General features: G+C 33.0%; 2 protein-coding genes across 3 annotated transcripts in view; one reads left to right on the top strand and one right to left on the bottom strand.

Annotated features, from left to right (window-relative positions):
- Window positions 1–557: 557 nt before the first annotated feature.
- Window positions 558–42,512, bottom strand: LOC124365118 (EGF domain-specific O-linked N-acetylglucosamine transferase). Its single transcript, XM_046821063.1, is given in 11 exon segments — window positions 558–4,397; window positions 4,962–4,988; window positions 4,990–5,065; window positions 13,459–13,592; window positions 18,466–18,666; window positions 20,098–20,372; window positions 24,333–24,499; window positions 27,181–27,329; window positions 27,958–28,164; window positions 36,604–36,772; window positions 42,446–42,512. Coding segments are annotated over 11 exon segments (1,584 nt in total). The 5' UTR covers window positions 42,478–42,512; the 3' UTR covers window positions 558–4,250.
- A 5,452-nt stretch (window positions 42,513–47,964) lies between these two features.
- LOC124365117 (kynurenine formamidase-like) overlaps window positions 47,965–56,405 on the top strand; it is a 9,618-nt gene continuing 1,177 nt past the window's right edge. Inside the window, exons 1-3 of one of the 2 annotated variants that reach the window (XM_046821060.1) lie at window positions 47,965–48,107; window positions 50,217–50,502; window positions 54,456–54,674. In XM_046821060.1, coding sequence (XP_046677016.1) covers window positions 50,220–50,502; window positions 54,456–54,674 — 502 coding nt within the window. In that variant the 5' untranslated portion in view covers window positions 47,965–48,107; window positions 50,217–50,219. Of the gene's footprint in view, window positions 48,108–49,505; window positions 49,601–50,216; window positions 50,503–54,455; window positions 54,675–56,405 lie in introns of those variants that run through there. The other variant, XM_046821061.1, reaches the window with a different exon arrangement.

Below are 56,405 nucleotides of genomic sequence, written 5' to 3'. Positions count from 1 at the left end.
CCCAAATTGAACAATAAATGAATTTGTATAGCACACACAATATGGTGAAAATAGCTCAGGACTTCACTTTTTCTAAAGATAGTAAAAGGGACATTGTGAAAGCAATCTTAAAATTAAAGAATATAAGGTAAATAGGTCAAGACGAGATCCCAATGTTTATTATAAAAAGATTAAAACTTCAAATTCCCTATATATTATGCATATTAGTTCATTTTTCTTTAGAAAAAGGACAATTTCCAGACCAACTTAAACTTGCCACAGTAACTACAGTTGTTATGAAGGTAAATAACTAGAAAATTATAGTCCTTATTTCTGTTTAAGCTTTTTCAGTTTTGCATTAGCTTTTTAAATAAGACGTTACAAGGTATAGTTGGCCATAGGTGGGGCCTACCTATTTTAATATTTTCTGCTGAGAAAAAGAATGATACAGTTTGCAAATCTAATCCTGGATAATTTTACAACAAACATAATATACTAATATATGATAATATAATTACTTCTAGAACTCCGCAACTCAAGAGTTGGATAAAAGAAAAGGAACAAGTAAAATTCAAGAATCTATATAAAAATGTATTAATAACCAAAAGGAATGTATACATCGTTTGTACAATGATGAGTTGTTTAGTACATTACTAAATTAATATATTTAAATAAAACCTATAACTTAGATAAGTAGATGTAAAAAAGAAACAAGTTCTTTGGAAATCTTTCCTAACAAATAAAATATAATTTGTTATAATATAACTCCGAAAATGAACACATATTTACTGGTGTTAAAATACACCATTTTAGGTGTACTTTTTAACAGAAAACATCAGAACTTAAAACTACGAGATTGTTGGAGGGAATATTCAATGTTATCACATTATGAGATACAAACAATATAAAAAGAAATTTTTAACAGTTATAACATAACTTAACATAATATAACAATAAAAAAATAACTCTGAAGCAGTTGCATTATAAAATACTAACAGTTACTTATATAAGTACTGTAATATCCCAATCACATGAAATTACATTCAGTAAAAATTCCTTTAAAAATCTTATAACATAAGTACAAATAGCTTTATTAATCCTAAATCTGATATAAGTATATATTTATCCTTATTCTCCCAGAATCCAGTTACTGCTTGCTGTTTACTATGTATCAACTACTTGACTTGGGAGTTTTTTTTAATTAACAGCTTTTAATCCAATTTCTGATAAGAACATTTTATAATTTTTCGAGAGATTGAGATGTCAAGCCTTGGCACTTTTATTTAATTCTGATAACACTGCAAAGCAGCTTTATAAAACAAATTTATAAGGATGAATGCGTTCTGTTGGTATTGAATGGTATATACTGAAAATCATCTTATTCATGCACAGCAAAAATCAGTTTCTAAAACAAGCCTTACAAAATTGAAAAAAAAAAACAGCATCAGTTGAACTGTGTCAGGGTTCAGGACCACTCGGTGCTACTGTAGTGAACTTAGATACAGATCGTTCGCTATATTATTAGTATAGTCTTATGACTACAGTAATAATATAGCCATAAGACTATATGGCTTTCATGTGGTTATAATATTAAGCACATTGAATTTTATAAATTCTGGATGCCAATGATATGAAACGAAACAATAATAACAATTAATTGAAAAGTAAAAGAGGCTTCAATTAGGTACCGATCAGTCAATAATTTGTCAATTCTGTTAAATAAATTAATTTAAAGCTGGTCTAGAGTCACAATTAGCTCAATAACAATAATTGAAACAGTCACTAAGTGGTAACTCTGAAATATAACAATACATACATAATTTAAATATAAATGAATTTATAATGCTAAACTGTCATAGAATTACTGTCATTCCTCAATTCACCCAATCGAATGAAGATTGTAAGTGTTCAAATTATTATATGAGTACTAAGATTGCAAATACTTAAAATTGTAATAAATTGGGATTATGTGTACATTTTAAATGGAAAATAACCAGATTTACATCCATAATCTTAATCTAGAGTTTAAAATTAAGATAGAAAATGTATAAGTTTGGGGGATTAAGTACATCTCTAATAGTACAAAATTTGAACGAAATTCAAAATTATGACAAAATGTGTTAGTCTTCTTAGAGTATTGAAACAACACCATTAAACATTAAAGACAAACACAAGAAAATTTCATTTATCATAAAAACACAATTTATCCTGATGTGACTCATATAAAATAGTTCACTAAATAATTTGTCTGAGTTACACTTCAAAATGTTAATAAAAATCAAAATAAAATTTATAAACTGAAATTATGCACGAAACGTGCATGATCTAATACAATGCATTGATTAAAAAACTATAAAAACCAAAAACAGTATACTTGACTAAATCAATAACAATAATGGTAATAACACAATGCATATTTACTAATCTGATATTAACGGACCGCCACATTACGTAGTAAGTAAGAATATTAATAAAATATATAATTAAAGTTAATTATACATATACAACAAAAACCCACAGAAAAACCAGCTTTTACACCGGTTTGATGAACTTAAGGATCAAATTAAAGCTTCCCATTTTAATACGTTCCACCTTTAAAAACAGTAAAAAATGTATCTATATAGTTTTATTTTACAGTGAAGTTATTTAAATATTCATTTTTTTAAATTAATCATATAATACACAATAAAAACACCATATGAATAAAACATTATTATTACTTATTAATAGTTATTGAGTATAAAATATATCTATGTTTTAGATGCTGCTACATTGAAAACATACATTTTTAACTATCCATGTGCGTAGTATTAAAATTTTAGCAATATTTTATTCAATGTTCTTGAGGTATTCAATTCACCCTTTATGGTCGTAATAAAAATGAACATAGTTCTAAAATTATTTCTCAATAGTTATAATAATACAGCTCTTATTATTTATAATGCAAAATAAATACTGTACACACTATAGTGAGGTAATACAATACAATACAAAATAATACATTTCCTTACAATAATTTTGGCATGATTCATTTGGTAAAATGTAAAATCATTAATTACTTGAAAATACTTACGAAATGTACACTTTGCAGTAGTCTTTTCAATTCAAAGTAAAATTTATCAACTAATAAAAACAAGAAGAAACCATAAAATTTTACACTTGAAGTAGTTTCTGATCAGATCTCATTCCTATGATGATTAAATTTCATAGGTCACTAATAATACTAATACCAAAGTAATACTACTGGTACAAAACCATAAATGTATCAGGCAAATAAAACTTGCCTGCTGACATAAATACAATAAAACAATATCATCTTCCCACACAATATATCCTCAACTATTCTTTTCACTCTCTTATTCCTTTGACACTATAATATAATGTTTGGAAAATTAAAATTGGTTGGAGTGGTATCTGTTGGTTATGTTGATGGTTAGTGGTGTGTTTTGGTTACTCATTATAAAGCTGAAAGTAATATTACTAAGCTGACTACATAATTATACATAATACATTCATACATATTTGAGCAAATTGTCTATGAGTCTACTTGGTGACATTGAATTGCATCATCTACTATAACCATAGACTTTTGTCAAATTGCTTTTGCCAATGAACACATACATGTTCACTAGCTTTACATCACCATTAATAACATTAAAAGTAAGTATTTTAATGTTGTATACACCAAGCTGAGATATAAACAAAAGATAATTTTTGAGGACTTTGAATAATGTATAAATGTCATACATTTTTAATTCTAAAAATATTTGTCTTACCAGCATTTATAAAGCAAAGTAGTAAATATGTTAATTATTGTAAAATTAATTGGCATATTAATGTTTCAGATTGTTCTACTAAATTAATAATGCTAATATTATTAGTAGTTTACGGAAATTGCAATAAATATTATTTTTTACACAAAGCTATGTTTTTGGATGATATTGTACTGCAGTTTCATAATATACAATTGTCTTGTACAGAATAAGAGCTTTAAAATAATAATCATTGATGTTCCATCATGGCCCTTTCCTTGGATACCTGGGAAGCATTCATGCCACAAACATGAAACCGGTTGAAGAAAACCACAGCATTGCAGAATTACAGTGTGCATTGCATCGCATTACACCGATCCTAGACAATCAACACTGCCCCATGACTCGAGACAAACATTTGCCCAAAGAGGACTGAGGAACAATATTCCTCCTCCTGGTCTGTCGACTGAACTTGACAGAACACAGGTACGACTAGATCGACGGTGCACTACAATACAACTACAGCTCATCGTGAGATATCCTCACAGGGAAGTCCGTATGGTTACGCACGTGTTCCACTCCGACTTTCACCAACCTCAGAAATTCGTCTACGTCAAACTTGTAGTTGGTAAATTTGGCATGTGCTCCACCGTCGGGGTGGTGACCCTGTGAATAATTTATGTATATAAGTTGTACAATTTAATACTGAATCTTCCATTTATTAAATAAGTGAGTTGATTAATCTCAATTTATTTTCTAGGAATGTTATGAAGTTTGTTTCTTTTTCTATCACACATGTAATACTATATCAAACCAATTCTAGTTCCTTTAAATATACTTTTAATACTTTTTTCTGAAATCTTTCAATATTTTTGCTTAATTTTGTTAAAAGAAACTGTTTATTAATTTGGTAAAACAATACTAATGATTAAAGTTTGAAAATATGAATTCGTAATTCTTTTTAATACAAACTATAACATATTATGTGGAATATTTTGTCATTTAGAATTGACTAAATGGTGTATTTTTCATACACCCATGTCTAAATAAAATAAAAAATTACTCAAGTGTTATCTTCCTTGTTTCATGTGATTAAAATTTCAAATGTTGCTAAGTTCAATATGCATATTTTTGGCATTGACACAATTTAAATAGTAAACCACCAACCATCGTTAGTTATTACAGTAAAATAACTTTTTTTCTACTGAAAGTATTGTAACAAAATATTACCTCGTCCTCTTGCCACAGTTTTTTCCTTATTCTCCCACGTGAGATACCTGACACCTCGCAACCTTGCAAGATCCTGGTAGCAGCTTTCGTCTTCACAGTTGTACCTGAAAATGTTAACATTCCAGAGACAACCTCATTATAACTTACAAATTCAACTATACTAAACTAAAGTGTTAGTTATATACACTCTTTGAATGTTCACAAGTGAATTACACTAACACAAACATCACATGCATTGTCTAACATTTAAATTCTCCAGGTGACTGATGATGTAGCAGATAACCAATTTGTTTTGAAGAGGAGCAATAAATGTTATTGATAAGGCATTGAATACATTGGCTTAAACTAAAAATTTATTAGTTGGCCAATAACACCAATAATTAAGACGTGGTTTTGCTATTAAAGTCTCTTTTGCTTAAGGGGCACTATTTAATATTAGGTAATCCTAATCTTAAATGTTGCTTCTTATTGTTTTTTTAAGGTTACTGATTTAAGTTTTATTATAGTTTTCACATTCTGTTATAAATACAAATTTTCATTTCTTGTTTTAATTTATTTCTGGCAAAATTAAACTCAGAAAATAACTTAGATCTTGAACTGAAATTAATAGGCCTATAATATTTAATTACAAAATAATATAATATAAAACCAGAGTTTGTCATTGCATATTTTTATTTCGTATTTATTTATTATTAACTACATTGTGTACATAGACTTGACCGCACCAACTTTTCACAAAGATATGCAGAAACTGTGGGAGCTCATTCTACAGGTAAAAATATTGATACAACTTTATGTAACCATGGGTTTGGAAATGTTTTTGTTAACGAGTTACGATTGGCCAAACATACACGATAATGTGAATCACCCTGTATATAAACTTACATTTTTACAAAATGTTGACTTAGTTACATAAATTGGGGGATTTTAGGGCAGGCATCTACACAGTAACATAAAAAGTAACTGCAGCCATTCGTTTAGAATGAATAAATTGAGTGCAATTTAATTTTTACATAGATTTATGTTAGACATAGACTATACAATTTAGAACCATAATGCTACAAAAATAATAAGGAATAAATAAAAAAAAAACAAAATTTCAACAATAACAACAATAGTGAATTAAGCAAATAAAATAACAAGATATGCAACATGAAAAGGAAAGTTTTATAGACTTGACACTTCCATATGAAGTTTATCCTGCAAACAGTATTAAACCCATCAATCAGGATACTATATGTTTCTCTTTGAAGCTCTCCCTCTCCTCAAAAGACCAACAGGAGTAGTTAGTGTAGTATGCTAACTGGCGTGAGTTTGTGTTGTAAATATAGACTTGACACTTCCATGTGAAGTTTATCCTGCCGTTATCCTGCAAACAGTATTAACCCATCAATCAGGATACTATATGTTTCTCTTTGAAGCTTTCCCTCTCTCCTCAAAGACCAGAGGACAGTTAGTGTAGTATGCTAACTGGCGTGAGTTTGTGTTGTAAATATAGACTTGACACTTCCATGTGAAGTTTATCCTGCCGTTATCCTGCAAACAGTATTAACCCATCAATCAGGATACTATATGTTTCTCTTTGAAGCTTTCCCTCTCCTCAAAGACCAGAGGACAGTTAGTGTAGTATGCTAACTGGCGTGAGTTTGTGTTGTAAATATAGACTTGACACTTCCATGTGAAGTTTATCCTGCCGTTATCCTGCAAACAGTATTAACCCATCAATCAGGATACTATATGTTTCTCTTTGAAGCTTTCCCTCTCCTCAAAGACCAGAGGACAGTTAGTGTAGTATGCTAACTGGCGTGAGTTTGTGTTGTAAATATAGACTTGACACTTCCATGTGAAGTTTATCCTGCCGTTATCCTGCAAACAGTATTAACCCATCAATCAGGATACTATATGTTTCTCTTTGAAGCTTTCCCTCTCCTCAAAGACCAGAGGACAGTTAGTGTAGTATGCTAACTGGCGTGAGTTTGTGTTGTAAATATAGACTTGACACTTCCATGTGAAGTTTATCCTGCCGTTATCCTGCAAACAGTATTAACCCATCAATCAGGATACTATATGTTTCTCTTTGAAGCTTTCCCTCTCCTCAAAGACCAGAGGACAGTTAGTGTAGTATGCTAACTGGCGTGAGTTTGTGTTGTAAATATAGACTTGACACTTCCATGTGAAGTTTATCCTGCCGTTATCCTGCAAACAGTATTAACCCATCAATCAGGATACTATATGTTTCTCTTTGAAGCTTTCCCTCTCCTCAAAGACCAGAGGACAGTTAGTGTAGTATGCTATCTGGCGTGAGTTTGTGTTGTAAATATAGACTTGACACTTCCATGTGAAGTTTATCCTGCCGTTATCCTGCAAACAGTATTAACCCATCAATCAGGATACTATATGTTTCTCTTTGAAGCTTTCCCTCTCCTCAAAGACCAGAGGACAGTTAGTGTAGTATGCTAACTGGCGTGAGTTTGTGTTGTAAATATAGACTTGACACTTCCATGTGAAGTTTATCCTGCCGTTATCCTGCAAACAGTATTAACCCATCAATCAGGATACTATATGTTTCTCTTTGAAGCTTTCCCTCTCCTCAAAGACCAGAGGACAGTTAGTGTAGTATGCTAACTGGCGTGAGTTTGTGTTGTAAATATAGACTTGACACTTCCATGTGAAGTTTATCCTGCCGTTATCCTGCAAACAGTATTAACCCATCAATCAGGATACTATATGTTTCTCTTTGAAGCTTTCCCTCTCCTCAAAGACCAGAGGACAGTTAGTGTAGTATGCTAACTGGCGTGAGTTTGTGTTGTAAATATAGACTTGACACTTCCATGTGAAGTTTATCCTGCCGTTATCCTGCAAACAGTATTAACCCATCAATCAGGATACTATATGTTTCTCTTTGAAGCTTTCCCTCTCCTCAAAGACCAGAGGACAGTTAGTGTAGTATGCTAACTGGCGTGAGTTTGTGTTGTAAATATAGACTTGACACTTCCATGTGAAGTTTATCCTGCCGTTATCCTGCAAACAGTATTAACCCATCAATCAGGATACTATATGTTTCTCTTTGAAGCTTTCCCTCTCCTCAAAGACCAGAGGACAGTTAGTGTAGTATGCTAACTGGCGTGAGTTTGTGTTGTAAATATAGACTTGACACTTCCATGTGAAGTTTATCCTGCCGTTATCCTGCAAACAGTATTAACCCATCAATCAGGATACTATATGTTTCTCTTTGAAGCTTTCCCTCTCCTCAAAGACCAGAGGACAGTTAGTGTAGTATGCTAACTGGCGTGAGTTTGTGTTGTAAATATAGACTTGACACTTCCATGTGAAGTTTATCCTGCCGTTATCCTGCAAACAGTATTAACCCATCAATCAGGATACTATATGTTTCTCTTTGAAGCTTTCCCTCTCCTCAAAGACCAGAGGACAGTTAGTGTAGTATGCTAACTGGCGTGAGTTTGTGTTGTAAATATAGACTTGACACTTCCATGTGAAGTTTATCCTGCCGTTATCCTGCAAACAGTATTAACCCATCAATCAGGATACTATATGTTTCTCTTTGAAGCTTTCCCTCTCCTCAAAGACCAGAGGACAGTTAGTGTAGTATGCTAACTGGCGTGAGTTTGTGTTGTAAATATAGACTTGACACTTCCATGTGAAGTTTATCCTGCCGTTATCCTGCAAACAGTATTAACCCATCAATCAGGATACTATATGTTTCTCTTTGAAGCTTTCCCTCTCCTCAAAGACCAGAGGACAGTTAGTGTAGTATGCTAACTGGCGTGAGTTTGTGTTGTAAATGGGGCAATTTTAGGCCCATTGCTATTTATCTGCTACATAAAATACATGCCTAGGTGTCTTAGTCAAATTAACCAAACAAAAACCAACTCTGCATTTACGCAGATGACTCCAATCTTATTATCTCTACAAAGACAGATACAGAACTAGAAATAAACTCTTTTATTCAACTATCAAAATTACAAGAATTCTTTTTTAATAACAATTTAATCTTAAACACTCAAAAGACTAATTACATGTTGTTTACAACAAAACAAAATAGGAAAGATAGCCAAGTCCAAATTCATATTGATACTGAGGTCATATCCCAAGTTCCTAAAACCAAATTCCTAGGTATTTACATTGATAGCCATCTGAGTTGGGATCAGCATATTGACCATGTCTTAACTAAAATTAATTCTGGAATTTATGCTCTAAAAAGGTTGTCTAACTTATGTAATCTAACTGTATTAAAAAGTGTATTTCGTGCTCACGTTCAATCGCATGTATCTTATGGAATATGTGTGTATGGAGGTACATCCAACCAAAATCTCCATAAAATTTTAATTTGCCAAAAAAGAGCTGTAAGAGCAATGTTAAATTTACATAATGATGACTCGGTACGACAACATTTCATTGATTTAAAAATTTTAACAGTTCATAGCCTGTATATTTTAGAATGTGTTATTTATGTCAAAATTAATTTAGGAAAATTTTTTAACACACAATGATATTCACCATTACGACACACGTAATAAAAATAAAATAGTTTTGGATAATCATAATTTAGAATTGTTTAAGAAGAAAACCACATATAATGGTGTAAAAGTTTTAAATCTTATTCCAAAAGAAATTGGCGAAATAAATGATCAGAAAAAATTCAGGTTATTGCTAAAGAATTTCTTGCTTAAAAATGCTTTTTATACATTTGACCAATTTTATAGCCTAAGAAACAACATGCAACTTAATTGAAATTTTAAAATGTTTTCGACAAGGTTAATACCTAGCATAGATTTAGACATTTAACTATAAGGTTTTAGATAAAAATTATATCTGGAACATACTTAGATATAGTCTGATGAATTGTGACACTATTTATTGTATTTCAATGTACAAATATGAATAAAGATTATTTGAATTGAATTGAACACATTCACTACCAGAGGTTACACTAATAATAAGTGGTATAACTCCCAGTTTATGGCTCTGTGCCACTTGATAGCCAAAGGGTTAACATATCATACTATAGCTAGATAGAGTATTGCACCAGAGGTTACACTAATAATAAGTGGTATAACTCCCAGTTTATGGCTCTGTGCCACTTGATAGCCAAAGGGTTAACATCTCATACTATAGCTAGATAGAGTATTGCACCAGAGGTTACACTAATAATAAGTGGTATAACTCCCAGTTTATGGCTCTGTGCCACTTGATAGCCAAAGGGTTAACATCTCATACTATAGCTAGATAGAGTATTGCACCAGAGGTTACACTAATAATAAGTGGTATAACTCCCAGTTTATGGCTCTGTGCCACTTGATAGCCAAAGGGTTAACATCTCATACTATAGCTAGATAGAGTATTGCACCAGAGGTTACACTAATAATAAGTGGTATAACTCCCAGTTTATGGCTCTGTGCCACTTGATAGCCAAAGGGTTAACATCTCATACTATAGCTAGATAGAGTATTGCACCAGAGGTTACACTAATAATAAGTGGTATAACTCCCAGTTTATGGCTGGAAAAAAAAAATTATATCTGGAACATACTTAGATATAGTCTGATGAATTGTGACACTATTTATTGTATTTCAATGTACAAATATGAATAAAGATTATTTGAATTGAATTGAATTGAAAAAAATATAAACTTGACCCCATTCTAAGTACTTGATTTATTGTGTATCTTCAGTGCGTTTTTATAAAGTGTTGTATTGTGAAGATCTATGTATTAATAATGATTTAATCACTAAAACCATTCTTTTTATTAAAGCTTATTAAAACAGCTAGCACTAATTATTAGTTTGCCTTTCTGTTGTCTTTAATGATCGGCGAAGTCTGTAAATAAAGTATTGAGACTGATTTTATGCCTACCAAACTGGCAACACTGTAACTATGACACGTAGTCATACGCTTAACCAAACATATCAATATTGAGTATTAATTTCATTAGTATATTATTGTCATTTTAGTTGTAAATAAACTTTCAGCAAAATAAGTTTTTTATAAGATTTCCAAAATGAGTCAGAACAATCATAAGCAACATTATATAATTAAATTCTATGTTAAGCTTGGTAAAAATCCTAGTGTACCATCTGAAAAATTGAAGAAAGATTATGGTGACAACATTTTGATACATTTTTAGATGTTATACAGGGTCTGTATAATAAGTAACCGCACTGAGCCTGCCCCGCTCCGTCAAAGCGTCTGCTAACCGGTATCTGGTGCTGTAGTGGTGGTGGGGGGTGTAGTGAAAGGGAACCGGGCTGCAGCAGTTGCCTCCAAGCGCTTGGAGAGTTAGTATCGAGCGAGGGCGGAGTGCATGTTCAGTTACCCCGTCGGAGTGAAAATGGAGAGTACGATCGAGCAACGTTTTAGCATTAAATTTTGTGTCAAACTCAAGAAAACGGCCTCGGAAACGGTCCAGTACTCAGGTGTTTCAGTGGCACAAAAATTTCCGGGAGGGCCGCGATGACGTCCATGACAAACAGCGCGTCGGTCCTCCATCAACGAGTCACACGGACACAAATGTGCAAAAAGTGCGTGATGTGTTGAACAGTGATCGTCGTCTGAGCATTCGGGCTATCGCAGATGAGGTCGGAATTGATAAGATGACCGTTCAAAACATTATTAAGAACGATCTGGGCATGAGGAAGATCTGCGCGAAGCTGGTACCCAAACACCTGACTGATGAGCAAAAGAATCGCTTCGGAAATCCTTGATCGACTGCAAACCGAACCAGAGTTTTTCAACCACGTTAATACAGGAGACGAGACGTGGGTTTTTGAATACGATCCTGAGACGAAGCGGCAGAGTTCGGAGTAGCACACACCGGCATCACCACAACCGAAAAAAGCGCGCATGAGCAAATTGAAGGTGAAGTCGATGCTCATTGCTTTCTTTGACGTGAAAGGCATTGTTCACAAAGAGTTTGTGCCACCCGGACAAACTGTAAATGGCCAGTACTACAGAGAGGTGCTCCGTCGACTAACCGCCCGGGTTCACCGAGTCCGTCCAGAGATTGCCGATTCGTGGATTCTCCATCACGACAATGCACCGTCGCACACCTGCCTGCTTGTCACCGAACAGTTGGCAAAACAGTCGAGGGCAACGTTGCCACAGCCTCCTTACAGCCCGGATATGGCACCACCGGACTTCTTTCTGTTCCCCAAGATCAAGAGACACCTTAAGGGGACGCGGTTCGGGACTCTGGAAAACGTTCAACGTGCTAAGACGAGGGCCCTAGACAACATCGAGGTTGCCGACTTCCAGGGAGCGTTCAGGGATTGGAAAATACGGTATCAGCGTGTTATCGACTCCAATGGGGACTACTTTGAAGATTTCTAAAGAAAAATTGTACATATTTTGCCAATAAAAAATTTCCTGAAGTCAGTCCGGTTACTTATTATACAGACCCTGTATAGCACTTTTAGATGGACAAGAATTGGTTTAGGATCACCCTCACTAAAGAAAAGCGTTATAATTAAAAAGTTATGAAAATGTCAGAGATTTGGTGCAAAATAATTGAATTAAAAGAATTAAAAATGAAGAAGGTTTGTAAAATTAGTTCCAAAAAACCTCATTGTTCAACAAAAAGACAACACAATTGAAGTTTGTCAAGATCTCTTAGAACAAACTGAAAGAGATGCTGATTTTATAAAACACGTTATCACTGGTAACAGATTGTAGATTATTGAGATTCATCTCGTTTGAAAAAGGCAAGAACGAACGAAACCAAAGTTGAAACCATGCTGATATTTTTCTTTGTTTTTAGTGGCATTGTCTATTGAGTTTTTGCCTACAGGACGAACTGTAAATCAATACGGAAAAGAGTCATGCGCGTGAGACCAGTCAATACAAACAACTGGATGCTGCATCATGACAATGCACCTTGTCACACTGCACTCTTACTTACTGAGTTTTCAACCAGAAAAAACATTCCCATTGTTCCTCAATCACCCTATTCTCCCGACTTGTGTCCTTGTGACTTTTTTAAACCGTTCCCTAAGCTAAAAAGCCACTTCAAAGCACATCATTTTGGAATAATAGAAAAAATAAAACAAAATTTGACTGCCCAGCTGGAGGGCATTCTAGTTTGAGACTTCCAGCACTGCTACGAGGATTTGAGAAAACCGAATGAAGTGATGTGTGTGGTTTCCCAAGGGAACTAATTTGAAGGAGATAGAGTTCATACTTAAATGTATTGTAAATAAACATATTATCTAACTAGTCTCATTAATTTTTTTACAGATATCGTATGTGTAGAGAAAATTATTTATGCAAAATCTGTGCTTTTTTGATATTTTGAGAAGATACATTTATGGTATGAAAGATACACATTCTGTATGGGCTGTCAATATCCAGGTTTTAATTATAAGTCCTGCACAGTTTGCACAGTAGATAGTGTGAAATGTGTATACATTGACAGCATCTTTTATATAAAGAATTTGTTATTTTTATAATATTTGCTTCAAATGTTCAATTAATGTACACTTACAACTCGAAGACGACCGCCCAGTCAGGCAGGAAGAGCAAGTGAGTCAGTCCTGCGCCGTGGATACCAATAAATATATCACTGTTGTGAGTGAGCTCAAGTTGTTTCTTGAAGTCCATGTTCCTGTTGTACACTACCTGAAACATGAACATGTGACTAATGTAAACTTACAACTCGAAGACGACCGCCCAGTCAGGCAGGAAGAGCAAGTGAGTCAGTCCTGCGCCGTGGATACCAATAAATATATCACTGTTGTGAGTGAGCTCAAGTTGTTTCTTGAAGTTCATGTTCCTATTGTACACTACCTGAAACCATGAAGTGGTGTACTTCAAAATAGTGTCTGGATTTATTTAAAACACTATGTTCTAAATAAATAATTTAATTCACCAAGCACATAAACACTTCTTCAAATTTCTTAACCTAGATATTTACAAAAATAGTTTTATATATTCATACAGAATAATTACACTTATAAAATAAATAAAAAGAAGTCTCGAGTAAAAGACAAACAAGTAAGAAGTGTAGAAATTTATCTCTAGTATAAAAAACTATAGAATGAAAAATGGCCTAAGGTTAGCACTATTGGGAAGTACAATTTTTCCTTCCTCGATTCGGCTGGTAAATATCTAAGCAAATGAATAACAATATGCAACTTTTAAATGTATTTACATGGGTCAAGGGGGGTGGGGAACTTGGAAGGGGAAGGTTTACAATTAATTGTATGATAACTTTAAATAAAATTTCAGTTTGAGAGCTTCATTCACAAAAACCCACTTAGATTTGATAAATTATATTTTTTTTTCATGTATTAGTAAAATTTTATATTCACTTTTGTTGTTATTTTTCTTACGATAAAGCCACATATCTTAATTTTCATAGAACTTTAAAAAATAAAATTTTATTTTTGAATGTGAATAACATCCGACTAAGAAATAAAGAAATTTATTTCTTAGTTTCCGTCACAAAGATCACTGGCATTGTTAATTCACAGCTAGTCTAACAAATAGATGTCTTGTTACTACATGTAAATGACCCTGATTACTTGTTCAACACTTTACAAAGACAGTCAGTGTTTTCAAACTGAAAAAATTATCAAAAGTTGTGTCACAATTGGAGTTGAACAAAATGACGAATAAAAAAAACTAACCTACTCATCTGTTTAAAAAAATTCCCTGAATGCCTATAGCAGTCAAACTTTCAGGTTATTTATAGGCTAAAATTTAAGCAATTAATTTATTGTTAACAGTTGTGTGCACTGGACTTATTTGGGCTGATAGCTAGATCCAGTAGATGATCTTATTGTTAGATAGAATCTAGTGTGGCCAACCAGAAATGAACTGAAATTGAATTCACATCTCACTTTACCCATCGCTGAAATGTTTCTTCTCTGTACTTTGTGATTTAAAAACCATAAATATATAACCTAATTGACAACTTACAATACTTTTTTATAAATAATATTTTGCTTGCAGTTAGTATTTTGTACTTATGTTCATGCATTGCCATGAGTCTGTTGTGTCTATTGTTGGTATTATGGGATTGCTTTTTATATTATTGGGCAATCCAAAGGTTTTTAAAATAGAGTGGTATTATGGGATTGCTTTTTATATTATTGGGCAATCCAAAGGTTTTTAAAATAGAGTGGTATTGTGGGATTGTTTTTTATATTATCGGACAATCCAAAGGTTCAAGGATAGCAAAAATTGGATTGGTGATGACTTTGTTTCATCAAACATAGGCTAAAAAAGGTATTAGGATTTGAAATTTCAGAATTGGGAATCGATTTTTTAACCCCTTAACCGCCACATACAAATACAGGATTTTGTTGTGTTTTGCAGATTTCTTGTTGTTGCTGGAATTGATCGACATGATCCAGATGCTGAAACACTCTTCCAGCAAGATGGTGCAACAAGCCATACTGCTAATGTCTCAATGGAATTACTCAGACTTGCATTTCCACGACGTCTAATCAGCAGGAATTAATGGCGATTTCCCCTGGCCTGCCCGTTCACCAGATCTGACGGCACCAGACTTTTTTCTTTGGGGCTACCTCAAGTGCAAAGTCTTCCAGGAAAAATCCACCAAGAACAAAAGAAGACCTGAAGGAGCGAATTCGACAGGAAATTAACAACATTCCAGTACAGATGCTACGAAACGTCATGGGACAATTTCATCTCAGGCTTAGACAATGTGTGAAGGACGACACCTCACTGACAACATATTGTAAAAAATGATTGTTTTTAAGTTAAATCTTTAATTTCCACTCTTGTACTTGAGATCCATGTTCAACTATTATGATTTTACTTGTAAATAAATCTTTGGTGGTTTTACAAAATCGTGCCGTTTCACTGCCTCACCCTGTACTTATGTTCATGCATTGCCATGAGTCTGTTGTGTCTATTGTTGGTATTATGGGATTGCTTTTTATATTATTGGGCAATCCAAAGGTTTTTAAAATAGAGTGGTATTATGGGATTGCTTTTTATATTATTGGGCAATCCAAAGGTTTTTAAAATAGAGTGGTATTGTGGGATTGTTTTTTATATTATCGGACAATCCAAAGGTTCAAGGATAGCAAAAATTGGATTGGTGATGACTTTGTTTCATCAAACATAGGCTAAAAAAGGTATTAGGATTTGAAATTTCAGAATTGGGACTCGATTTTTTAACCCCTTAACCGCCACATACAAATACAGGATTTTGTTGTGTTTTGCAGATTTTTTTTTGTTGCTGAAACTTGTTTAGAATTAGTTTTTAAATAGAATTATATTAGTTTATCAAGTGTAACAATTGTAAAAAAAAAACAAAAAAAATTTAACTTAAAAAAAAATTATTATTTTTTTGCAAAGCGTGTTCAATACATTTATTATTTTTATTTTTTTATTTAAAAAACTTTTTAGGTACGAAATCTCTACTATAGTAAAAAAGAAGCACATTTTACTTTAGAATGATTTATTTTTGCTAAAAATGTAGATTACAAGGATTGTAAATATGGACATTTTACAAGTTCCGTTACCCCAAGTTCATGAGTAGTGCTTAGACAAAGGACAGGTCGCTTATTAACCCATTTCATCACCATCATTGTCCCAGTGCTGTCATACATCGCGGTCATTTCCCCTTTTTTGAGAGGTTTTGAAACAAGTTCTTTTGGGACATTTTTACGGTTTTTCCTAACCGTCCCGACAACATCTGTAAATATTTTCTCGCACTCAATAGCGAGTTTTGGGCTGCAATAAAAGTTATCTACATAAATGCAGTAACCTTTGTTCTCAAGGCCATTCAACAGAGTGAGAACTACATTGCTAGCGTGGCCAAGGCTGTTGTTATTTTGAATGTCAGTCCCTGAACCACAGTAAACTTTCAATTTCCAAATATACTCACTGGACGACTCTGACAGCATGTATGATTTGATGCCAAACCTTGCCCGTTTTATGGGGATGTACTGCCGGAAGCCTATGCGACCTTTCCACAACAAAAGGCTTTCATCAATGGCTAGGTTTTTTTCTGGTGGGTAAACTTCTTCAAATCTGGTACACAAATAGTCCAAAACAGGCTTTATTTTTTGCAGCTTTTTGCTACCCGGTCCAACTGGCACCTCATTGTCCGAAAAATGTAGAAAACAAGAAAGGAGTGACAGCCTATTCCGGCTTATCAAACTACCAAAACCTGGAGTTGAGAACAAAGGTTTTTCAGTGAAGTAAAAATCAACTTCTGGTTTCCATATTACTCCATGAAGAATGTAGATAGCCAATAAGATGTGCATCTCGTCAATAGTAGTAGACCTCCAGGCGTGAAATCTCGAAAACTGTAGTAACGGTTTATTGGCCAGAAACTGATTAGCATAATTATTCGTTTCAAGAACAATCAAATCTACCAACTCATCTGTAAAGTAGATTTTGAACAATTCATAAGGATCGTTATTGTCCTGAACATCGACTTTTATCCCTGGAGTACCAGTAAACGTGGTAGGCCTAGGCCTACAATCAGGCGAAGTGTCGGCATGTTCACTCCAAGTAATTGGTAAAGGTCTTACCCTTATTCCAACAGTTTGCACTCCATCTGTAGGTAGTAAAGGCTGGTCTTCTTCATCAGAAGATAGGCCTACCTTGCAGTTCATCGCCGAGAAGGTCATCTTCACTCTCAGAGTCAGAGTCTAAGAACCAATTGTCAATTTGCGCTTGAAAAGCAGCCATATTTCGATCAAGACATCACTGAACAATAATTCGCTGAGTACTATAACCGCTAACAATCACAATATATAAACTAGGCTAATTGAAAACTATAAAAAACTATTGAAAATGAAAAAAAACTATTATAACTAAAACTTATGTAGGCCTGTCCAAACACAGTGAGGCTAGCAAACGTAATGGCAAATACACCATGAAATGGCGGATAGGACAGCCAGACCACACCCACAAAGGTGGTGCCTAAGCGGCAAAAAACATCCTCTTAGTTGGTGCTGCTACCTTGCGGAAGTAACGGAAACTACTTGGAAACTGATCTATGCAGAGAACGATATATACTGACGCATTAATACGTCAAGAAACAAAATAAAACGGGACAAACGCACTAAACGTAATATTACGTCAGCGGCACTTTTTTGCACACAGGCCACTGACGTAATATTACGACGGTGGCGGGCAAGGGGTTAAGATTCAAGATTAAAAAATTCTGGATCTGCTCATTACTACTGTGAATAAAGTTCATGTTGTATGGTTCTCAATTACTACATATCCAAATGCCTGTTATGAAAACATCATACAGGTTTCTGTTCCCAAACAAGACTAGGAAAGGTTATTTGTAGTATCAGACTAAGTGAAAATGAAGAAAAGTACTGGAAAATAACATCTTTTACATATTATCAAACTGTTGCAGCATCTCAAAATTCACTTGCCACAGCATCATAAAATACCAACTGGTGTCTGTCGCAACGAATGTGTTTATGACCTTTAGCTTCAAATTTAAAATCGATTTTTATATGTCTAAAACTCTTCAATATTGTTGCCTTACCCTTTGAACAATATAATCTGGGTTCTGTTGCAGTGCTGATAGTAACTCTGCTTCATTGAGGATATTCCTGTAGGCAGACTCTCTGGACAACAGAGTGATCCGGATGGAAGGGTTGGTCCGGGGCTCCTGGACCACTCCCATGCGGTATAGGACATGTTTGGAGAACGCATGGAACAGTCCACTTTTCTGACATCCCCATATCTGTAATCCATAATTAGTTACCTAATGGTAAAGTCAATTAATAAACTTACTCCACAATAGTGTAAAGTACTTGAAAAAAATCTTAAGTTGTCCACTACTGGAATATCCTAAAGTGTCAAGATTTATTTTCATTACCAATTAATAAGAACAAGAAATATGTTTATTTAAATTTAATTTTAAACTTTTTAATTTTATTTTATTTTAACATTTTATTTTGACATTTTAATTTAACATCTATAGAATAACCTATTTTATTCATCCTGTACAATTACAATATACATAACAACTATTTCCTAAAATAGTCAACTAACCAACTTAATAGTAGCTTATTTTTATGATGGTTTACACTTGTATATTCTTAAAAGATATTCCAGTATCTTTTGCAATACAGTATATATTTTCCTCTCAATACTCAAATGAATAAAATATAAATCACTAATTAAAAAAATTCCATACAGAATGACAACAAAAATTACACTATGTTAATAACAGCTGTACTTAGAAATGAAACTTGGACAATGGTCCTTGTTCAATGAAATATACTTTTAGTTGTATTAAACATTTTGAATTTTAGTTTTCAAAGAAGTGGTTTCCTCAACCCAAAATTTTAAATAGCAAGTCCTTTTTAGTATTTAGTTTGAATTCAATTAAATCTTGCCTATTGTAAGTTTTTGATTACAATAAACTGTCTTCAAGCTATAAATATGTAAATTATTTCGTCTATAATTAGTATTTCGCTGTTTCCAAATTACCACAAAAGCTGCAAAAGTATTCTTATCTAAAGTAGTTATTGTTTGTGTAATTTATAAGTTATCAAGTCAAATGACATGCAATTCATGCAGAAGAGTTGCTCTATTGGCTTGTACAAAGTAGTTGTGTATTTTATTTCTGTTGTTTCTGTAAAACAAAGACATATATACACTTAATTTTTCTTGAACAGTCAGTTCGCATCCACAGTATTGAAGATGTTTTTAAAATGTAGTATTATTTGGATTATTTTTTGGAATATTCAATTTATTGTTGCAGTTATGTTTAGTAAAGAGAAAATATTAATGTAGTGTTATAAATATAGTGAAATCTATTGGGTTTGTGACAGTATATTTATAAACAAAAATAGCTGTAAAATGGCCCAAGAACTGCTGACCACAGTGAGTTCTAAAGTATCCGTATCAAGTGTTAAGCATAAAAATTATTACTTAGAGTATGAAACAAGAACACATGCAAATCTAGTTTGGTTACTACTAACAACATAGGATAAATCATAAACTACAAGAAACATACACATACAGAATTGAAACTTTAAACATATATTGATTTCAACAATTTTCTTTATATGCTAAAAACTTTTCAAATTATCCATGTAGCAGAGGTTAATAAGCAGATTTAAAACTAAGAATGAGTGTTAGTTTTTTATACTAAACTGTTACTCACGAGAGGTGTGTTGTAGTAGAGACCGAATATCATCCTAGGGAGGAGTGGAAAGATGAGGTTACGGAAGCAGACAGTCTTGCCTGCAAATGTTTTGAGATCCCAGATCGGATGCCTGGTGAACACTTTCATGACAGGAGCAAAGTTGGAGATGTACGAGAATGACTCCCAGACGAGAATATGAACATCAGTAGAGAACGTTGTCCAGTCATGAAGTTTGACATGTTGAGACGCGTACAGGTTGAAAAAGTCACAGAAGTGATGGTACATGTTAACTGCTGCAACAAAGTGTCAATTGAGTTCAGCAAACTCTTTTATAAATATATTGATTCAAAAGATCAGCTACTTCCAATTAATCAATTTATTCTTAAATGTTCTCAAACAATACTATATTGTCTATTTTTATTTTCAATTTATTCCCATATCATAAATGGTATAATGAATTCATGTTTTAAAACAACATTTGTAGGACTTGTGTAATTTTTATCAAACTCTTAAATCAATGCAGTAATTAGATTGAAACAATGATCAGATTATTATTGAATATCCAATAAATATTATACAGTCAAAGTACACTTTCAGGCCAGAATTACCATATTAATATGATAGCATCAAACCATCTGATGTGATTACCGTTAGGTAGATTGTAATTTTGTATCATACTAGTGGCTGTATGGCAACTAGCTCAGCATTGGATATTGCAAAGTCACCTTCCTCTTGTCACAGTTGAATTAATTTTTTATGAACTGAACATAATCATAACCTAAAATTCGTAGGCAAGTACAGTCCAACCATGCAATTGAAGTAGTAATTCTCTCCAAGTTCAGTTTTTGAGCTATGGATTGTTCATGTAAATACTCTATACATACCTGAACTTCACACTATGAATGAGGATATTCTGATCCACAGCAATTCACTTTTCTACGTATTCAAAATGTGTCTCTTCTGTAATGACTCGGTAAAGACATAAGTTTTGCAACTACCAAGCATCAGATAAGGGACGGTGAGAAAGCCACATAAGATATATCTAATTCAATTCCAAACATGATAGTTTAGAGAAAGCATGAAGACTTCTACTTTTGGAGTCAAAGCCATCACCAACCCAACCACTTTCAGAGCAGTCAAGCAACCTTACTTAGCAAGAACAATACTATGATAATGATGGGAAATTGTGTCTGCAAAAACCAGGCACCACTAAAGTTTCAAAGGTACCTTCATTATTTAATTAAAATACAAGAAAATGTCTCCACCCCTCTTCTTTGATCCTTCTTCTTTTACGAGGCGACTAATTGCCAGCACTTAAGCCTCAAAGGCTGTTTACGCATCCTGGGAGTATACTATGAGGTCAGCCAATTTCTGCAGTTATACAAACCTCCAAAAACAACTGATCAGGTCTGCTTAGGGAAATTCACCACTTCTGTCTAGACTACCAAGGATTGTGTAGTTCTCCCTTGCTATTGCAGGGTGATCAAAGAGTAGGTGTTCAGCAGTGCCCTCTTACTTGCTACACAGTCTACAGAGCAGATTCTCTCAGAAAGTGCTGGCTTTATGAAGATGCTTCCTTAGACCCACAATTGACACCCATCTACCTAAGGAGAGAAAATCACCTTGGGGAAAGGTGACTGCAGGATCAATCTACTCATTCCAGACCCAAATGTGGTCTCCAGCTTCTCTCATGTTCAGTGTGAACCCACTTCAAGACAGCACTAAAGGATTCACACCTTAGAATACCAGTGAACAGTAGAGACCCTGTCATATTGGATGCTGAGCCTAGGTTGGCTAGATCATCAGCTCTTTCAAACCCATAGCCCCCTAATGACCAGGAAACCAAAAACAGTCACATTATTGATTCTGCTAAGGGAAGAAATTACTTGATAAAAATCCAAAACAAGTTTAGAATTGTACAAAAAAAGTCTAACACCTTCAATGCTGCCTCGTTCTCTGTGAAAATGCTGATGGTCTTGCTCCAGTGGACTACCAACTACCTGCATGGTCTCACTCACACAATCCCAGCACGTTTATTACTTGAGAGCAGAGCATCTCCCTGAATAAGGAAGCCAGCCAGACTGGCTTACTGCCATACTGACCTCTGTTTTTAGCCACTCTAGACAAACAACTCTAAACTTAAGTCTAATCATGGAGACATAAAGCCAATATATGAGGGCTGTTTTTTTTTTCAACTTCCGATGTGGTATAAAAATAAAACTAGGGAGAGTAATTAAATAAATTTATTATCAAAAGTTAGGTACATTATTAGTTACTTTTCAACATAATCACCATTTAAATTGAGGCATTTTTCATACCTGGGTACAAGCTTCTTAATACCTTCTTCATAGAAGTTTGCCGCCAGTGATTTGAGATGGGTTTTCACGGCGTCTCGCAGCGCGTCGTCTGTTCAGAAGCTCTGCCCTCCTAGCATCTTCTTCAGTTCCGGGAAAAGGTGATAGTCACTCGGCGCTAAGTCAGGACTATACACTGGATGGTCAAAAACATCCCATTTAAAACCGTCAAGAAGACGCTTTGTCAAAGCAGCACTGTGAGGACGGGCGTTGTCATGAATGAGCACTACTCCCGATGTGAGCATTCCTCTCCTTTTGTTCTGGATAGCTCTCCACAAACGTTGTAACGTACCGCAGTATCCTTCCACATTGATTGTGATACCTGGCTCTAAAAACTCAACAAGCAATACACCTTTTTGATCCAAAAACACGGTGGCCATAATCTTTTTGTTGTTGAAAGTTTTTTTGAATTTTTTGGGTTTGTTTGGAGAGTTTGAATGCATCCATTGTTGGGACTGCTGTTTCGTTTCTGGGGTGTCGTACAGAACCCATGTCTCATCTCCTGTCACGATTTTGATCAAAAAATCTTCGCCATCAGCTTCATAACGGTTCAGAAAAGACGTTGCTGACGCCATTCGCCGAGCTTTGTGGTCATCAGACAACATCTTCTGCACCCATCGCGCACAAAGTTTTTTGTAGCCTAACTTGTCAGTTACGATAGAGTATAGGGCTGACCTTGAAATCTCAGGAAACTGATTGGATAGCTCCGTAATCGTAAACCTTCGATTGCTTCTTACACTTTGGTCAACTCAATCAACGAGATCTTCGTTTGTGACCGACTTTCGTCCTTGGCCCCCTTCATCATGAATGTCAACTCGTCCATCTTTAAATTTCCTACACCAATCACCCACTGCACTGTCACTCATAAAGCTTTCACCGTATACTCGTTCCATTCTACGGTGAATTTCTGCTGCAGATAACCCTTCAGCTTGCAAGAAATGAATGACACTTCTCAACTCACACTTGGCGGGAGATTATATCATGGTAGCCATGTTTATGTGTCGCTAGATAAATTGGAAATGGCGTCGGCCGTCCGAAAATGAGTGAGGTTGTAGTGGGAGAGGTGCACAGTCGACTGCCGCGCATTGCTGGCCGATGCTGCTCGCCCAGCCATCTAGCGGCACGATCGGAAGTTGAAAAAAAAAAACAGCCCTCGTAGAAGCCTCGGCTTAAACCCCTAAGACCCACCTATCATGCATCTGCATTGTGTCAAAGACCATTTCCCTCTTGAGATAAACCTTGCAAGATGTATTCCCCAGTTCAGATCCCTATCAAGGATGACACCCAGATACTTAACTTCAACTTTAACTTAATGGAGGAGTCTTTCAGTAAGAATGTACCGACAACCTCCAACTGATGCCTTCTTGTAAAAGTGACCACGGCCTTAAAATGACCTTACATTATGTGCTGAGGTAATGCTATTTTGCTGAAAAACAAACACATGTTAAATAAATGCAACCCCCTACGTGTTGCAGGAACTGTAACTATCTTGACCTTCTTAATTTTACTAGCAGGACAAGAGTCGTTGTAATTCACTGGTATAGAGATACACCACTGCATTAATCTACCACTGCATTTGCTTCTTCTGATCCAGAGTTGTCTGAAGCCACTATAAATTAGCAAACATGATTTTTTATGCCTCAGACCACAAGAAAAACCTATGAGCTCTTATCTGCATCATCAAACACCAATAAACTCCATTTATAAATGTCTTGTATTTTCGAAACCTATCAAGACAATATCGATGACAACAAGGCTTGCTCTGTCAAAAGTCTTAGTACCATCTAACAAAGCATTATGAAGCTGATGCTATTTCAATCATGCTTCTGACTAGACAACAATTAAAATTGCGATGTATCAACAAAGCTGGCTCAAGATGATAATTAAATAAGAACCCACTGGCATCGATCTTCATGAGGTACGTTGGCTTGTCAATGACCATATCACAGCTGCCCTCAGTGTCCAAGGGCTTGTGTGGCAGCTCGGAGAAAAATCTTAGTTCCGGGCCCCACGACTGCAGTGGACTAATGTGGTCACACTCATCTTCCAGTCTCCTCTTATGGAGTCTACAAAACAGAGTTAACAAAGTAGAAAATCTCTTTTAAATTAATGTAATGAAGCCTTAGAAAAAATATTTGGTAAATGAAATTCAAAATTTTGAAGAAACATTGATTACATAATTATTACAAATAATGCTTTTGTTTAAAAAAATATATCTAAATGATTTATTTAAGATTAAATGACTTTAAACACAGGAAATTTTTCCGGATATGATAATCTTTTAAATAACCTTATATATTACAATATGCGTTTCATTAGCTTCTATACATTTATCAAATTAGCAGTCTATTTTCTACCATACCTGTTCAACTATTTTCATGGTGAATAATCAGTCAAAATTATTTCTGTTAATTGATTAAGTTATGTATTTTAAAATAATTATAGTTTGCTTCACAGGATCAAGTTCAGACTGCTCAGAGGTCATTTGCTTCATTCAACCATTAGAAAACCGTTCATCAAAAACACATCTGATTTGCATTTTAATATAGTTTTTTAGTACACTGTTTTACCACCAAAAATCTACGTCCTTTTTCCTCTGTTGTATAGTCTTTGGACTTGTTGAGTAATGTACAACTCCAAAATACCCATACTGGAGAAAATACATTAAGCATTATTATTGTTTTCTGTAATAACTGGAGTATTAACTTAACAGTGGTATCATTGTTGTCCACTTCAAGTACTACATGATTATTACTAATTAATTATTAACAATCTTATGAGAATCTCAGTTCTGGGGTCAGCTTTTCTTTTTTCCATACTTGATCCAGATATTGTAAGAGTGTACAATAACATCTGTAGTATTATAACTAATAACAATTTTTATAATTGAAAATAAAAATTTATTTTTTGTAATATACAGGCTGTAAAACGTTTTCGTTAAAATACTTCTTTTGAACTATCTTTTTTTTCCCTTGGGGCGGCCTACTGCCATGCACTTAAGCCTCAAGGGCTTTTTGCACACCCCGGAAACACACCCTGAGGCCTACCAGTCTATAATTTCAGCAGTTCCACAAACCGCCGAAAAAAACCTATCAGGTCCTCCTGGGGAAATTCACCGCCCCTGTCCAAACTACCAAAGATGGCATACCGCTCCCTTGCTATTGAAGGGCAGTCAAAGAGCAGGTGCTCAGCAGTTTCATCCTGCTCTTTACACATTCTGCAGAGCGGATCCTCCTGAAGGATGCCGACTCTCTGAAGATGCTTGCTCAGGTGACCATGCCCCGTGAAAAGATCAATAACCTTAGAAGACATTGATCTATTTAATGAGAGAAGGTCTGACGCCACCCTGGAGGAAGGCGTCTGTAATACCATTCTGCTCATTCTCAAGCCCGTATGCAACCTCCACCTTCTATCATGCTCCACGCGAACCCATTTCAAGACAACCCTAGAGGGTTCCTTTGAATACCGCAGAACGGTTGAGGGCCCATCATAATTGTCGCTGAGTCCCGGTTGGCCAGGGCATCAGCTCTTTTTTTCCCAGGGATCCCCTCATGACCAGGAACCCAACAAACGGTCACATTGTTGATTCTGGCAAGGGAGGAAACGGCTTGATAGCAATCCCAAACTAGTTTGGATTTAATCATACAAGACTCCAGCGCCATCAGAACTATCTTACTTTCTGAACTGTATTAACTTTTAGACTGTCAGATGAATTTCAAAAATGTCTGTTGTATATCAACAAGGTATTTTCATGAGTCACTATCAATTGTCAGTGGTTAGTTGTTGCTATCAGTTGCATTGTGACCTTTATTCTTTAAAATGACTTCATTTTAGAAAAATCAATTTCAGTAATTTATGTTGCTATTAAATGCTTGTTTTAAAGGTAATATGTATATAGTTCGCACACAACTCCCTAACATATCACAAACCTATGTTATTTTAATCTAGACTGTATTTACGTGTTAGGTTAGTTATCTACCTGAGGAAGAGATCACACTGCGGATCTCTTAGTCAGTATAACTGGTTTTTTTCATCACTAAACAATGGCCAAAGTCTGAAAAAATCTTGTTAACTTCAAGCTTCAAAAGATACTTAAATACTAATCATATAACCAATACATAAATTGAAATTTACTGTTTGAAGCTTGAACTTTAAAAAAAAAAAAACAAAAGAAAACAGGACTATGAAATTAATAGTTTTGAAGTTTAAGGAACTTAATTTTTACACTCACATATGTTTTACATGAGAAACTTTCTAAGATTGCTGTTTCTATGTTTTTTTTTCATCAAGACTTACAAAATTTCTTGTCTCACCGGTTGATACAGCTACAATATCTATTGCTTAGTATCCGTTCATAGTTCAACAGTTCACAATCTTAACACATAGGCATAATGAACATTAAAAATCAAGATACATGGCACTGAACACATTCTTTTAAAGTGTAACAACAGATTCCCGTCAAACCATTTCCTGGAAATTAAAAACAATAACAAGATTTTAAAATTCAAGCAATACTCCTAAATACATGACAAAAGTCATGATATGTTAGTGAATAAGTGTGACAAGTATCAGGTATTTTAATTTATAGATTTTCTTAATTTATTGACTTACACTAAAGATTTAACACCTGAGTAATAGACCAGACACCCGTTCTTGATACATTGATAATAGGAATGGAAAATTTCCTCAATATGTTATTCATAACTTATTTGATATTAAATTACCAGTTTTTCGATAGTGAACTTACTTGCAATAACCACCTATCTGGCCTTCCTTGAGCACATCCATCTTGTATCTGATTGGTTCTTTTCTGTGGTTAAGATCTCTAAAGTCGATTTTGATGTTCCGCCCTTGACAGTAGCGTAAATGTTTAGAGCATACTAATGAAGAGTCAGCCTAGAATTAAAATGTGTTTGTTAAATATTCACCAGTTAAACAAAATCTATAACTACTACAATAAATCAGTCTTATTTCAGATCATTTAAACTTGCTACTATGCCATATTACTTAATAAAAGAACTAAATGCTATTAAATAAAGATTTGCTTGATTGAATCAAAGTTTTAACCTGGAACATATGTTAAACATACAAGAATGTTAACAAATAAAAAAAAATATGAACGTAAGAAAGTCAAAGTTCATAACAGAAAAGTTGAATGGACAATATTTTTTATTCATAATCTTTGAGATTAAACAGGTGTCATTGAAGTACAAATAAAATCAAAGAAACAAAAACAAAAAAAAAAAAACAGATCAGCGCGGTTGTGTAATTTGTTCTTCAGTTAAAAGTTTCCACTGTGGAGTTGAAAGATTATAGAGAAAAGCACGACAATTGGATTTATTCTGAATTGCTGTTGTCCTGAAGTGCCTGTTATATGCAGTTATAAGGGCTTAACAATGACACATGTTTGTAATCAGTTGTTCTCCTTTCAAACCATCTATTTTCAATCATGAACTTTGAAAAAGTAGTTAAAACATTGAATTATTCAAACAAAAAAATTATAAAAATAGTATTTAGCACTTACAGCAAAATTAGGCTCACACATGACCATTAGCTCTTTCTGCTGCTCAGCAACATAACCGAAGTCACCCTGCGCAAAGAAAGTGTCTATTTGGTCCTTTTTTGAGGGAACCCACCCTCTGTGGTCCCCTGGACATGAAGGGGTTGAGTAGGAGTCATTCTGTGGACAAACATCCTCATAGCCCCAGCAACCTTTTCTGCCAACAAAATCCTGCAACGATGAACAAAAAAATTAAATTTGATACATTGTTTTATATCATATACATATATATATGAGATAAAATAATGAACAATATTAAAGTATGAAGCTAGGTAATTAATATATTTAGGAAGTGAATGGATTAATTTTACTCTTTATTTTATAATTTTTATAATATTTGCATTACTATTTTTTCATGTTGTTGTATAGTAACATTATTTTGTAATCATATTAGTATGTAAGAACATGTAGCCATGATTGTATGTATTATTTAATGTGTATCAATAACTGGAATAGTGTTAGCGTGAGAAGAGTAGACGTTAGATAAGTAATAGATATACAACATTATCATTAACAAATTGTCACTGCTCACACAGCAATCTACAGATCATTAGCACTTTGGACAATGATATGTACAGAGCGATAATCGCCCTTAATGGATTGTGTTATTTAAGCCCTGCGAGGCGCAGCAGTAGTCATCAGTCTCCGCAGACTGCTCAGTGAGGAACGGTCACGGTGTTGGGATCAGTCTCCGCAGACTGCACAGCGAGGAACCGGTTGCGGTAGTAGGCAGAATAGTTAGATGTTGGAATTGTGAAACATAAGTACCACAAAGTATAGTGTTAATAGTTTATTCTCAGTAGTAATTTTATACAGGTGTTTTCATTTTACATGTTGTGAACAGAGTTGTGCCAAGTGACTATTTTCAATAAACTTATTTTTAACCCGATGTACCAAGTCATCTCTTGAGTTCCTACTCTTCAAGGTGAACATTGTTACGGGTTATCTTGCCACTCGGGTATCCCGTTAACCATCCCCGCAACAATGTCACTTGCCATCGTTCAGTGAAACAAGAAATCAGTAACACTACGTTTCGAGATCTGCAATCTGATCTCTTCTTCAGGTAAAGAACTAACCTAATACATAATTACAAACTATGTTAAAATAAACAAATCTTACCAAAGCATTGTGGCACGCCTTAGTCAGGAATCACAACCTACATGTTGTTTGTCATATTCACTAACTCTATAAACATGCACTTAATAAAAAACTATGCAAAACACTAATCATTAAAACTGAACTACGGAATACAGGTCACAATACGTCTTCACTCGTCTACTAACCACCTACGACTGACCAGAGGGTCTAGCCAATGGTGATCGTCACGGCTGGCTAAAACAAGATGGCGGAAATAAAAGGGAAGGTGGACAGGAATGGGCCCTTTCGTTATTATTGGTTCATGCGAGATGAACTTCTTAAAACCATATTGTGACTCCGCATTGGTTTATTGCAAATATCTGATCCGTTTGATACTTTTGGTTTTCTCTTTAGTTCATTTTTTAGAATTGGCAACCAAAGCGGCCTAATCTCGACTGATGGTTGACTGATTGGTTGGTCTGCCAATTTAATGTATGTTGCCTCAATTAATTTCCTTTTGAAGAAATGTGGTTCCCGATGTATTATGTTGGCTTCATCCCAATTCATATGATGGTCTTCGGACCAACAATGGTGTGCAATATTTGACTTTTCTGTGAGACCCTTTCTTGTGTTTTCTTTGTGCTCTTTTATCCTTACGTTTAGTGGTCTTTTTGTCTCGCCTATGTATTCCCTATTGCAACTACATTTTATACTGTAAACACAGTTTTTTTCAAATCAAATCAAATCAATTTTTTTATTGCCAGGACATAATCACATGTATAGCAATAATCAAGATATTCTAAAATTAATATCTAAAATTTAAAACTTTCATTTCGCCTCAAACCACATTCAAACGTACAAATTTTCAGCCAACTCCACATTCATCCAGCCAATATTCCCATTTCCAGCGCCGGTAGTCAGTTTGCTAATTGTGCGGTCACCCAGTCGAATGCCATAAACTCGTCAGCACTATAAAATGCTTGCGACACTAAAAAGCGTCTTAAACGAGTTTTTAACACCTTAGGCGTTGGGGCATTTCTTAACTGATCTGGCAACTTGTTGATGAACCGAATACCTGCCTGGGAGGGCAAGTGTTCGTAAACCCCCGTCCTGTGTCTTCCAGTTCGGTAGGCATCTCTGCCTCTTGTCTCATACTCGTGTATGTCAAGTTTATCCCTTGACACAAGAATGCCTTTTGTGATCCAGGGTTTATTGTCATTTTTCCATATTGTTTTGATTTTTTTCAATGGGCAAAACACATCCAAATGAAAATTTAAACACTTATTGAGTGCCGTGAACATTGCATCTCGATAAGTCTCGATAACATTGCATCTATTAAGTGACGCTTGTATTGTGAATCGATCTTCACCCTGTTGAGCCGAGAGAGGGGTAGATTATTTATGGAGGGTGGGGGACCATGTTACAGACCACAGCTTCATGCTGCCTTTCTCAGTCTGTACAAGGTATATTAGAAGCATGAGAAAGTAAGAATTCATGCCTGACCTACGACTGAGAGACTTTAGAGTATAATCAGGGAAATACTGTCTTTCCTTTCTATCACTATGATCCCGATTCCTTTCCATATCACAGTGAACCAATCACCTCTTAAAAATAGAAACCCCAAGAAGATTTATTTTTTTAAGTTTTGAGCAGCCAATACATAGGTAAAATATACTTTGATAGTTTAATAATAAGAGAGATATGTACATAAGAAATGCTATAGAAATATTAATTAAAAGAGAAACTCTTGAGTAATATTTATGTCAGCCTAGCCGGTGCGAATCTCTTACTCACAGTACCAAAATCCATCGCTTTAAATGAAAATTAATTTTTGCTAACTGGCGACAGGCTATAGTTTGGAGGCCATTTATATAGGCATCTTCTGGAGGTTAAGTTAATACTTTTCTGTTCATTAAAATTTGTCTACAAATACAACAATTCAGAGGTGCAGCTTCTAAATGTCTGGAGAAATGCTTATTTTAATAGCATCTACAATATTCACATCTATACAAAAATAGTAGTTCCTAATTAATATAATAGAACTTTGTGTGAGGATGATATAAGAAAGATTCTACTCAAAAAAACTATATGCTGTTAGTAATAGAAATGTTGTCAAATCTACTATGAACAATTTCTTTTCAATTTTTAACAAACGCTAAACATATCGTTGTTCCCAGAACAATGAATGACGTATCTTCTGCAAACAAAATTTGTTACATTTGTAAAAGATATAGAACATTCTAAGCCCGATATAATAATTGTTACAAGACCTATACATTATTATATGTTATTCTCAAGTCACGCTTGACTGGGTAATTTATGTGAGAATGTAACAGGATACAGTGGTTTCAATGAGGCCAAACCCTGTCAGGTGGGTACATTATGTAACAAAAGAAAGGTACCTGCCTGGCGTTATAATAGTGCAGAGCACATGTTAAACCTCATATGATCAATCAGGTAGTCATTCTTTCAAAATTACTGTAGTAATACTGACCATGTAGATTTTGAATGATAAAATCAAAAATAGAATGATGAAATATTGAAGTGAACATAAACATTTTCAGTACTAGACAATTAACACGACAATCAGGATTGAGAATGACACTGTGACTGTCAATCATACACCACTCCTTGTAATTGATTAATATTTTCATCAGTTTTATTTGATCAACAGTCTTAAACCTTATAGTCACAAAATGTACAAAAAGGAAACATTTTTTTATGTTTGGTTATAATACAACACTTTATTATTTAAACAATATATATTTTCACTTTTTACCTTAAACTAAGTACTCCCACATGTATAGAAGAGTAGTTCCAGGACTCCCCACTACACTACCAGAAAGTGATTATGTCATTTCATATCATCTTAATACTGTTACACTTTTTTTCTGCTTTTATTTCAGTTATTGATCGTTGGTATATTATAAATATATTGTACGATTGTTGAATTTACTTACGGATTTAAAAGTGGATACATATTTAAATTTAATTTATTATGTAAAAGTAAAAAAATATAATTTACTAATTGCAGTTCAGTACAGAAGGCATAGATTCAAACATTTGTGAGGTAAGTGTATTAATCAGGAACAGGAGAGATGCATTATTAAGGAGCATGGTAACAAATTCTTTCAAAATTATAAAATTGTGGAAGTTTTACTACGAAAAACTGGTTCCACAACATAAAAAAACCTTGCTCATGTATGACTATGTTTATATACTACATAAGAAGTATGCATCTAAATTACACTACTGTACACAATACTAAAAGCGTATTATTTCTTTAAGAGTAATCACAAGAAAAATTCTTTAAAATGAGAAAGTTAAAAGCAATCAGGTTTTAAGTGCTGAATATCATGTTTATACTAACAAAAAAATGTACAGAATTTAAAAAGTTAAAAACTAATTTTTCAGATGAGACAAGAAAAAATTATCTTCTTCATTTAGTATCACCCAACCTCCTTTAAGAAAAATGGAATTTATGTGTTTTACACAATTCCGTAAAAAATGTTAAAACTTTCTATATGAATTAAAAAAGGTGACACTTCTAAATAAAAGTGATTAGTTACAAATTCTGACTGAAAACAAATAACGAACTAGTTATATACTGAAGATCAAGGCTTGCATATCAAATGGATTTATTTTTTCTAAGAATAAAAAAAATGTAGAAAGAGTAGTGTTCCACTTTTCTGCATTGCAGCACCAAATAAAGGTCAAAACTATAAAAAAGTCAACCAATTGTTGTACAAATAATTGGCTGGAACTGGAACCAAACTGAGATAAAGAGTGATCAGGAAGTAAACACAAGGAGCAGGAAGACAGCCAGAAGCAGGAGCAGTGGAGTGTGCTACCACTGCCTCTATAATCTGCTCCAGTAGTCTAACTTATAGCACTTTCTCTCAGCTATTACTGACAACCGCAGTTGTTGGTCTCCACTTTCTGCATACTCTCTATTATACAAACTGCTATACAGTTACTATTCTATTATTGGGTACTTGAATAACATTGTAATCCTCAGAACAAACCAATAACTATTGGTAAATGAAATATAGTATGCAAGGAAAGTGGAAAAATCTATTTTGATCCAAAAGTGAGCACAAAATGGTATAAATATACATTAGTTCTATTAAATACATTTTATTATTCCAAAGAAACGTACAATTTACATTCACTTTCAAAAAGCTATAAAATCCTTAAAAGCTTTTTTTATAGTTAATTAAAACTTAAAAGATATTAAAACAATTAAGAACTAGTATTGTTGTACTTCACCTGCAAATTCCAGTACACTTCCATTTTTTCTTATATATCTAAAAACTGAAATTTAACCCTTTGAAGATCAGGCATAAATCCAGTTTACTTGCCAACAAGTCCAGCCTTAAATTGGCACTTTTGACACAATTCTACAAAAAATAATGTAACTCATCTATAAATAGTAGTATTTTAACAAATATTCTTTTACTTAGTATTATATTTAAAAGCATACATTTGTTTATAATTAATCTTATTTTTTTATTTTAATGCATTAGTAAATTATTTAATCTAGGGTAAAACATATATTTCAAGGAAACCATTATTATTATGAGAAAGTACACATATTTTCACACAAATACAGAAAAAAACAATGTGTATACCTTGACGTATTTGTTTGATACAGCAGGGTCTTCCAAACTGTGTCTTCCTACTGAACCAAATATTTTTTTAAGTTGAAAATAATTATAATAATTTGAAAGGATATCTATTTATGTTATGTTATTTATGTTGTTGTGGATATCTATTTATTGTTGTTGATATTATATTACAAACTAAAAATGAAGAAGTAACGTCATAATCTAATCAAATGAAGGGTGCTGATATATTGGCGCAATGCTGTTTTGGAATTGATGTTCTGGAGCTCATGGCCGTTTCAGAAATATAATTCCAGAGCCAGTGTATCGGTCCATAGTCTGCTAAGGATTAATTGTTCTCTTTCCAAACTTTGAACACCAGCAATTTTTAAACTCTGAGATATAAAAAAATGTGTACAGGTGAAAGTGGTTTAAAATTGTTTTATTTTACTAAATATAAAAGATAAATGCACAAACAACCACTATCTTGAAACATTTTATTGGTTGTGACTAGCTAAAATTCGTCCAAACTTTGTAAAATACTACCTCTATACTAAGTTTAGTCTGAATCTTTTAAAAATTAGAGTAGTTATTATGTTAACAAGATCACATTATATTGCATAAAACTATACATACACTTATAAAAATTTCAATTATTCAGGATTTTGAAACAAGGAAATTTGAGTGATAAAAATATTCCTAATATTACTAGGCAGTAGTATGTCACACCATGTGTTGTGAAACAGGCTTTGCTGAGCAAAATTTCAAATCTATAGCTTATTCATTCTCAAGATGTCCTGTTGTCAGGTAGAGAGACAGACAATCATAAAGAAAATTTACATTCTATTATTTATTCCGTTATTATATGAATACAAGTTACAGATAGAAATCTTGTACGGTTGTACTCAGCTCATTTACAAATTGATTTATTCTGCTATTTTCTCATTACATTTATTGTTACTCATGAGACCAATGTAAAAATATTTACTAATGCTCAGCAAAATCTCATGGAGTGACATGCACAATAATCTAACTCAGTGTTGATAATATATAAATGAAGAAACAGACAGAAATTTTAAACCCCATGAGTGAGAGGCTTCACTAAGACTCAGCCAATTATACATGTTATTAATTTTTTGTGCGTGGTAATAGTTTTAAAACATGTACCATATTTTTATATGAACTATGGATATACGCTATATTATAATTACAAATAATCAGGTTCTTTTACGGTTCTTTTACTCAAGTTTTTTTAGGTTTTAAGTTTTCATGAATAATTAATTTCTTGATTTAATAAAATTCACACTGTTTGGTTCTAATTATAATTCCTAAAAAATACATCATAAAATACAAAATAACTAGTCATTTTTAACACATATTTTTTATAAAAAGAAAAACTCCATAGCAAGTGAATCATTTTCAAAAATTACAATTAAAAAAGTAAATTTTGATATGAAAATATTCAACTGATTATATTAATTTTATAATAAATAAATACTAATTTTTAACTTTTACTAAAGTATTTGTTTAGTTTGGAATTCCAGGAAGTATAAAGAGAAACCTAGGTATCACTGCCACAAGGCCTAGGTTGTTTTGAGTCCGACAGATCAACAAGTTCTCACCTGCTTATTGATTTTAAAAGATCTGTAGTAAACTGGTTTATAAGTAATAAATACTATCTCATGAAATAAATATCTTTTGGAACCTAATCTGAAACCTGCTTCAACATGGCTACATGATGACGATCGTTCTGGCAAGTTTATGACGTCACGGTAACATCAATGTTACTAAAACAGCAAAACAAATTTCACCACTGAAATAACAGTTCTTTCTGTTTGCATTGGTGTATAAATAGTGGTTGTAGTGTTGACTTATGTACTTTATGAACTATCAAAAAAGGTTGTGTGTCAGGTAAACATTGTAACATCGATTGCCATGAGAATTGATTCAGATCGACGTTATAATGTTGATTGCCAGTTCCAGGGTTAATCATTGTAATTATTTCTAAAAGAATATGAACTCCCCTCGTCAAATACACACATCTCAATGCTTTGTCGGATAATTCTTTCATTTTTCATATAATTTAGAAAATATACTACTATTTTATCATAAACAATTATTAAGATTTCTCTTCATTCTGTTCTTGAAATCTGAACAAAAAATCTTTTCACTTGTTTTATTTTCTATGCAATATTACTCGCAGACCCTCTTATTTCAATAATTATCAGTAATTTTTTTAAACAATTACTCTTAGATTCCCTTGTGTAAATTCTTGGAACAATTATTTTTATACCAGTAATAGAATACTGAGCAAGCAAAATAAAGAGTCCCAGCCAGCATGGCTGCATTTTGCACATTCCAAAATAAGATAAGAGAGCACATGGCCTCCCTTACTCAACAACATGTGACAAACAAGAAATTCCTGCTTGAACTGATTAAATGTTATTCAATTTCAAAGATAAGAGTAATAGATACTACATTATATCAAGTGGATTTACTTCATTATAACTAGTTTATTATTAATTAAGAAAAATTCAAAAGCAATGTTTTGAATGGAAAAAGCAAAAATGTAAAATTTAAATTCAAGTCTAAATAAATACGGTAGATTAATAATTTTTAACAGTCGTGCATTATTGTAGAGTTGTTCCTATATGAAGGCTAAGAAAGCTGGTGAACCCAATAATAAACAAGTTTTCATACATTAGTGGAAATTATACTAAACCATAGGAAGTATATGTTCTCTCATATAAAATTAACTTTTAAAATTCTATGATCTTCAGAGTGAATTCACATATCAGTCATTTCGTCTATTTGAAGAAATTAAGCACTGAAGCAATTTAAGAGAAATAAATAAAGTAGTATAAATACTATAATACATTTCCAAGCAAGCGTATAAGCATATATCTTAAAACAAACTGGTTTCACTCACCATCAAGGGGCACTTCTCTTTAACACACTCATCAGCTAGCTCTTTGTACATGTTTAAAAAGTACGGCATGTGATCAGGATGTAATTCTATGTCAGAATAGTTGTATGTGCCAGCTTGGCAGCACACCGAGAGCAACACAACTGACAAGACTATTGTATCCATCGTCATTCTGTAAAATCACATGTACATGTCAAGTGTAAGGAAATAATATCATAAACAAAGATAGTTGTTAGTGTGATTACAAGAAACCGAATTTACATCCACTTTATTCTCACTTCCATTAATTATCTCATAATAAATAAACCAACTTTTATAGATTTGTATTGGTAAAATGGAATTCCCATGTAACACTCATATATAACAAAATCTCTGATATAAAAAATATCTGAGAATTCCTTTTAAATGGACATAACACTAAACAAAGTTCTATATTATAAATATTTAATCAACAAAAACCCCTTCTTAACAAACATATATATATATATAATGTTTAAGTAACAAATTTCATTCACTTCCAATTCAGTTTTACATACTTATTAAAAAAGGAAGTCTCGACATGAAAATGTTTCTCACTCCCTTTCCTCCTCCAGTAATCAGTCAATCAGCATTGGTGTGTTTTACAAGGTACATCTGTACCAACCAAACAGAAAATATCAGTGTCTATCTCACTGTTTTGTTTTGTGCAATAAGATGGCAGTGAAATCTTCTTACAATGGAATTAACACGTTCACAACAACAGCTTATTTCCTGACTTTTTTATTTCCCAACAAATTCTTCAATAATAATGGTAAAAAACTGTAATTGCTTTTTTATGTTAAACGTCTACTAAAACGAGAACTGTATAAAGGCTCACAATTTTGCAAAAAGTATTTCAGTATGTTTTTCCAATGTATATGCCCAAAGAAGTACTTAAAAAATTAAGCAATCATGTACCCGACAGAGTACACAATAAACTATCACATTCAACAAACCATCAAGGAAGGTAAACAATAAAAACGCAATAAGGAAATGCATAGCAATGTGTATCCATCGGGCACACAACACGATTTACAAAAGCTCAGTGTGTATTTGATTGGGTACAAAATGGCAGTTTTGAAAGATCGTGTGTACCTGATAGAGTACACGTCGTCGTGAACGTGTTAAATGCCAGATGTTCTAAGTTTTGAAGACAGTCTAATTATTATTCTCTCCACGTTATCCAGCAGTTGTTAGGATAACAAAAAAATAATACATGGTTGAGAGTATATTTCCTAGATTTAGCAAAAAGGCAAAAAAGGTTTAAATACAGGATGCCAACTTTAATAAATTATGTACCTAATGTTTATAATCATATGATTTTGGCTGCAGCATAATAACAGGCCACCACCACAATATGATAAACTACCGAAATCAAAATGTTGAACCGGATTACGTTATTGGTATTTAAAACTACAGTATAGTTTAGCTGTTTTTGTATATAAAAAAGGGTACTTAGGTATTATCCAGAGGCCACCATTTTTGGAATTTTTCTTACTGGGGACCTAAAAAAGCTACATTATTAGAAAGAACAGATTTGACTTAATGTGAAAATGACATGTCATTATAACGATTGGTTCTTGTTATCTGCCTCCCACAAGAAGCGGTGTCTGCAAGGAGGCCGCTCTGTCTCTATGTAAGTACGTTTAGATTCGGTTATCATCAAGATAAGATGTTACTAGTAATATCAAAATTTAAGATAACCTTTATGAGCACTCACATGATCTGAGCTTGGTCAAAGACACCCACCAGAGCCCGAACTGATAGCCAGGGGCATTTCTGATAGGTAATTTCCTGACCTCAGATCACGTCCCAGATCATCCAAATTTTCTGAAGTCAGATCAAATTCGTAGATAATATAATAACACATAACAATAATCGATACTTAAGAACAAATAGTAGATAGGGACAGAATGGCTACCTTCTCGCCGACATCTCTTCTTTGTGGAAGGCAGAAAACAAGAACTGATCATCATAATGACATGTAATTTTCACAGTAAATCAAATAAAGTCACTTCTTTCTAATAATTCAGTTTCTTAGGTCCCTGGTAAAAAAAACTCTAACCCAGCAGAGATCACTTCTGGCTGGTTTATACCTTCCAGTAGAACCTACCACTGGGCAGAGCAAAAACCGATGTGTCACTTACATCTGGGCATCCTTATGGATGTTCAGGAACGGCACATCACTAACCGCAAATATCGAGATTCTAGAATGCATATTTTCTGTATAATTCCTTATTTATTAATAATAATAATATTCTTTATTGCGTGAAACAATTACAATATTGCATTGCAAAAGTCAACGTAACTATACAGTACATAACTAAATCAGATAAATGATGTTCGTCAAGGTAAATACATAAACACTATACAATTCTGTTATGTAGAACCGGGGGTTTCGTTGTTATTGTTAATTTCAAAAATGTTCATCCCAGTTGCCCAATATGAACTCATCAGTCGAGTAAAATGCCTTTGATATAAAAAAAAGGTTTCAATCGATTTTTAAATTTTTTTGTTTCACTGAGTTGTTTGATGCCCTAAGGGAGCTTATTGATTAGTCCGACTCCAACTTGTGATTGCAAGTGTTCGAAAGCTGCCGTTCTGTGCTGTTCGATTCGAAAGTTATCCCTGCCTCTGGTCCCGTATTGTTGGCCATCCCTGATCCAACTCACATTTAAGTCGGCAGTACAGGATCACCTAGAGAATATAGAGACAGGGCAGGGTCAGCAATCCAATCTACCTCAAGGTATCTTTGCAGGACTCTTTGGGGTTTAATTTTGAAAGATCTTTGGCTTTCTTTTGAGATCTGAAAAGTCTTTCAAATCTGTATTTGGAACAGTTTCCCCACAATCTCAAGCCATATGTCAAATGTGTGGATATATCAGACCTAAATAGGCCATTTTTAATACATCCACCACACAAAATTTTGCAAGATTGCCCAGAACATAAATTACCGAAGCAACCTTAGAACAAACGTTTTCAATGTGATCATCCCATGTCAGTCCCCGATCAAGGTACATTCCAAGGAACTTAATGGAGTCTGCTTCTTCCAGAAGGAATTCATCCACCATCACCGTGGGTCGAAGTTCTTGCTTACAAACCCATTTCATTACTACCAACTATCTCAAAACTTTGTGAGAAAATTGTTCTCGTCAGGCTATTAGAACATTGCAGGTTGAACAACCTGTTAAGCAGCTCTCAGCATGGCTTCGTCAATGGCAAGTCAACAACTACAGTAATGATTAGATTGATAGAATCAGTGACTGACAGCATAGAAAAAGGCAACCTGACTACAGCTATCTTCTTGGATTTGAGCAAGGCTTTCGACTGCCTGGGTCATGACCTCATACAGAAGAAACTAAAAGCATTTGGTGTAATGGAAACAGCTCTGAAATGGTTCGAAAGCTACCTCAAAGACAGAAGTCAAATAGTGTAACTAAAGTCTACTGAAAAAGGTTGACTAAAGCATTCCGATCACAACCCCGTCCTATACATAGAGGTGTGCCACAGGGATCCGTGCTGGGTCCAGTGCTTTTTATTCTTTTTACTAATGACCTTCCAGAATACTTACATGAATATGGTAAAACTTTTATGTACGCTGACGATATAACCTTAATCCTTGACAACAATACACCTGAAAACCTTAGTGTAAATGCTTTTATCGCGGTCAACCTGGCATATCAATATTGTGATGGAAATGACTTAGTGGTTAACCCCTCTAAAATTACCCAACTATGGTTTGGGAGAAGAACAGGACAAATTAATTGCTCACCAGAAGTTAACTTGGTTGAACAAACCAAATTCCTCGGAATTACAATTGACTCAAGCTTATCCTGGACACCCCATATTGACCAGCTATGCAATAGACTAAACTCAAGCCTGTATGCGCTCTATTTGAGGCACATGTAAGATACGGTCTAGGTGTATGGGGAGGGATATCAAATGCTAACATGACCAGAATTCTAATCCTTCAAAAAAAGGCAATAAGAATATTGCAAACCTTCATTTCCGGGAAAGCTGCAGAGAGGTCTTTGCAACACTAAAGATCTTGACCGTGACCGCTCTCTACATACAAGTTATTTTATATGTTGACAGAGAAAACCTATCAAGGCTTGAAGACCTGCACTACTACAACACCCGCAACTCAACTATGTATCCAATGCCCATTCACCACTTAGCACAGTATGAAAAAAAACCATCCTACATAGGAAGAAAGCTGAGCAACTGTCTAGCGATAGAAATAAGAACGAAGAAGGGGAAAAAGCTAAAGACTGAACTCCATAAACTGCTCTCACACCAGGCCATCTACACACTTGAAGAATTTTACCAAATGACCAATCATGGACATTAATATTCTACTCTAAATGTTTTATGTCACCAATTAGGTTTACTAATTTTTGACACCATCTCTGTACTTGATGTATATAAATAAAGAACATTTTGAATTAGAATTTGGACTTTGCTCTTCTTGTCAAAGGTAAAAATATATGACGTTTGATTTTGAACGGTTTGTTTTTAAATTGATTCTGGAGAAATAATCAATGCATGAATTCAATTCAATGGATGAATCGATGTTTAAAATCGATAATCATAATCCGATTGTATTGATGGCCGCTTATATTATACTGCAGTCCAGCCGCCAAGTTATATCCTCCTGATTGTTAAATATTCAATAAGTTTTTGTTATTTTAATTTCTTTCCTTTATAATTATTTTTTCTTGTTTTCGGTTATATGAGTTATTTTTATATTTTCCAATTTTTTTAGTAATGTTACGGATCGCTGGATCAGTTTTTATTTCTTAAATATTTCATTTATTTGTTTTTATTTATTTTATTACTTTAATCATTGTTTTGGTTGGTTAATTTTCTAAGTTGGATAATGATTAAGGAATTTTTGGTAGGGCGGAAAGGAGCACTACGTGATCTGAGCATGACTTTAAGTACTACTCAAGGATGTTTTTCTTTTTATTGCCAACAGTGCTGGCCAAGGGCATTTCGGTTTAGCCATTCTCACGTGATCTGAGCTTGAATTTAGCTTTTTCCCCCTTACCCCGAAACCATGATTCCCCGGTCCATTAGATTGTTGGACTATTTGAGATATAACCTACAAGTTCAAAGAAGGCCAGGCAAGTTTCCGTTGTAATTTCTGTTATGATTTAGGCTTTCATATCTTTTATATTTATTTTACTATTATCCTGTACATTTATTTTCTTATTTTAAGTTGAAATTGTGGTAAATAGTGTGAAGTGGCTAAAGTAAATAATTACCATTTACAATATAAAAATCATGTAACAGATGATAACATAACAAAAAATATTAACTCTTTGTTTTAAAAATGAAGTCATCAGAGAACAATATATCGATCTTCTCTGCCCATCTTTTTTAACTTCCCATATTAATAATCTAACCTAAATACGAACAGTCATACTTTTGTTGGGAGTAAACAGCATACCTAGAACTTGAGTCAGAAAAACTGCACAACATTTATGAAGTCCATTCAACTTGAAATAATTTATAACATGACTCATACTTTGATGTCATGTTCCTCTCCAAATTAGGCAACAGACCTCCTACAGCACACCCACAACATTCTTGTTCTAGATACCTGAGCAAATTCCGTTCAAAAACAACACCCAGGTCAAATAAATCAATATGTACAATATTGTAGTAAACTAGACATAACAGTTGTTGTTTCCACACTGTACTTACACAGAAACATAAATATGTATTTGTTTGGTTTGACTTAACCTCTTACACCGGCACTTTGATTATAAACAAAAGAGGAACATCTGTCTACAAAACAAACTGCCAAATTCAACGGACCAACCTGATTTCAGCGATGAAACCGACAACTGACATTGGATGGTCTGGCGAATTCCTTGTACTTCGCTTTGCTTCTGCTAGGACCAACAAACAGCTGTTCCTTTTTTTGTCAATGCCAGATGGTAATGCGTTATGTTTTAGCACAGACCTAACGAGTTACACCTGATACTGTAAATACTATAACCGAGTAACTTTTCCCAGATGTTTTTAAATATTTACACTCCATATTTCATAGATGGCCTGGGTTATATATTTCATTAGGTACCGTAATTAAAACGTTTAAGCAAAATAAAAGGTTTTGCTTTGAAAAAATACTAAGTTATTACTAGTGGTATAGAGTCTTAAGGGAAGTAATAAAGCTACTTTATGAATAATTATCTTCGTTGTCAATAAAAATAAAAGTTGCGGGGGGTCTAAAGATTAAAGAATATCTTCCAATGAGTAATGGGGTCCATTAAAAAGAGTAGGAGAAAATTACGTTCTAGAAAACGTGTTATAAACCATTTTTGCTGTAATGTTGAATTGAATGCCAGTTAGGAAACAGCGCACTAAGTTGGCATTTTAAAAATTATACTAAATCGTATTTTCAATAATGTTAAACACTGTACATTTTTGTATATACTCAATTCAAGTGTAAATAAGAAAAAAATATTTTGACAAATTTGTGCAGTAAAAAAGTAGTATGCCTATTACTTTGTAATAACGAGACTCAAAATCAATTCTCGTACCCTTAGCGGCAAAATTGTTAATTACCAGTACCTTGTCAAAAACTGGTCTTCAATTTTATTTCTTTCAGTAATACAAACTTAATTGATACTTACTGATGATTGACAATTAATTGTGTCCCAAGTGATGGAATGGTTTTCGTCCGGTAGTATTTCTAGCATATTTCTTTATTCCTTTTTTGCTAGAAAGGATCATTCTACTGATGCTTTAGTTAATGAAAATGTCTGGAAACTAGTGAACCGATTTCAGGGAAGGTTTTCTTACAAACAGAAGGTTTGAGTCAAATTGTGCAGGCAAATCTTTAAGACGTTTATTTTTTAAGCGCACAATAGTATCCAATAGGATTTATAAATGATTAGTGGAAATGATAACAGATCTTTTGGGAATTTATCAATTAAAAGGATATGCAGGAAGTAAAAATAGTAACATATAAAACGTGATTCCAAATGACCATTAATGTTGTCAAGCACTCCGCAATACACTCTTTGGTACTTAAATTATTTTCTTGTCCCCATTACTACTTCGTCATGCTAGTTAGTTGTCAAAATCATCTCTAAATTTTGCAATATTCTGTTGAGTGCTTTTGAGCTTTTGATATGTTTGCTCAATAAAAAATAACATTATACTTTCTGTAACACACAATATTACTTGTTCGTTGCTCCAGGACATCAAACAACACTTTTATACATATGAGCAACAATTTATTTTTATTAAGTGTTTCTGATTTTGGAATGTTGTACATTGGATCCGTCAGACTGCGCTACGACACGTAATACAAAGTTAACTGATACTTAATAGAATGATGTTAACACTTTTAGCTGAAGTTAATGGAAGAGGCAGAAACACTGGTTTACATTTAAGTTTTTTTTTTAATATTAAGTTATTTTTTGTCCTCCGCTGTAGACTAATGGTTATAGTCTCGGCTCTCTAATGAGAAATCACGGGTTCAAATCCCGGTGAGGGCCAATAATGTATAGACACGAAACAGTGTGAGTAATTTGAAAATAAACCAGTCTACAACGAAGCCTACATAGCTGAAGCTGAGACTTAAAAGAGAAAAAAAAAGTTATTGCAAAGTGTTTGATCAGTATTGTAATGCAGATCACAAAGATGAAGTTATCATTTAATTTTAAATTTAGATTGCACCAATAATATCATCTTGATTGATCAATAATAAATCATCTTATGCAATGGAAATACTATTGAAACGCTGTTATAAAAATTACCTTATTGTATAAAGATGTGAATATTTGCATATCATTATTAGTCATTAGCTCCATTGACGTTGTGAATGGCCTTTTTACTGTATTTAAAGAAAATAAAATGGATAACACAGCCATCCCCTTATACCAAATGCATATACCCTTATACATATTTCTTGATCGGTGAAAACATCAAAATCACTTCAGCACCAGAAATTAATCTAAGTTGGATTCCAAAAGTTGTATATGTGATCATTTTCTTGTTCATTGCAACTGCATAATTGTGGAACCGTAAATAAATTGGACTGGGTGTGAATTTAAACAACTGAACCAGACTCATATTGGCTGCAGTAGGCCTAACTTTTTAGTTATATGATATACTTTCACCATCGAGACAAAAGGCAAATTCTAACTATAAAACTTGAAATGTCTTAGACCGGAGGTAGATTAGCAGTGCTGGTTGTAGACGCTTTTTGACCCAATGAGGTCTTGAAAACTAACATAATATGCATAATATATTTTATAGATCAAGTAAATAAATTAGACCGGAAGTGAATTTAATCAGACAGAACTGACTCTTCTTGATCCCAGTAACCTTTAAGTCGTACAAAAGTTATACATTGCTTCATCGTAACAAAGAGTCATTCTATGTCATTATAACTATGTCTACGTAACTATAACTATGTCATTTGAAAAATCTTAAATTGAAAGTAAATTAAAAGAGCCAAAAGAAAACGGTTTATGATCGAAGTTAGTTTTCTTTATTATATATTTTCTTGATTAGGACAAACTCTACAATGGTACTGGAAATACAGACTGTACATTAGATACAGACTGAAATTGAATTTAAACAGACGGATTTTTATTCTTTATAACAAATTAGTTTATTGAGACTTGTCTATATAAAGGGAGTGTCCTGAATTACTTATCGACTCCAAGCAATAATCATGAAAGATAGAGGCAGAAATTTTGTACACACTTTCATATTGTGCCCTAGAGGTTCACAAATGACTTTTCTCTAGCTTGTCTCAGGGCTGGTGATAAAGTTGTGACAATTTCCATAAGAAATACATTGCAGCAAAGACATTATTTTTATTCATTAAACGAATTTGTCAAAAAGTAATGAACTGTTCTATTTAAACATTATAATATTACAACACAATAATATGTGAATTAATTTAAGTACCATTTTTAAATGTATTGATATTTATAGTATTGAAAGCATAGAGTAAGCATAGAAATAACATAACTTCTTATTTCAATATTTGCTGTAATCAATTTTGGAGAACAGAGGTTATCTAGATAAAAAACTGGAAGTTTTAGTAAACTATACTTTGAACTGAAATTCTTAGTAAATGTATGCCGTTGATCACTATTGTAATGCAGGAATTAACAATAATGTTACAATCAAGCTTTCACTATAGATTTCAAGTCTTTTAAAAAAACCAAACTTAGATGTTTTTTGTAAGAAGCTTGTTAAAACTTTATGGGTATGTGTATATTTTCTTGACAACAAAACAAACTCAACTGTGGCATTAGAAATATCTTAGGCCGGATGTATATTACAATGGCCGAAAGTAGATGATTTATTATCAAAGTGTAGTCTTCTCAGACCTGTGTTTTCATACACAAGGTATGTATATAAACTCAACTACGGCACTAGAAGTACCCTAAATAAAATACAATGGCAATGGCTATATAATTATACAATTTCTGACATTTTCTTGATCGTGGCAGCATGGCAAACTCAACCATGGAATAAAAAATATAACTCTTTCAAATCAGAAGTTCTCACCTACACTCAGAACATAAAATAAGAGCCATTAGCAATTTGGCTTTTATGTGAAGCTGTTAACCATGGACACTAACGTAATATATAAGATAAGCTTACTTCTACCCTAAACTGCACAGAACCCCACCATGCATCATATCATTAATTACTATTGTGTTCGGCCTAAGGATTCGTCCACACTGCCCTAAAATAGTTCAATTGTTACTGAAATCGTCAGAACAATTAAATAAATTATCATGGTATGTAGGAGGAAAATTCAAATCTTGCAAAAAATGGTTCACTCTACAAATTGAGTCCCAAAACACTGTTCTTTAAACTTACTCTAAAATGAATAAGGAGATTGGAATAGCTTTAAGTACCTATCAATTATCTCAGGAGTGTTTAGAATTTCATAGAAAAAGAATACATGAATATAGTTTCCTGTGTTGTAACAGGAATTTGCTCGCCAAGCTGCGGGTAACTGCTAGATTCATATTAATTATTATATTTAAATTATAATAATTAAACCTCTTTCACATGTTCAAGCACTGTATTAAATACAACATAGAGTTGAGTTTTGTTTAAAATATGTGTTTACAAGTTTAGATACCGTAAGTAGTTCTATTGAGTAGGATTTACTTTCCTGTAAAGAATTCATAAAAAAATACTGAATGCTTGGCATCTTTAAACAAGGTAGCAATCCCACTAAATGTGCTAAACGGTTAGTATAAGAAATAATCAAATCCAGAAAAACATATTTATAAATTAATATTTACAAAAAAAATCAAACATTCGGATTGTTCACAGAATGAAAATGATTATAAATGCTGTTATTTACCATTATTTTTATTATAAATATAATTTCAATAAGCAATAAATAACAAAAAGTAGTAGTTAAAATTTTATGTTTCATACAAATAATTTTTCTTGTTGTTACATTGGTAAATATATATATTCTATTCAAATCCAGATATTAATGTTAAATAAAATCTTTTCATTTCATTTGGGATCTAGGTAAAAAGTGTCTTATTATCAAGTCTGTTCTTGTAGCTTCTTGTAACTAACATTTACAGATTTCAATCTCTTAAGTTTGAGTACTTCCAAATTTTGTCATTAAAATTATTATAAATGCTGTTATTTACCATCTATTTATTTTATTATAAATATAATTTCAATAAGCAATAAATAACAAAAAGTAGTAGTTAAATTTTATGTTTCATACAAATAATTTTTCTTGTTGTTACATTGGTAAATATATATTCTATTCAAATCCAGATATTAATGTTAAATAAAATCTTTTCATTTCATTTGGGATCTAGGTAAAAAGTGTCTTATTATCAAGTCTGTTCTTGTAGCTTCTTGTAACTAACATTTACAGATTTCAATCTCTTAAGTTTGAGTACTTCCAAATTTTGTCATTAAAATTATTATTGCTTAATTGACAAAATCTATTTATTTTCTATCGGAAGTTATATTTGTCATATTATCATTTGTAATGGAATAGTCAAATAATATACTATTTCTAATGAATGGACAATGGACAGTTTTATTCTTGGGCTTGAATTTTCAGTGTTTGAACAATGTTTTAATTACTTTTCTCAACCATGTCTCACTGGATTCTAGCCTGTACTCATGAGGGCCAAGGTTGTAATAAGGTGCTATGTCGATGAACAAAGTTTTTGAGAATAAAATGTTTTAGCTAATAGACTTAAAATGAAAAATGATTGAAATGTGTATTTTTATTGTGCATGTCCACTTTCACTTTAGTTTTGAAACTGTTTGATTGAATTATATTTATTTATGAATATTTCCATTCAGTGAATTCTCACTGTTTCAGTATGAATGGACAATGGACAGAATATGGTGATATTAAAGTCGTTTGAGAACCGGTTTCTTTCTGGTCCTTTCACTAAACAAGTGGAGAAGGACAAACCTGTAAACACAGTTGAACAAGGTTTCTAGCTACTGTAAGTATTTATGAGCTGTTGTCATATTGATAAAGCTAAATGTAAAATCTTACTTAAGTTTTTGGTTTCCACAAAACATTTTTTGTCATAGCTTTTCCTTTTTGATGTTAAGATGTAACATAATATGTTATGTATATTTAAAAAAAAAATTTGCAATATAATTGAGATAGTTATATTACATGTAGATATTGATAGTAAATGTTAACATAATCTTTTTTACTGAAATATATTTGCTAACAATAAGTGTTCTAAAGAAATATAGTAAGAATCCAAGGTCAAAATAACACAAACCACACATCCATTGTTCATCTGTATACTCTTTCTTATTATGTGTGAATATAGCATTTTGTTTGTTGATAGTTCTTTATTATTTTGGATGTTTATAAAGAATAGATAAAACTAATTAAACACCACATATATTTAATCTACTGATTTTAAAATATGATTGCTATTTTAAACTTGGAATGTTGTACTGCACTGCAATATAGTATTTCCAGTATTAGTCCTCTTCTAAGTCATGTCGAAATGTTTTAAATGATCAGCACGTGTATCAGTGGCTTAACTAAATCAATCAATCAATACACTCCAAAAATATAAAATAACATAAAAGTAGAATCTAACTTGTGCAATACTCTATCTAGCTATAGTATGATATGTTAACCCTTTGGCTATCAAGTGGCACAGAGCCATAAACTGGGAGTTATACCACTTATTATTAGTGTAACCTCTGGTAGTGAATGTGTTATATAACTTATGTTTAAGTACTAACCCAGTACTATAGTATACAATGTTAATGCTTTGTCTCTCAACCACAGAGGCCCCTGTACTGTATGTTGACTGCAGCAGACACCTTCTTGCTTTAATATTAATTTGTTCGAATGATAGCTCATAAAATGGACCTTCTATTTCATCATTTGAAGTTGTAACTTACTTTCTCATTTCCAGTTAACAGAGAAAAAAACTTTAAAACAAACTTAAAAATTTAATAATAAATATACACCAACACTTTACTTTATGCTGATTAAAACACAGAAGAAAATGTGTGTTTTTTTATTTACAATATATGAATTATAACGTAACTGAGCGGCATTGGAGACAATTTTAGTATTATTTTATTCAATGTAACTTGATATGGATCATTGAATATAAGTAGTTTTATTTCATTAGTTCCTAATAGTAATGCTTAATTATACTTATAGATTTATATTTTCACTTAAGTAATTATTAATGATGCATCTTGGATAGTTATGATTTGAATAGGAATCATTAGAAAGTTAATGACAGATTTAAATCAAGTCTTGGATGTAGACACAGATAAATAATTAATGTATCATAATCATGTTGTTTTAATTCAATCATTGCACTTTTTATTGATACTAACACAACTTTTAATGGTATTTTATTTATTTACTAGGAGTTCAAGAAGTAAAATTTACCACCACTACTATTTTGTCTCTTTTATTACTTTATTTTCAAAATATAAATTGTCACAGGTATAATACTTTAGTTATTATAATTTAGTTTTGTTTACTAACAGTTTTTAATTAAATGCCATTGAATTATTGAATTTGAATGCACTATGTTGTTGTATAGTGAGCCATATTATCTGATTGGTACTTAATGAAGTAAGAATTATGTTACCGTTATCATACTTTTTTAAGACAAAATCAAACGTGTTTTGTTAACCATGCCATAAATCTGTTAACACAGACTAATTAACACCTTAAACAAACTGTAGTTGTGTCTTTAAAACTGTATAATAAGTTATACACTTGCCCCCCATTGCAAAGTATTTAAAAGAAAGTTACATTGTCAACTTTTGAATAATCTATTTTACTCTATGGATGAATTTTTTATGAATCCAGCTTTTGTGTTTTAATACTTTAAACTTATTTTGTGGTGTACTTGGTTGATTGTTGCTTTAGAATTTGTATTCTTTCATTAAAATATTAGAGTTGTGTTTTAATTAATTTGTAATGTAATCTAAAATTGTTCTTTAAATTTAGTAAGCTATTAATTTAGGAACAGGCCCCTTGTCCCCATCTGCACCAGATGTAAGGAGAAGCCAGTTTACTACAGCAGATAATGTGTTGACTGGTATATTTTCAGTAAATGGAGACAATGCTAGTGGCATTACCATTGCTCGTTCTGGCATCCTCAGTGTATGCAGCTTATATTGATCTGACATACCCCATCAATGCCGACACCTTGTACTGGTTCAAGGACAAGTTTGTGTTGACGCCCCTGGTGCGCCAGACTGATCCCCATTGGGTGGCCACCAACAAACTGACTACACCCGAACACGGAGGCACCCACATAGACGCCCCCTACCACTTCAACCCCGATGGCTGGAAATTGGGACAGGTCCCTCTCAGTAGGCTGTTTATGGTGGAAGGTGAGTGTTAATTTTCTATTGGTCATTATCAAACAACATTCAAACTTCAAAACCCTTTGTATGAAATAGAACAATTAATGTAAAACATATGCCCTAAGGAATGCTAATGATGATGATCTTTATGAAACGAAACCTAGGAAAACGAAATAGGAGGGTCTTTAAACAATAAAAGAACAAAGGCCTATGTGTAGTATGTAATCAGATCTGATATGTGTAGTATGTAATCAGATCTGATATGTGTAGTATGTAATCAGATCTGATATGTGTAGTATGTAATCAGATCTGATATGTGTAGTATGTAATCAGATCTGATATGTGTAGTATGTAATCAGATCTGATATGTGTAGTATGTAATCAGATCTGATATGTGTAGTATGTAATCAGATCTGATATGTGTAGTATGTAATCAGATCTGATATGTGTAGTGTGTAATCAGATCTGATATGTGTAGTATGTAATCAGATCTGATATGTGTAGTGTGTAATCAGATCTGATATGTGTAGTATGTAATCAGATCTGATATGTGTAGTATGTAATCAGATCTGATATGTGTAGTATGTAATCAGATCTGATATGTGTAGTATGTAATCAGATCTGATATGTGTAGTATGTAATCAGATCTGATATGTGTAGTATGTAATCAGATCTGATATGTGTAGTATGTAATCAGATCTGATATGTGTAGTATGTAATCAGATCTGATATGTGTAGTATGTAATCAGATCTGATATGTGTAGTATGTAATCAGATCTGATATGTGTAGTATGTAATCAGATCTGATATGTGTAGTATGTAATCAGATCTGATATGTGTAGTATGTAATCAGATCTGATATGTGTAGTATGTAATCAGATCTGATATGTGTAGTATGTAATCAGATCTGATATGTGTAGTATGTAATCAGATCTGATATGTGTAGTATGTAATCAGATCTGATATGTGTAGTATGTAATCAGATCTGATATGTGTAGTATGTAATCAGATCTGATATGTGTAGTATGTAATCAGATCTGATATGTGTAGTATGTAATCAGATCTGATATGTGTAGTATGTAATCAGATCTGATATGTGTAGTATGTAATCAGATCTGATATGTGTAGTATGTAATCAGATCTGATATGTGTAGTATGTAATCAGATCTGATATGTGTAGTATGTAATCAGATCTGATATGTGTAGTATGTAATCAGATCTGATATGTGTAGTATGTAATCAGATCTGATATGTGTAGTATGTAATCAGATCTGATATGTGTAGTATGTAATCAGATCTGATATGTGTAGTATGTAATCAGATCTGATATGTGTAGTATGAAGCTGGATCAGAGTGATCCAGCTTCTTGTAAGCTGGATTTGAGACTAGACCAACTAAACACAACACAAAAATGTGTAATGTACATTGGAACCGGTTTCATGTTTTATAAGATCACAGAGTAAAAGATAAAAAATATAGAAAGGAAAGTTCATGGTAAAAGTCAATCCCAAAATTTGATTACTACATGCTCTCATGTTGTGGTATCCTCCTAGCTCACTGGAAACTTGAGATCCCCGTCTGGTCACCTAATTTCAGTCATTTACCACATGACACTATCTTAAACTTATCTTCATTTTAGTTGTATTATTGAAAACCTATTAATTCTGCTGTCTTTCATTCATAGGCACTTCACTACAACTGGTTTGTGAATTTTGAATACAGTTTCATTCATTGCCATATCAAGAATGCCAGTAAGATAAGAGGACTGTGATAAACGATTTATGTAACATAAACATGTGGTTTGCAACAAGTTAAATAAAAACTGGGAAAATTATGTCAATGTGATCAAATAATGCTAACAGCAGTAATAATGAAAACTGTAAATATGAAAAAATAATAATAATTCATATATCTCAGCTGTTCTTCAAAGTTAGGAATGAAACATCTTCAGCCAAGCCAAAATAAGGTACTTTTACTAGTGCTTTATAACATCCAACTGTTGCACATTGCTGAAGAAGAAGAAATTAATTATAACTCAGGCACCATAAGTTAAAATATGGTGGTTACAACACATTAAAGAGCATTTTTTTATAATTAATTGGTAGATGATTTCAAGTTGTAGAAAATATGGTAATAAAGTTTACTTAAAATACTGTACATGTTATAAAATAATCGTTTTGTTATTTGCTTAAGATACAACAAGAATTCTGTTTTGTGATTCAACATTGGTTTACATATGCTAGATTTTTCAATAAAAACCATTTTCCTGTCATACTATAGGCCTGAGTGGTTGTCACACAATGAACAGCCATGTCTATTTGCTTCTATATCTTGACAGCCAATGATTTACCAGTATTTGTTAAAATGTTGGGTTGTGCGGACTGTTACGTTTAGACCGTTATTTAGTTGCATTATATATAAACATCCCCATCTGTTATTTAGTTATATATATATAGTTAACTATATTTTCGCTACTCGTTAATGGATAGTATTATTTTTCTTTGATGTTCTAGGAAGTAAATTCTTGGTGGAATATTAACCTAATTGGCATGCATGACAATTGTTTCTCTTGTAGCTAAAGATATTGCTGCCAAGCAACTCCTTGCATGCTTTGTCAGTAAGAACAACTTTCATTTCTATATTATAAATTAGCCCTCTCATGGAGACACCTATTTTAATTTTAATTTAATTTAATTTAATATAAAGTAAATTTGTAAATTAATAGTAAAAGTAACTTACCTATGATGATGTTGTATTTGCGACATTAATACAGATTTAACTTGTGATGGTGTCCTTCTGATGAAACCACATTTTCTTGACTATAAGTTGTTTTGATAAATAGCTAATACCCTCCATTAGTTTTAAGCGAGTTCTTGTTTAACTTCGAGTACTTCCAGTATTCATGTTCTAAACTTCAAGTCTTCTAATCTCCCTTTTTGTGACTGCAACTGCAATGTTGAACCAAGATTCTGACACTGTGGTGTGTTAGTCGACATCAATGTGAAGGAAAGTCATTTTAAAGTTTTATTAAGAAATTAAGGTCGTAGACAACATTACAAAAAACATTGGAACCTCCTGGCCCACCCCCCCAAGATATAATTTAAGTTCATTATTACTCCATTTTGGCAGCAACGTGTCAAGAAATTATTTTATTTTAACATCCAAAAGTAGTGATTGTAGGTTTTATTTGGCACAATTAAACTTATAAGTAAACTTTTGGCATATATATATCACTATGATCTCAGAGATCTCCAACCACATGTGTTTCGTCTATTCGGTACACATTTATGAACATTTTTGTTATGCTTGCTTTTTCGGACCATCAATAACATTAACATTCCTCAATCGGCAATAACTCGAGATGAAACTTTTTACCACACTAATATTTTGCGTTTGAGAACAGTAAAATATGACAAAAATGAGATTTATAGAGTAAAATTGTTGATCAAATGTACTAACTAGATTTTTACTCCAAATTTAGGGACAATCATCATTAAATGTGCAGTTGCTATGTCTGTATAGTGTATAATAGGTTAAAGCTAAAGCTTTGGCCCAGTTATTTTGGTATAGAGTTATTTTTAACCCTACATGTGTTTGTATAGATAATGTTTCTAAACTATTTAATTCACTCCAATCTAATTACTGTATCACGCCTTAGGTATAACCTTGCAGCATATCCAAATATTTTTGGCAATCACTAAAAAGTATAATCTACTTGAAAACAATTTATTGTTTTCTTCAGTGAAATAATCCACAACATGTCAGAAATGTCTTATGAATTTTTCATGGGTTTCACAAAATAATTATTGGTGAGTCATTGCTAAGTAATTTTACAATAAGGCTGGTCTATCAGGAATGTGCTGGCTCATAGTAGTGGTTATAACATATCTTGACAGCCACCTTAGTGAATTAGTTCACATTTTTCATTGGATATGTTTTGGTCAAAGTAAGTAAAATCTACGTCCAAATTTGGATTTCAGGGGTGTTGATAAACAAGACAGAAGCGGTCCAGAAGGATCCTGAGTACCAGCTGACAGTGCAGGATATTGAGGAGTGGGAGAAAGAGAACGGTCCATTGCCCAGTGGTTGTGTGGTGCTGGTGCTGTTTGGCTGGGGTCACAAATATCCAGATCGCAAGACCTATCTGGGACTCCAGGGCGATGGAGACTGGGACAGGCACTTCCCCTCGATCACTGGAGGTAAATTATTCTTCTCTATAGTATGCTCTCTGTAGAAATCCTTAATTGAGTTATTTTTGTTTATGTAAGTCAAGGTGAGGTATACAGTGAAGCCTACCATTTATAAAATTTTCTAGTGTCCAACCCTGAAATGTATAACTATAACAGAGTACAGTATTAACTCTTCTAAAGAAAGCTGTAGAGAGTGTTTAAGGTTAATTTTATTGGTGTTCTACACCTCTCTTCCATATTAATTCTTCCATTTTTGTAACAAATAAAAAGATCTCTTCTCAATCTATAATGTTACTTAGACAAACAGCATGAAAACAACTTTGACAGAGACTGCTCACCCTAAATCTGTCAGAAAAAAATTGATTATTCGGATTAAAATTTATATCAATATTAAATTTAATACACCACAAATACGTGTCACCTAATTTAAAAGGGATTTAAGGAAGGAAAACATACAGTTTTGAAGCTTTCTTTATGGTCTCCAAAAGAGTCTGAAAGTGCTATGTCTTAGCAGGTGTTTTTAATATATTTTTGTAACAATTTACCTTTTTTTGTATATTTCTTCTTAGATTGTAAAAGATGATTCTATATTAAAATTATTTATTGCTGATAAAACTTAAATTTTAAATCTTAAACACTTCTTTTTCAGAACTGGTAATTATTCTCTTCTCAAGGTATAACAAATGTAAGACTTAAGATTGAGTATGCATGGACAACGATTCAACAAAATATTTGGATATTTGGATTCAACAAATAGCTGCAGATAAAATGCAGTTTGAAAAAAAATTCAATGTACCTGAGTCAACTATAAGACATTGGCAGCACAAAGAAATTACACTGGTGTCTTTCGCCCCTCTCCCCTCTATAAAAAATCCCTTTCAAATATAAATTTTTCTGTTGGTGTTAGCCCAAGAATGAACGTGGTGACATTTCAGTATACTCTGGGGTATCCTGACATTTCTCCTGTCAAGAGCCTAAATGAACACAGTCTAATGCTTTGGATTGAAATGTTAAAAGTTAAATCCAAAAACAGAGAAAGTAAAGAAATCCATATTAATAAATAAATAAAAATAAATAAATATATGTTTATTGCCATCTTACAAAAATGCATCAACAAAGTCAAATATACACCTAAGTGGTATAGTCTGGAGGCAATATTATTAATCTAACATTTAAACATATTTAACAAAAGTTGCCAAGAATTTCTCTCTTCCACCTATCTTCATACCTACATAATAAAAAATACGATTTCATAAATGATACAACGGAATAAACTTAGGTACTAAACAACATCCTGATCAATCCCTATTACAAGCTATTTAAAATGGACTGTAAAATTGTAAATAAAACTATAACCTATAATATTAGCACCTATCTAGGAAGTTAAAAACATTAAAATATTATACAATTAAAACATTAAAATATTATACAATTAAAAACATTACAATGTTATACAAAACACTGTTTTTTTACAAAACATGAAACTAAGTATAGTAAATAAGAAGAAAGAAATAAGAATAAACAGGAAGAAATGGAAAACTAGAAATTTACTTCATGAATACTAAAAAAACTCAGTCAGATCATAAAAAGGATTCCTCAGTAACCAAGTATACAATTTAGCTTTGAAAATGTTTGTTGGATACTTATCAACTACATTTCTTAATTTGTTATAAATCTTTTGAGAAGTTAAAATGTGACTCTGCTGTGTATAATTCATCATTCATAAAGTTGTAAAACTTA

The sequence above is a fragment of the Homalodisca vitripennis genome, chromosome 6 (assembly GCF_021130785.1).
Source record: "Homalodisca vitripennis isolate AUS2020 chromosome 6, UT_GWSS_2.1, whole genome shotgun sequence".
Classification (NCBI taxonomy): domain Eukaryota; kingdom Metazoa; phylum Arthropoda; class Insecta; order Hemiptera; family Cicadellidae; genus Homalodisca; species Homalodisca vitripennis.
The sequence above is the reverse complement of the archived record's forward strand: the minus strand, read 5'-3'. Positions and strand labels throughout refer to the sequence as shown.